The 72,089-nt window shown below is 39.3% G+C and overlaps 1 protein-coding gene across 1 annotated transcript; it reads left to right on the top strand.

The window, feature by feature from the left end:
* Nucleotides 1-16,393: 16,393 nt before the first annotated feature.
* ST8SIA4 (ST8 alpha-N-acetyl-neuraminide alpha-2,8-sialyltransferase 4) lies at nucleotides 16,394-70,399 on the top strand (the record flags this gene model as incomplete). Its single annotated transcript, XM_084278009.1, has 5 exons — nucleotides 16,394-16,506; nucleotides 20,699-20,830; nucleotides 33,575-33,832; nucleotides 44,130-44,423; nucleotides 70,117-70,399. 5 exons carry the CDS (start codon nucleotides 16,394-16,396, stop codon nucleotides 70,397-70,399), a joined length of 1,080 nt encoding a protein of 359 aa, XP_084134135.1.
* Between the last annotated feature and the right edge of the window lie 1,690 nt (nucleotides 70,400-72,089).

Here is a 72,089-nt window from a genome sequence, read left to right as displayed (position 1 = left end):
GCTTAAATGTCTAGCAGTTGATTTTATAAGGATGGCACTGCAAAAGTGTTTTAGCAGGTGATCTGTGAATGCCTATTGTAAAGCTTTCCCATTGCTAGTGTTGACACCTGAACACCTGTTCTTACCTTGAGATGTACACAAATCTAGTAGTCATTCCTGATATTGCTAATTTTAAAGTACTTAGTTCCTCAAAACCACTATGAAATCGAAACTGCAAAATAATCTAAGAACTGAATAAGGAAGCTGGTTAAATAAGTGCTTCTTGCTGTTTGGGTTGATTTGTCATCAATCATAGAACATAACTTTCACACAAGTGGATAACACTTTATATGAAGATATGTAGACATCAGCTAGCAACTAAGGACCCAGTCAGGCACTTGCACTCCCACCTACCTCTTCTGTTCCTTCAGTGGGATGGAATACAGAATTAGAAAAGTCAAGAAAAAGTTATGGGTTGAGATAACAAGTTTAGTAAGTGAAGAAAAGAGAGAAAAAAGAACAAGTGATTTAAAGGCAGTTAATTGCCATCTTCAACCAGTATGAGAACCCAATTCATCTCTGAGCATTGGCTACTTCAGAAAGACTGCACACACGGATTTTACTCCTGAGTATGCCATTGTATGGCATGGAATTTCCATTTCACCAGTTTGAACAGTTGTCCTCACTGTGCTCCTCCCAGACTCCTGGTCATCCTGACATACTCCTTGTAGTACAGAGTGAGAAACAGAGAAGACCATGACTACGTGCAAGCATCATTCAGCAGTAACCAAAACAGTGGTGTATTGCAAACAATGTTTCCATCACATGTGCATAATACAGCACCATACAGGCTGCTGTGGAGAAATTTAACTCTATACCAGACAGACCCACGGCACATTTACCCCCAAGCAATGTTTTTGGACTATAATGCATAACTCTACTATTATTATACAACTTATTAGAAAGCCTTTAACATCTTTACAGCTTAGTTGCAACTTCCTGTTTTGTGTACACACAGAACTTTATTAGATCTTTTAAGTGTTTTCCAGTACAGTTCTGTTATGCAAAGTAACTTACAGTTTCTCTACGCTTCACTGAAACAGCTTCCTTTGAAATAATCCCCAGGTGCATTTTGTTTATATTGAAACATACATAGTGCTAAGGTGAGTTATAGAGAGCACTTTTTTGCTCTTGTGCCTTAGAGAGATAGTCTAGACAAGGGAATTATATAAACATTCTGACTTTAATAATATATGGAAAAGGGCTAGAATAACTGTCATGAATCATTAGGGTAGAGGAGCTGAAGCTGGCACTAGTAGTTACTTATTATGCTGGCACTGATTATGGATTCACAGTCTGACATTGTCAAGGTCTGAAAATTGAAGGGATTTTAGACAGTAAAGCTAATATTATGTATTTATATTTTGGTTTTGTTTGTGCTATGATTTAAATTGTGTGAGTCTTAAAAATATTTTTAACAAATCTTACCTATCCTAAACCCTTTTATCTGTAGAAAATTTGTATTTTTACACCCTGTGGCGGTTAAGCATGGGCTGCAGGTGGGATCTCTGTCCCCATCATCTTCTAGGGGTTGCAGGGGGACAACCTGTTTCACCATGGGCTTCTCCACAGGCTGCAGGAGAATCTCCCTTCTGCCACCAGGGGCACCTTCTCCCCATCTTCTTCATTGACCTTGGTGTCTGCAGTTTCTTACATCTTCTCACTCCTTTCTCTGGTGTTAAGAAAGGTCTGCTCTCTCTTTTTTTTTTTTTTTTTTTTTTTAACATGTCATTACAGAGGTGCTATGACCATTGCTATGATCAGAAACACATATGTCCTTGACCTGGCTGATACTGGCTCTGTTAGACCTAGGGGAAGCTTCTAGTAGTCTCTTGCAATAGCCATGCCTACAGCCCACCTCACACTCCATCCCCCCTCCCCCCCACTACACAAACCCACAACACATCCAATTTATTTGCAACATTGATTTGAAGCACCTTAAAATCTTGTCAAACCCTTGCAAATACACGACTGTAATCGCAAAGCACAAATGCAGTTCAATTTAGACATCAAAGTCTCATTTCAGTTTTTGAGGAACTCCAACTTAACTGAAGTTACCTTAGCTACAGCAATGCTGAAGAAAAGCTCTGAGTTACTTTCTCCTGATAGTTACTTTCTCCTGTTTATTACTTTCCCCACTCTCTTGGATTTGTTTCCCCTCCCAGACAATGGGATTGGATGAAAGAACAAACTCGTTTAGTTAAAAAATAAATTTATATCTACATTTTCTAGCTTCTTTTTTCTAATATTATTTATGTCCCTTTCATATGGTAAATCTAAAGAAATAGCAATGCATGATGCTATATACATTATGATTGATCTGAGCTGTTCTTAATCCTAGATAAATTATTGCTAATGGCCAAAACCAAATAGAAAGCGGAAGAGCATAGCAATCTACATAACAAATGAAAACTCTTGTATCAAATATTCTAGGTGGATAAAGAGGATTTCATAGTAAAAAAAGAGGAAATTTTCTTTTCAGTAACTTACAGGTCTTATGGTCCAAAGATGTTAAGGAAAAAACCCACAAGCCTAAAAAAATCCAAACCTGAAAAAATCCAAATTCCCAATTTACAAAATCCATTTCTTTGTCTATATGAAATCTTCTGCCCATTAGAAATCCAATTTAGTATTGCAACATCACAGGAGATACCACATATCCATATGAAAACCTTTTTTACCTTTTTCACACCATTAAAATGATGGAGAAGACCGGTTATGCAGCCTAAAGGCACCTTTAAGTATCCTCCCTGTTACACTCAAAGGAAATACTATGTTCTATAGCTGTATTCTTATGTAAATTGTTAAAATAGGTTTGGTTCTGTAGTTTCCTATTGGCTTTACTTGGTGATTATTGAGTGCGGGTTACTACAAAATGTAGGCCGGCAGATGTTACACACATTTACAAGAAGGGCTGGAAGGAGGATCCGGGGAACTACAGGCCTGTCAGTCTGACCTCAGTCCCAGGGCAGATCATGGAGAGGGTCATCTTGGGAGCTATCATGCAGCATATGCATGATGGACAGGGGATCAGGCCTAGTCAGCATGGGTTTACAAAAGGTAGATCCTGTCAAACTAACCTGATCGCCTTCTATGACAAGGTGACCCGCTCAATGGACAAGGGGAAGGCTGTGGATGTGGTCTACCTGGACTTCAATAAGGTCTTTGACACAGTTTCTCTCAGCATCCTGATTGAGAAACTGGCTGTCACTGGCCTGTATAGATGGACCCTCATATGGGTTAAAAACTGGCTGGGTGGCCAGACCCAAAGGGTGGTGGTGAATGGAACAAAATCCATCTGGAGGCCGGTCACGAGTGGCGTCCCCCAGGGCTCAGTCCTGGGTCCAGTCCTGTTCAACATCTTTATCAATGACCTCAATGAAGGGATTGAATGCTCCCTCAGTAAGTTTGCAGATGACACTAAACTAGGAGGAACTGTTGATCTGCCTGAGGGTCAGGAGGCTCTTCAGAGGGATCTGAACTGACTGTACCGATGGGCTGAGAACAATGGGCTGAGGTGTAACAATGCCAAGAGTAGAGTGTTGCACATGGGACATAACAACCTCATGCAGGCTTGGGAGAGACTGGCTGGAGAGCTGTCAGGCAGAGAAGGACCTGAGGCTTGTGGTTGGCTGACAACTGAATGCAAGTCAGCAGTGTGCCCAGATGGCCAGGAAGGCCAATGGCATCCTGGCTTGTATCAAAAACAGTGTGGCCAGTAGGTCTAGAGAGGTGATTGTGCCCCTGTATGTGGCATTGGTGAGGCCACACCTCGAGTACTGTGTGCAGTTCTGGGCTTCTCACCATAAGAAGGACATTGAGGTCCTCAAGCGAGTCCAGAGAAGGGCAACCAGGCTGGTGAAAGGGCTGGAGGGCAAATCCTATGAGGAGCGGCTGAGGGAGCTGGGGATTTTTAGTGTGGAGAAAAGGAGGCTGAGGGGAGACCTTAGCACTGCCTACAACTACCTGAAAGGAGGTTGTAGAGAGTTGGGCAATCGCTGCGACGAGAGGGAAAAATGCTGCCAATCAATGTGATTGATAAAGCACTTCAACTTTATTGCAAGCATACACTTCCTTTTATACTATTCCTACCACATGTTATACTTGTCGTATTCTAATTGGCTCTTAACTAAAAGTTACATTTACATACTCCACCCATCTTGTAGCCTGGGAATCATGTCTCTTTCTCAGTCCCAGGAACACTGAGGGGAGTCTGAGAATAATAATTTTTACTAATAAAGACTGAGGCAAAGATGGCATTAAATAGCTCAACCTTTTTCTTATCCTTTGTCACTGTGTTTTCTGCCACATCAATTAAATTATGTTCTCCTTTGCCATGTTTTTATTTCTAATATATTAATAGAAAGATTTTTATTGGTTTTTACTGCAGTCACCAAATTAAGCTCTAGTTGGGGTTTGGCCCTTCCCCTTGTTTTCTGCCTGTATAACTGTCGTTGTTTTTACATAGCAGATTGTTAATTTTCAGAAGTATTTGGGATATGAGACACAGCCAGGTCAGGTGATCCAGTCGAGCCAAAACAGTTTTCCAGATCATATGATGACATACTCGGTATAGAATGTCTCTGGAACAGTTGAGGGTTGCTGTTGTGTGGAGCTTTTGAGTCAGTTTTTGGGTGAGCAAATTGCATTGTGTATCAGCTATTCTGTATATTCTAAATACTGTTGTTGTTTTCCTCTTCCTTCCTACTTTCAGTCCTAGTAAACTGTTCTTATCCCAACCCACAAGTTTTGTGTTTTTATTCTGATTTTCCTCCTTGTCCCATTGAAAGGATGGAGAAGTAAGCAGTTCTGGGGTGCTTAGAGGGTGGCTGCGACTAAATCACAATAACATCACAACATCTTCCAGTCCTCTTGACTTAGCACGCTTAATTTTAAAACAGTACCTGCTGACATAGAACTGTACTGAAAACGTCAGAAATATTGGTACTTAAAACAACATACTTTGAGATTTTGACTCCCTCTAGTGAAAAAATGCATAAATGCATATAAAGTGATATGATTCAAGTTGGCTCATCCATTCAGACATGAAAGGGAAAATCATTCCAGGATGGTGACTAATGCATTGTAGCAGCTTGATCTGCTATGGCCTACCAAGTAAGTAGAGGAGTCCTACAGGAAGGTGGGCAGACTGTTCGTCAGGGTGTGTAGTGATAAGACAAGGCGTAATGGCTTCAAGCTGATAGAGGGTAGGTTTAGATTAGACGTTAGGAAGAAATGTTTTTAGGTGAGGCACTGGAACAAGTTGCCCAAAGAGACTGTGGAAACCCACTCCTTGGAAGTGTTTAAGGCCAGGTTGGATGAGGCTTTGGGCAACTGAGCCAAGCGGGGGATGCCCCTGCCATGATTGATAGAGTCATGCCATGTCAGGAGGAGCTGGTGCACAACCATCTCTCCCTGAGTTTCTGGGTCTGCAGATTTACCTGCGGTTTTGCCAGTCCCTCTTCGCAGTTCTTTGCTCCGGAGCCCTTTGCCTCAGTGGCTTCACAGAAATGGTGACTTCCCTACCTTTTAAACTGCCACAGTCACCATTTGCTCTGTCCACAAGCATTAGTTTTCCTTTAGATGCATGTCTAGTAAACCCCTTCATCTTAATTTACTGTAAATTATCGCAAATTTTTGATTGTTTTACTGTAAATTGTCCCAATGTTGTGATTTTTGTTTCAAGAACTGAGTCAAAGATGATGCAAGTAGAAGTTTTTTATATGATCTAAATGGGCAGGGAGGTAAAGTGATAACTGTTACGTGCTTCAGGTAATTTATCGTTCATCCAGTGAATAAACATCATTGGTTTTGTCATTTAATCTTGCAGCCAAATGTAGTGCTTTTGCATTGTGTATCTGTTAGAACAAACTGCAGTTTTAAACCCATCTGATTTACCCAGAATATGCTGTTTGCTTTATGGATGGCTTTATGCCATCTTTCCTCTCTGGGGTACAATTATCTAATTAACCTATTGTCTATTTTGTCAGGTCCTGAACTGCATTGGGCTGCTTTGTTTTCCCTTAATCCTTTCCTCTAGGAGTCATGACAGCAGTAACCAGTGATTAGACAGCCTACTCCAGTTCTGAAAGAGAGTGTTAATCTGAAAATATATACTATATAAAAGAATGTGTTACCTTAAGCCTTTATTTGAATCTGGAAATGACTAATGTTCCTCAATTTTCCTGCTCAGAGTCTCTATTCATGCTAGGTTGCCCGGACTTTCCTATGTGGCTTTTTATATATAATACGCGAGTGTCATCTAGTCAGCTCTTTGCATTCACAGAACAAGCTTAGATATATGTATGGTGCTGTGATGAAGTTAGTCCCTCCACTTTTTCATAGGAAGACCTAAGTCTGCTAAGAAGGGAGGGGTGGCAGGAAGGTGCTTTAAGACCTGGCTGCACTTCTCATTACCCAACTCCGGTTTCACTGGGTGTGTAGTATCGTTGTAATAAATTAGTTTTCCTTTCCTTTATTCTGCTTTGTGTCTGTTTTGCCCATGACACTAATTGCAGAGGATCCCTCTCCGTCCTTATCTTGACTCCTAAGCCTCCCAATATGTATTTTCTCCCCTTTTCAGCTGAAATGGGAAGTGATAAAGTGGCTTTGGTGGGCATTTGGCCTCTGACCAGGGCCAAACCACCACAACTTATTAAACTATCTTTACCTCACTTTCATTCTTCTGATTCTTAGCTTAGCTGCTGACTGGAGTTAAACCACAACAGTCTTGCAGAATGTTGGTTCTGACTAACTTCTGACTGTGTGTATTACTCCAAATACAGGAATGGGAATGAGTGGTTTGTCTCAAAAAACAGTCTGTTTTGCAAGATCCTGCAGAGGCAGAGTAATGTTTTGTGGACTTTCTATGCTGTACAGCAGGCAAAGCAAAACAAATAAGCAATGCAGCAGTTAATTGACTAGATTTAGGGTGTCAGCATCAAAAAAGTCCCCACCATACAAACGCTGAGAAGTCTTAGTCTGCCAGAAAAGATATATCTACTAAGGACAAAAAACCCAAGCATTTGTGTGGTATAAGATCTGTCCCTAAACAAAGGTCTGTGAAGACACAACATTTCATCTGCTTTTTTAAATCTGCCATATAGAAAGAATTTCTCAAATAATGCAATGAAATTGCACAATTGGATAAAAGTTAACCTAGCTCAGAATAACTTTTTTCAGAAAACCTGAGCTTTTTTATCACCTGTCTGCTTGCTTCCCCAGACTGTCCAAAGATCCCTGACAATAAGCAAGATTTTTCACAACCTATATTCTAAATCATTGCTCTAAGAAGGTTGCTTTAAAAGATGTACAGCTCAAATCTTGATAATCCTAAGTGGTGACAGCAATGTTAAGAGGAGTCTTATATGTGAGACATGCAGCATTAATTTGTCCATATAAAGATTTTGAGACAGGTACTGCTAAAAGCCTATTTGTAGTGGTGTGGTCAAAACAGGCTAATGCACCACATATGCTTATGAAAGCTGAGTGTCAGTGTACTCACATTGAGAGATACTCCTATATTACACTATAAAATCTGCAAGCCATTGAGTTTTGTGAATCAAGTAAAACCCGTGTGTCTCAGCTGAAACCAGAACATTATTCACCCGTTATTCCATACCATCTACTTCACTCTCAGATCCACTTTCAGTTAAGCATTACTACTTTCTCCACATTTGTGTTATGTGCGAAACCAGATGTATTTAGTCCATGCGTGATCCCTCTAAATTTTTCACTGAGTTCAAGTAGTCCATGCTTGCTTTAACAGTTTCTCAGGGCAGGAGTGATGATGTGTGATGGTGAGCTGCTGAATGCTTCATCTGGAACCTGCAGATGGCATACCTGGCATGGTCCATGCATGCAGTCTGCATGTTAAAGATGTTGATCTCAAGAGAGATGCTGGGCACCTGTTGCTGAAGTCAGTTCTAGCTTCATCATCACAGAACTTTTCTCAGTTTCATCAGAGTTCATCTTTCATTAACTTCAGTGGTCCATAACATAATACCATTGATACATCATTCAGCAAGGAACATAATGTGATTTAATTTAAATAAATTATTTTTTTTCTGTTCTCACCCAAAATCAAATCCCCTTGGGGTACATTGGACTTCCCCATCCTTTCCCATTACCCACCTAGTACACACAGATCCCTGAGCAAAAGCAATCCCACAAATGGGTTTGCTTTTGCCTGAAGGAAAGATAACCCAGACTCTCCTCCCCAACAGGATTTTCATGCACACTACAGGGACTTTATCCCTTTCTACAGTCTTCCATACCGCAAAGGCTTTAATCATTTGGCTTGCTTGATCAAGACACGTCTCACATTTGTGGATGATCTGTGAAATAGCATCCATGATGAAGTCTACCCCTTGATCACAAGCCTGTCTCTATGTTGCATCTCACCTTTGATGGTCTGAGGTGTGACAGGTACAGCAAGCCTTATAATAATTCACCTTTATGTTGCCAGTACGAGCCCACCTGAGCTACCTGAGCCTGCTCCACCTTCTGATTGATGTTCTTTGCTGGCCTGACTCAGGTACATGGGCATATACATGACTTACTTTTACAATCGAGAAGGCCAGATGGGTTTGCCTCTGCATTGCCAGTTGCTCTGTTTCCGTTGCTGTAACCAGCCCCACAAGGCATTGGCCACCATCCAGGAGTCAGTACAGAGGTACAATTTTGAACACTTTCTCATTTGTCAACGTTTAAAGCCAGATGGATGGCTTTTACCTCTGCAAACTTACTTGGTTTTCTCCCTTCTTCTGCAGCTTCCCCAGCTTCTCATGTTCTGGCAGTTCATTATGTAGTGGGGTCTTTTAAACGCACACCATTTCCTCCTCTGGCAACATCCCCAACTCTTTGCCTTGTAGGCAGTCCATAGTCACCTCCAGGATTCCTGGGTGATTGGTGTTTCCTAACTGAACCCAGTGTGAGATCAGTGCATCATACATACTCTATGTAGTATCAGTTGCATGATGTGTAGAGGGGACCTCCCATTTGAACATCCACCCCAACTGTGGCAATCAGGGTGCCAGGAGCAACTGTGATTTAGTATCTATCACTTCTTAAATAGATTAAACACCTTCATACGATCCCTCTATTTGCTTTTCAGTTGGAGTGTAGTGGAATTTGTTGTTTAGACTTTGTATGTGGAATTTGGAAACTCCCACAGTGAAACCTCAAGGGTTGACCTGGAGTCTCCTCTGGTGCTTTCTGCAGAGACTTCAGGTAGAGCCATTCTCCTCTGCTGCATTGTAGTACAAGATTTTGATATCTGGACCACCTAGAAGGGCCCAAGGACTACTGTGTGGATGATTTCCTGTTTGTTTTCTTCAAAAGTTTGTTGCTGCTCAATGACAAATAGGAAATTGTTCTTCTTTCAGGTTGCATGGTAGACAGAGCTTACAATAAAACTCAAATCTGCAATATGCATTTACTAGAAATCCATAATGCCTACAAAAAATTGTGTTTCTTTTTTGTTGGTTGGTGGGGACATAGCTTCTACTTTATTGATCATATCCATTGGGACCTGAGCTCAATTAGTAGAGCATGAGACTCTTAATCCCAAGGTCTTTGTTTCAAGCCTCACGTTAAATGCCTTTTTTGGGATTGTGTGGCAAGGCTTAGGTGGGGGGGAGTGACAGAGCAGCTTCTAGAAAAAATGGTGTTCCCTTCCTGACACACACTGAAGAACTGTGGAGAGATTAATGTAAGCTTATTGCAACTGTCCTTCCAGGAGCCTGCTCCAGCGTGGGCTTCCCACAGAATCACAGCACCCTCCAGGTGTCTCCACTGCTCCACTGTGTGGCCCTCCTAGGGCTGCAGGTGGAATCTTTACTTACCATCACCCTTCATGGGCCGCAGGGGGACAATCTTCTCTACAGGCTGCAGGGGAATCTTTCCCCGGGTGCCTGGAATGCCTCCTCCGACTTTTTCTTTACAGACTTTGGTGTATATGAAGTTTCTCACTTCTCTCTGGTGGCAAAAGCTCACGTGAGTATGTTGTTGGCTTTTTAACTTCTGAAACAGGTTGACACAGAATCACTACCACCACTGACTGGAGACCTGTAACTAGTGGTGTTCCCCAGGGGTCAGTGTTGCATCTCGTCTTGTTTAACATCACCAATAACCTCAATGAGGGAATAGCATCCACCCTCTGCAAGTACCTGATGATGCAAAGCTGGGAGGAGTGGCTGACAGGCAGGAACACTGCGCTGCCATCCAGCAAGACCTGGACAGGCTGGAGAGCTGGGCAGGGAGAAACCAGATGAGATTCAACAAAAGCAAGCGTAGAGTCTTGCACCTGGGAAGGAATAACCACTTGTATCAGTACAGGCTGGGGGATGACCTGCTGGAGAAGAGCCCTGTGGAGAAGGGACCTGGGGGTCCTGGTTGATGACAGGTTGGCCATGAGCCAGCAGTATGCCCTGGTGGCCAAGAGAACCAATGGGATCCTGGGATGCATCAGGAGGAGTGTGGCCAGCAGGTCAAAGGAGGTGATCCTCCTCCTCTACTATGCCTTGCTCAGGCCCCACCTGGAGTATTGTGTCCAGTTCTGGGCTCCCTGGTATAAAAAAGACAGGGATCTCCTGGAGAGAGTCCAAGGGAGGGCTACAAAGATGGTTAAGGGCCTGGAGCATCCCTCCTGAGGAGAGGCTGAATGAACTGGGGCTGTTCAGCCTTGAGAAAATAAGACTGAGAGGGGATCTGATTAATGTTTATAAATATCTCAAGTGTGGGACACAGGAGGAAATGGCCAGCCCCTCTTCAGTTGTCTGTGGGGTAGGACAAGGGGCAATGGCTGCAAGTTGGAGCACAGGAAGTTCTGCACCAACATGTGGCAGAACTTTTTCACAGTGAGGGTGACAGAGCCCTGGGACAGGCTGCCCAGGGAGGTGGTGGAGTCTCCTTCTCTGGAGATATTCAAGACCTGTCTGGCCACCTACCTGTGTGACCTGTCCTAGGGAGCTGCTTTGGCAGGGGGGTTGGACTCAATGATCTCTTGAGGTCCCTTCCAACCCCTTCGATTCTGTGATTCTGTAATACTGCATTAAGGATCATAAAATAGAGAATATGGCTTCACTGGGAATTCCATCATTTTCTAATGACTTGATGTAGAATTTCTTCTAGAGGAAAAGGTGTTCCATTCCTATCACACACACTGCTGAGTGATTCACATAAGCTTATTTCAACTGTCCCCACATCACTGATTTTGTGGTTGTTCTGCAAAATGATTGTAAACACTAAGTCGTCATTACATGTTAGTCACAAAAATTAAGGGAAGGGTGAATCCAAATACAGTTTCTGACCTGATTTGTGTCTCTCTAAATATCAAGAGAAGTTTAAGTGCTACAAACCCAAACCTTGAGCCATTGACCACTACCCTCTGGATGCAACCATCCAGCCAATTCCTTATCCACTGTACAGTCCAAACATCAAATCCATACCTGTCCAACTTAGAGAGAAGGCTGTTGTGAAGGACTGTGTCAAAAGCCTTGCAGAAGTCTAGAGGGATGACATCTGTAGCTCTTCTCTTGTCCAGTGATGCAGTTACTCCATTGTAGAAAGCACTGTACTGGTCAGGCACGACTTGCCCCTAGACACTAAAATTGTCTATTAAAATATTAGAAGGGACCTGAAAGTTACCTCATCCATCCTTTCACCTTGATTTAAGAATCCAGAGATTTGTGCAACTTGGTCCTGAAGTCATGCACTGATGAAAATGCTACAGCTTCCCCAGGCAACTCTTCTGGAGTTTCTCTATCCTCAGTGACAAAGAGGATGGAATTACTTCCAGATACTTCTGGGCACCCACATATAACACATGAAATAATCTTAATGCAAAAAGGACTTAAACAGTAATAGGTTTTAACAAATGTAAATGTTTCAAGTTTCTTCTTAGTTTCTTCAGCATGAAATACAGCCTTTCAAGAACTCTTTTGCTATAGGAACTAATTAGCACTCTGAAACTTGAAATGCTTAAACACATTATTATTCATATTATTCACATTCCTACCCTTCATGAAAGAATTTTTACTGTCATGAAATAGGAGTTACTGAAGCTATTTCTGGGTTCACAGAGCTAAACGGTCCCATAATGCATATTAAATAAACCATACGATTTAATATAAACTCTATTTGTTATTTAAATATTATTAAAAGAGAAAGGAATAATTTAGGTAGCTTGTTAGAGTTGTGAAATAATGTTGATGATATGTTAAAGAAAAGTAATTAAAGGAAATAGTGAAGCACTAGATTGGAGAGTTTCAATACACAGTAAACTCAATTTGTATCAGAATAACCATTGTCATTGTAAATGAAGCACCTGGCACAATTACATTATCTATGTGTTATATACCTATATACTATACACATCTGCCTGTTACATTAGGACATTGGACAGCTAGAGAAATTATTAGAAGGGAAACCTTATCAGAATAGCTATGAGAGGAGTCTTCCTCACTGTAATCACAACTGCAAGACTATTTGTGAAATAGAGATGGTAGTGGAGTTGCCAACAGCTAAAGTCTTCATATTAGATCATAGAATCATAGAATCATAGAATGGTCTGGGTTGGAAGGGACCCCAAGGATCATAGAGCTCCAACCCCCCTGCCACAGGCAGGGACACCAACCTCCAGGCCTGGATCTACACAAGGCTGCCCAGGGCCCCATCCAACCTGGCCTTGAACACCTCCAGGGACGGGGAATCTACTACTTCTCTGGGCAGCCCGTTCCAGCACCTCACCACTCTCTCTGTAAAAAACTTGCCCCTGATATCTAATCTAAACCTTCCCTCCTTTAGCTTTAGTCCATTCCCCCTTGTCCTGCCATTATCTGCTCTTTTAAAAAGTTGAATCCCCTCCTGCCTATAAGCTCCCTTCAGGTACTGGAAGGCTGCAATGAGACCACCCCACAGCCTTCTCTTCTCCAGGCTGAACAAGCCCAGCTCCCTCAGCCTCTCTTCATAGGGGAGGTGCTCCAGCCCTGTAATCATCCTTGTGGCCCTCCTCTGAACCCTCTCCAACAGTTCCACATCCTTTTTGTATTGGGGGCCCCAGATCTGGACACAGGACTCCAGATGGGGCCTCACAAGGGCAGAGTAGAGAGGGACAATCACCTCCCTGTCCCTGCTGGCCACTCCTCTCCTGATGGAGCCCAGGATACCATTGGCCTTGCGAGCTGCAAGAGCACACTGCTGGCTCGTGTCAAGCTTCTCATCCACCACAATCCCGATCATATGGGTTGGGTACATGTGTGATATTGCAAATCCTGCCTTGTGACAGTGGAAGTGTTGGTTTACCTCTCATGATCCTGTATTCATCTTCTGACCTAGCAGTCTGTGCTAGTAAAATGATAAGCATGGGAACACCCTGATTTTTACATCAGCTACAGATTATTAATGCATGGTTCTGGTGAAGTGCTTTTCTCCATATTAAACTGTTATAAGCAGATATTCTTACAGTTTAATTACCTAATAAAAGTTTTTGAGACTTGTTGATTTAGATCTTGCAGTTACAATATTAGACAGGTTCTTCCAGGATGCTGGGACCATCATGAAGCTGGTACTGCTGATGGTATTTAAAATCAATCAGACAAAAAAATCCCCAGTGATGAGGCTGCTATGGCTCCCTGTACAGTCTCAAGTCAACTTTTTTGTCCTCTCTGCCTGGTGGAGGGCTGTTTCAGTCAGATTGATTGTAAGTACATTGAGCACAGAGTAAAATGTACTGCTAGGCGAGGTACCTCATGACACCCATGACAATTAGGCTTCAAGTCTTTTGGAGAAGCAGGGATACTGTGTGTGGGGTCCATATGAAGCAGCAGCAGAGATGGGGTTTAAGTTCCAAGGGCAAGGAAGAGCTACAAAATGTGGGGAAGGAGATGAAGGCATTCTTTTTTGAAAGGGCACATGGCCTGCCATGGAACTAGGAGCTGCTGTTGCTAAATTATATTGTAAATTGCCATTGGTAGTTGACAGTGAGTGAATTTGGGATCTTGCATATACATTTTCACTAGCTGTAGCTGATTAGCCCATCTAGGTATACAAATAGTCTATTATACAAATATAATACAAGGTATTACAGGTGTTCAACAGGGTGACAAAAGTAATGGACTCAATTTTTAAGCTGAACGTACAATGTAGTTTTTACAAAGTTTTTAAATATGGTTTTGCACTGAAACCTCTTTTTCATCTAAAGGAGACTGATATAAAATACACCCAGTGAAATTTAAAGTTCATTTTCACAGTTAGAATAAGGTTCTCCTTTTGCTGTTGATGTTATTTAAAGGTCATTTGCTGAGACTAGGTTATCAGAGCCATAGCTGAGAAAAGTATAGCTTGATTTGGCTTGTGTGGAAGGAAATTGCCAAGTTTCCATTCCATTCCACTGAGGCCAAATTAAACCTTTGCTATTAAACAAAATAGATTTTTAGAACTGATTCTGTTAAAATTTGAAATCAAAACTCCATAAATTTAAGTGACTATTCAGCAGGTATTCTTTATTGCACCGCTGGGCAGCACAAGGGGATCCCTCCTCATACACCCTAAAGGGTCAGTTACACAGCTTTTATACAAGACATACATGCATACTCATAATACATGCATATTCCTAGGGTTTCCAAGGAATGGTTAATTTGTCCATTACGAAAGCTCATTATCACCCACCTACCCACTTACCCCATCCCCGATAATCTCTTGGTGGGCTTCAAAGACATTTGATGGCCGTTTACTTCTTTTACTCCTCTTCATTACAGGTCCTTTTGGAGAAACGTTAGCTTTTGTCTTGCTATCAACGCCACAGAGCTGGTTCTGCAGAATTGAGGTGCCCTTCTCTTCTTTCTCTCTCTTCCTCTTTTGTACTCCCTCCTGAGACGTAAATTGGTTCTCCTGAGGTATCAGGATGCACACAATGTGCTAACATTGTGGTCCTTTAGGTGGCACTTTGCACATCCTTTACATAGCGCTTTTTTTTTTTTTCCTGACCAACTAATATTTGTCTGAACACTGCTTTACTTCAGATTTGCTTGCATATTGATATGAGATGTCTGTGACCAGACAGCTGTGGAGACAGCGTATCACACCAAATGGACCCAGGGAATGCTCAGTCATTCCATGGGATTCTGCTCTTAACCTAAGTGGAAAGGAGTCACACCGGATTTGTCACAAGCCCTTTGCTGGATTCCCGTGGGAGAAACCTCCTCCATAAATGCAAATATAATGTCCTGTGGGCAGATCACTGTCACTGTCACTGTCCAGAACAGTCCGTTCGTTTCGAAGAGGGCGATACCGAGAAAAGTGGATTTAGCTCAGGGTTTCTTTTTCATGTTGCATCATGCATTGTATTGGGGTTTTGTTGTTGTAGGTTCGGAGTTTCGAGGTGGACTCTTCGTGTATTTCAGAGAAACGGTACTAGCAGAGATAAGAAAGTCATGGCCATGTTGAGACCAGGTAGATACAACAGGACCCCGGGGACATCCTTTGACATCCCGCTGCATTCTCCCGGAGGGCGGGGGACTCTGGAGGGACAGTACTCCCAAACTGGGGAAAGCCTCCGATGCCCTTTTCAAGTCCGCCCGGGGGGAAGAGAGAGAGGGAGAAGATTGAAAAAAAAGAATAAAAAACCCATCCCTGGGTTGTCCTTTGTCTTTGGCGGCACTGGGCTGGCCGGTCCTTTACCGAGACTTTCTGAAACCCAACGGGGTACAAAGCGAAGTGCTTCAGGGGAGATGAAGCACTCCTGCTGCATACGCAGCGGGGCTACAAAAGGGACGCCCCGGCCCTCGGCCTCCAGCTCTGCGGCCCACGGCCTCCCCAGTCCTGCTTCAGGACCGCTCCCCGCTCCCCGCGTCCCGCCGCCGGGTGCCCGCCCTCGCCCAGCGTCCATTGGCCGCTCTCCGCCCGACACCGCCCCTCCGCCGCGGGGAGGGAGGTGCCAGCATCGCCCCTGGGCCGCCGCGATCGGAAGGGGACCGCAGTGGAGACAGAGCTAGAGCGGAGGAGCGGCTGCTGGAGCGCGGCTCGGCTCGGTTCGGCTCGGTTCGGTTCGGTTCAGCGGGCGCGTAGGGTCGGCGCCGCGGACTAGTCCCCGCCGCCACGGATAGCGAACCGCTGCGTGTGAGCCCGGATCCTGCCCAGGAGAGGACAGGGTGAGAGAAAGACAAACTAAACGCTGAGCGCCTAAGCGTCCGCGCCCGCACGATTCTTTTTTTATTTTGTTTCCCTTAATTATTTCGGGGAAAAAAAATCAAAATTGCTGGTTTTGGCAATTTGTGCCGCGTGCGGAGTTGTTCTCCGCACACCCCTGACGAACAAAGGAAAAGGGGGAGGGGGACCGCATTTCGCAGAAGACATGCGTTCAGTCAGGAAGAGGTGGACTGTGTGCACGATAAGTATCCTCCTCATCTTTTATAAGACGAAAGAAATAGCGCGGACCGAGGAGCACCAGGAGGCATCGTTCGCCGGGTAATTGCGGAGCGGCGCGCTGGGAGGGCTGTCCGAGGGGGTGATGGGGCTATGTCGCTGGTTCAAGTGCTCCCCAAAGCATCACCCGCGTCTTCAGGTCACCGGGGACCCCTAGGCCGTGACATGCTCCCCCGCGGTGCCATTCTAACCTGGCGCTGTCCCTGGTCGAGTCAGGGAAGGTGGGGGTAGAGTTGGGGTAGGAGAGGGGTAGCGTGCGGTGCGGGTGAACAGCTCTGGGTTAGGAGTTTGGCTGTCGGACTTGGCGGCTGCGGGCTGGGGGCGGAGGGGGTGTGGGAGGTTGCCTGGGAGGTTTTGCGGCTGGTTCTGCTTCCTCTAGGAATAATGTGTGCTGGGGAAGTTCAGCTGGCCGTGGCTACTCCTTTAGAGGTGCCTGGAGGAGGTGGTGATGGCCGCCGGAGCGCGTTGTGATTCGTTTCCTGCTTTAGAAGCCGTTCAGAGAACAGCTTGATGGATGGTGGGGTGTTTGGCCACTGGCAGCTCCCAGCGACCCTGCCTCCGTCCTTGAAGTTTGCCTGCTAGCTGTGCTTAACTTCGTTGCTCCTTGGGGATGCTTTCTCTGAGCGTGAGGGACCATCCCCCTTGGCTCCCGAGGATCCTCTGCTGGACTCCGTTCTCTCTCTTCAGACGTATTTTCTCTTTCCTGTCAGACTTTGGTTTAAAACACGAGGCGAAAAGTCCCTTGCCTTTTTTTTTTTTTTTTTTTTTTTTATTTCCACCTCGCCTCTTTCTTTGTCACGCATTGGGTTTATGTCTGTGTATGCTTGTAATTCCTCATTTTGCTCTACGTTTGCAGCTGCCTTGTAAGGATATTGGGTTTTCAGCCAAGCCCACTTCTCCTTGGACATGTGTGTGTTTTTGTTCTCGCAGAAGGGATGCACAAATTCCGTTGTGGTATAGTGACACAAGCAACTGCAGGGAAGGGTTCACACTTTTCTGTTCGCTTGAGACGCGTTCACAGCAGATTTTCCCCCCTTTGTGTGAGCCCTCGCCTCAATTTAAGGAGGAGGCCTAAGGAGGTTTTAAGTGCCCTCAGGGGCTGGAAGGGAAGCTGGGGCATTTATAAACTACTTAGTCCCCTCCTCGCCTCCAGCGTCCCCAGAGTTAGGCAGAAAGTGCCTTTGCTTAGGCATGCCGGTGAGGGAGCGAGGCGCAGGCAGCTGAATGCAGCTGGACACAGCTGGTCTGCAGTGGACCCCGGCACCTTCCCAGGGGCACAGGTCCCCGTCACCTCGCTTCTGTGACGCGATATTTGCTTCCCTTCGTATTAGAGACTTTCACAATTCGCTGGTAACTTTCTCTCTTATTAATCCTGTCTGTAAGTCTAGTTTTTTCCGTAATTCTATGCTATCTGCTACTTACGAGATGTACAACAGTTTACAGTTTCTGGGTTGTAAGTGTGCAAAAATACATGAGAAAATTAAAGATATATATGTTTCTTAATATGTACTCCTCAGATTAGAAGTAACTGCTAAAATAATTCAGCAATTAGTCACTGGGTAGAATCCGTATTTATTTTAAAAAATGTTACCCCCAGATTATGCTATATTGTTTGCAGCAATTTATAAACTACTAAAATTATCTTAATATTTAATATAAAATGAAAGAAAATAATTGTGTTTAGTAATATTTTTTATGTCCTTACCAACACTTTAAAATATAATATAATGTACTTCTGCCAGTCATTTAGTAATATCTCTATTTCTTGGGTATCATTGAGACTTCTTGTGCAGTATGGTGCCACTCACTTTGGCTAAGAATGTTGGAGTAGTTTCTTTCTTTCCTTTGCCCTTCTTTAACTCTACAGCAGTGTCCCCCTTAAAGGTTAAGCAAGTAACAAAACATTCATATTATGTGGAACCTAGTGTTTCTTAAACAGCGTTATTTTCTACCAATATGGAATATGCCTGGAGAGAGTTATTTATAGTTACTGAAGTGGCTTTGGGAGAAGACACAGTCCTGTTACATAGGTCTATTGGTCACCCAGTCGAGGTAATTCAGAGTGAGGGTTGATACTGTCAACCACAAGTTGGTGTCACAATATTGCAGCTGTTCTGTTTTCATCAAAGAGCGTTTGCAGTGATTCAAGAAGATACAAACTAGCCCAAATCTATCTCACAGTTCCTCACGCAATGAAGAGTTTTCTGGGGTTAATTTTGCTTCGTGTGTGTTACTGTGTTTAGTATTTAAGTGGAATTTAAATAAAACAATTCTAATAAAAGGGAGAGGAACATGTAAGTGAACACATTTATGTTCATAGAGGAACATGAACATAAAGTGCTTAGGACGTTCTTTTAGCTCAGCAGAATGTAATTTAGTAGTATTTTACTACAGTCTATGTACCTCAGGGCAAATGTAAACTGAGTATGAAAGGCATCCACCTTTCAATGTTACAGTGTTTTAGGTGTTGGCAATATATTGCTAAGTTTTGTCACCTGTCTCACTGTTAAAGTGTTAAAAGTCTACCGGACAGTGATAACCCCAGCATAAACTTGAGACACCTCTGAAGCACTTTTAAACTGAGTACTGTACCTGGATTAATTTTGGTAATTTTCCTTTAGCTGCATGCACTTTATGCATCTAGAAAATATATACAGGAATATAGATGTAATATATTTACAACCATTATGGGATTTTTTTAGAGATATAAAATAATAGCAGTAAGTGTTAATTATATTCTAGTTATTGAATTTTTGGACTTTTACAGCATGGTCCCATGCCTTCATTTAGCATGATTTGGGTAATTTGCATACAGATCTTGTACCTACACCATTGCTTAAAGTTGTAGGTTTTTCTGTAGGTGGCACTCTTACCTACAAGTCAGTACAACGCCAGTGCTACAGCATTCTGGCATAGAGGGGATGAGGGATAACATTAATAGTGATCAATATTTTTTATGTGTATAATACTGGTTTATTAGTTATAGGCACTTTTGTAATCATAGCACTTTTTTGAAATGACAATTACCAGTTTCCCTTGTTTATCTTAATTAATATCCCATTGTAGCTCAACATTATAAATATTAATAGCTTACATAAGTACTGTATTTATGTTTTCATAGCTATTACTAAAGGTCTGGATGCAATTGTTTTAAAAACCTGTTTTAAGCCACAGGAAAGCAAGTGTCAGTGATTCCCTAGAGAGCTTACAGTCTCACATCTTTTCAATTTTGTTGGTTTAAAACTTTTGCCAGTGGTCAAAAGGTTGATTCACAAGCTAAGTGAAACTGTTAGTGGTACTATTTCAGAGCATGAAGAAATTTCTGTATATTACAGCTATATATAATCCTGACATACAAGACATTCTGCATGGTAGAATGATACATCAAATAACTTTGATATATGCATGATTAACAGCTATGTTTGAACTTAGCTGAACAGTACCAAAGACAATGGAACCATATGGAGATAAAAGCAGATTTTAGACCTAACGTCTTAGGTTCTTGCAGTGTCTTAGCTTCTTTGTCACATTTGTCTGTCCTTGTTGGCTAATATAGTTGTCACTGGTAACATTATGATACCTCATTAGAAGTTCAGTGGTCATCACCCAGAGCTTACTACATTTTTTTTATTTATTTAAGGTTACCTTACCAATATTTATGAATATGATAAGATTGATGAAGAGGGTAAGACAACCAGAGATGTTTGAACACATGCATACAAAAAAAAATCAAGAAGTCTTGTAAAATTTTGTTTTGTATGCTGTTAAACTCTAGAACTCCATGCTTGAAAGTCTTTCAGTATCAGTAGGGAGGCAAAGGGAGACTATTAGGTCATTATTGTAGAACATGAGCAATTGCTCATGGGGGAAGGCTTGGAAGTTGACAGTTCTTAGTTTAGTACTGGAAATTTGAGACACAGAAGTACAGAATCTGCCTCACAAACATACTAAAGTTTGGTCCAGGTTTATTACATTTTTTTGTTATGTTTATTTAATCGCAAATACAAATTTATTTAAGGTCCTAAATTGCATATTCAATTATCAGATATAGATGTCCCATAGATTTCTCACAGGTACAGTTTCTTTGCTTTGGCAAGCAGAAAAAATCTAAAAGGGAAATAATTGCTTCTTTATGTTGTGAATAAAAGGAAAAATCACTGGTGTCTGTGATGTAAACTACTTAAAACTAGAGTTAGCCTTGATGTAATTGTGTCTTTTCTATATTGTATTGCAGAGATGGTGAACTGAGTTTGAGTAGATTAATAATCAATAGCTCTGATAAAATAATTCGAAAAGGCGATTCCTCCATCTTCCAGCATGCTGTAGAAGGTTGGAAAATCAATTCTTCTTTGGTACTGCAAATAAGGTGAGTGTCTTAAATAAAAAGCAGTTAATTTCATATTATAATTATTTTTATTAATTTAATATGACCTATGATTATTTGCATTTTAAACATTGTGTGTAATTCTCCTGGTCTTGAAAACAGTAATTTGATTTATGTTTTGCAGGTGGATATTTTATAACTGTAGATATTTAGGGTGTAATGTTAATGTAACTAAAGTACATTTCACTCCAAAGTAATTTATTTTATTTATTCCTCATAAGAATAAATAGAATTATTCCATCTGGCTGTTTCAGTCAGACTTGTGCAGTCAGTATCTGCAATTTGCATGCCCACATCTGAGCTGGTTTGTCTAGAACTCTCTTTCAGTCAGTGGTGAGAAATTAGCACTTTTAGGACATGACTTCCTCTCATCTTAAAGGTCTGAAACAGTACAGATGTAAGTACCATGAATGTACCAGTTCTTCTGCCTTAACTACTAAGGGAGCTTAGGCAGATCATGTAGATGTAGGAGCCAAGAGCTAGGACTTCAGTGCTGTGAAACCAACCTTGTCTGTGGGTGGTCCAAGTCACAACGTCCGGTGTTGACAATACCCATATCTTAGAAAGTTTTCTTTCCTGAAGCTAGAGAGGCTGAAAGCAGCCTTAGATTCAGGCTGAAGGGGGGAAACAACAGCATTAGAGTGATACTTCTGATGTTCCTTAGTAGTTACAGTGGATCAACTCACCTTGCTGAGAAGGGAAAGCAGAAATTTCTCAAGTGTTTTTTATTGTCATCATATCTTCCTTGCCTTAATCAGGAAGGTGGCCAGTGAGAGAAGTGTTCAGGGTATGGGCTGGCAGTGCAGAGGGCCAGGAGTGTCACGTTCTGTGAAAAATTATAAAAAATACCTATTTTATCAGCAATCATGTAGCAGAGTAGGCTTGATTTTCTGACTATTAAGAAGTTGAATAGGAATTAGATCTAATTAAAATGTGTTTTCTATGTCATTTCCCTTTGGATGTTTTTTAAACTAAACAACAACTTACAAAACCCTTGAACAGGCAGTGTCTCTGTAGAAGAAAACATGGCTTCAGTGAGTAATTTTTTTATAATGACTGCTATTTTATGTCCTTAATTTTAAGATTTGCAGAAGATATGGGTAGCTCAGAGATGTATAGAGCTGGAGTAAAGAACTGATGTTCTGGAAGTCTTGTACTATGTTGGACATAACGCAGTCCTGCTATGAAAGCCAAGGAAAGGCATCAAGGATGGAAGGCACGGCAGGATTTGGGTAGACAATAAGATACTTAAGAGCATACAGCTATGTCTCAGCTGCCTGGCAAATTCTCTGTGGAAAACTGTTAGCAATGACAAAGGTCCTAAAAACAGGACTCAAGGTAGACACGTTAGTGAAGCAGTAATTTATTATACGTCCTTGCAAGAGCGGGTGACCCAACAAAGTAGGCATGCTTTTGGTCAGAGCCTGCAGTCTTTTTATACCACATCCCTGTCATACATCTATACATATTAATTGCCTGTCCCGCTTCGTATTAAAATGAGTTCCAAGAGGTCTGCGTCTGTGCACTGTCTCATGGTAGTGGTCGTTGGGGGTCTCAGCGATGATGAAGGTTCGGAGTCTTCCTCAGGTTGAACTTTTCACCTCCTTCCTGTTTCTTGATGAATTAAGTTTTTTCCAAAATTTTACTGGCTCAACCCAGGCTGCTTCATGTCTGTCAGGGTCCTGAATTATCTTATCCCTTTTGCTTGTGCCCTTTGAAGTTAAATGTGAGTTTGCAGATGCTTGCCTTTATCTTTACTTTTCAGGCAACTGAGTTAGAGGGACATGGGCCTGGAGTTGAAGGAAGTCAAAGCTCCATACAGGTTTCAGTTATGTGCATATTCATTTTGTAGCCTCTGAAAAGGTTTGTTATCTTTACTAATGGGCGATTCCACTCCTGGTCAAAATGATTAGATTTATCAACACCCCACATGGTTTCGCCTGTTTTTCCTGTTTGCCTTGATGGGGTAATTTGTACCCCATTATCAATCAGCATGGTTGAAGCCTGTTCCTTGGGCCTGATTTCCTTAAGTTCCAGCCCATGTCCTCAGTCACAATTTAACCCCTTATCTCATTGTCCAGGATCATCTGTATCTTTTAGCAGAGCTATGTACTCAAATTGAACCCCTATTTGAGAACAGTATTCCCCCTTATTTTATGTGCTATCCTAAATTCCCTACATAGGATCTCTGATGAGCAGCCTGAGTCCTCTAAGTCAGTAAAAAATACAATAACCTTTTTCAGTGTGCAAAAGCAACTGGGTTTGACCCGATGATCTCTCGAGGTCCCTTCTAACCCCTACAATTCTGTGATTCTGTGATTTCTTAGCACTTTCCACAAAACTGTCCCCAGTCTCTGACTGCATAGACAAAGGGACACAAGCACGCAACTGGGTTTCCTACTGGTAGATTGGGAGATTGTCCCAAAGTGCAGCTAAGGTGCAGCCAGGAGTGGGGTTTCTTCCAGGACTAGCTGTTCAGGAAAGATAAGCAGATTTTCTGTATCAGTAACAGAATGTAAATTTTGTATGTGTTGAACTGACAATTTAAGTTTGAGAAATATTGAACAACTTCAGAATAATATTGTTGGAATTTCAAACCATGGGTTATGGTTCTGACAATTAGGACAAAATAGCACACTGTTTCACTTGTGAAATAAACTGGTTAGGAAGCCATTGAATGGCTGTAAGTAGAGACAGCTAACTTTTCAGTCATTTTGTTGAAAAATTGTCATATTTCACAATCATTTAAAACCAATGCACCTTGTTGTTCAAGCTAAACAACAAACACATAAAACTGTTACAACAACTTTTTGATTAAAATTAAGAGAGAAAATTAAGCTTGGGTTATGGTCATTTTCCATGTGCTTCAAAAGCAAAATAAATCAATCAGAAAAAGAGGTAAACAGTAGAGAATGGTTTAGATTATTTTAAGCCTGTTAACAACACATGTATATCATCTCATGATATACATGATTTTCAAAGTCAGTTTTTTCCTTACTGTTGACCAGAAAAAAGGTAATTTTATAAATTACCAATTTGCTCTTAAGATGTATTATAATGTGATTATGTGGTGGCTTTTAAAAATTACACAGATACAGACTTTTCTTCTTTGTCTCAGTAGTACAGTGAAGAAAAACATGTATTTTGTACACTTGCTTAAGCAGTAAAGGTTTTGCTTTATCAGCATATTCTCTGTACAGTAAAGACTATAAAGCTGAGGCTATTTATATGTCCACATCACTAATCTTGTTTTGAGATGAAATACCATCATGAACCACATGTATTCTCACTGAACCAGTAAGGGGTTTTATTATTAGTGTGAGTTAAGGCCAAAATCTGACATTAGTCACTTCCAGAGAGTCATATTCTTTTGAGAAATCTTATTTGCTAACGTGCATAGCATATTCAGTTATGGTAGTCAGTGTTGAGAGAGGGAAGATTGTCGTGCCTTTCCTTGAGGAATCTCCCTGTGATATGTGTTCCCCTCTGATGCTGACTAAACAATGTGCATTCTTTTTTCACTTTCACAGGTGGTTTGCTAGACACATTTCTCCCCTGTCACAGCATCTTAGCTGTAAATATTTTTACACTTACTTACAGACCTATTAGGAGTAACTTCAAATGTGTCTAGCAATCTCCTAGAGTGTTCATATGGTTCAACTAACTGTTCAGCCCTCCAAAGTACATTACATGCACTCTGAAGACTGTGAAGATGATTCATACTCTATTATTGCCGATGTTAATGTGAACAGTGATGGTCTGGCGGTGTGAGGCTGACCATAGCAAATAACTGTAGGAAAAAAAGAAAAAGCTAGTGCCTATTGGAAAATGTATAAAAAGTTATCAATTCTTAGCAGTGGGAAATAATTCATTAAACCATTGGTGTACAGCATAAAGACATTTCATAAAACTTATAATCATTCATTAGTGGTACCTACTTTTGTGACTAACGGCAGCTTAGCACCCACATTAGCTATTTTAAAATGTAGAAAATACTTGATAGCTTTGCTTTGTGTAAGTACTGTTACCCATGATCAATGGTATGTCTGGACCTAGATGACGGCTGGCAGCTCGGATATTATGTTTCTACTTCTTTTTGCTTAAATGTGGGCCTTTATGTTGGAATGAGCATATTAAGAGCTTAATTTGCAGGAAGGTAAAATTAAAGAAAAAAAAAAAGAAAAAAAAAGTGTTTCAAGGATGTATTTAGGTCTTTGCAATGTAGCAGAGAACTCGATGAGTGGAAATTTCCTGTCAGAAAACTGTGAGAACTAGTAAGATGTTAATAGCATTTAATAAAAGAGAGAGAAATAAAAAGCACAACTTCCTCCTTAGAAAGGTTCAGATTATTGTCATTGCTTATCTTTAAAGTTAATATGAAATAGCTATGATAAATCCCTGCAACGCAAGCAGTAACTACTGAATTTGCAATGAAGCATTTGTGCTGAAACTTTTTGAGCAAAATTTTGGGGCCAGTAGCACTGTTTCCTTCAGATATTATGTGTCTTAAAGATACACAAACTAGGGCTTTCTAGTCTGGTTTAGTCATAACAAAACTACAAGGTTTTTTGCCGGAACTGAAAAGTCGGTGTTCACTATCAGTTGGGGAGATTAAATCATTTGACTACTTCCTTTATACTTGCTTAAATTCATGAAAAGTTGACATATGTCTAGCCTCCATGTGGTAAACAGTAGTTGACTCACACTTTGATTAAAAGCCATCTTTTTCTTTTGCATGCCCACTGAAGCTTTGTGCCTGATTAGGACTGCTTCAGCTACTGAAGTGACATATCTGGTCAAGGGAGAGTCAGGTGTCCTGAAGGGCATGAGGAGGACTAGAATGGTGAAAGAGCCAGAAAGCAACTTTCCTGTAATACAATACTTATGTTGGTGTGGTCTTCCATAGGCTGAGGAGTGCCAGAAACCTTTCCAATGGTTATTTGCAGCTAGACATGCTTTTAACAAATCCAAATCTTAAGCAATTTTCAAAATTAAAGAGAAAAAAGTGAATGAGAATCTGCAGTAATTTCAGTGGGATGGGAGTCCCTGGTGGGTGAGATGTCATTGGACATTTACATGAAGACTATTCTATTCAAGTCAGCACTTAAACTATTTAGTTACTGTCAAAGTGAACAAGACAATATTTAGAAATTGGAATATTTATGGTTAGATGCCTTGCCAAATGAATTAAAAACATTTGGATATAAATAACAATTGACCCCTCAGAAATAAACAGCTCTAGAAAAATAACAAAATAATCTTTTGTTTTGGTAGCATGTGAAAATCCTCCCAGTAGTTGCATGAAGTGCACATTCAGAAACAAGTGCCCAGTATAGAACTGTGATTAAAAGTTCTAAAGTTATCTGAATTTATTAAACATTTCCTTGTTTGGTCAATCTGCATAGAGAGACCACAAAAAGGAAATACAGAAAAAATAATTTGCTACACTAAAGTACTCATTTCTTCCCTTACTCAATCACAGAATCACAGAATTACAAGGTTGGAAAAGACCTTTGAAGATCATCAAGTCCAACCACTCCCGTCTTATGACAAACCATATACCTAAATACCTCATCTACCCTTTTTTTTGAACACATCCAGGAATGGTGACTCAACCCCCTCCCTGGGCAGCCTGTTCCAGGCCCTGACAACTCTTTCAGTGAAAAAGTTTTTTCTGATGTGTAATCTGACCCTGCCCTGGTGCAGCTTTGTGCCATTTCCCCTTGTCCTATCTCCTGTCACCTGGTTGAAGAGACCATCTCCCACCTCTCCTTAACCTCATTTCAGGTAGTTGTAGGTGGTGATAAGGTCTCCCCTCAGCCTCCACTTCCCCAAGCTAAACATCCCCAGCTCCCTCAGCTGCTTCTCATAGGATTTTCCCTCCAGCCCCTTCACCAGCCTGGTTGCCTTTCTCAGAACTCCCTCAAGGACCTTAATGCCCTCCTTATGGTGACTTGCCCAGAACTGCACATAGTACTCAAGGTGTGGCCTCACCAATGCCAAGTACAGGGGGACAATCACTTCTCTAGACCCACTGGACAAACTATTTTTGATACAAGCCAGGATGCCATTGGCCTTCCTGGCTGCCTGGGCACACTGCTGACTTGTATTTAGTCAGCAAAATCATACACAATTTGGTCTTAACTACCTGTTTCAGCACTAGAGGCAAACAGAGCTAGAGAACATAATTTCTTTGGGACAGGATTTCTTTTAGTGTTATTTAATTAAAATACAAACCAAGAAGAGACTTGGGTGGTAACAGAAAGTCATGGCCCGCCCTTGTAGATTGCTACAGTTCCTGTTGGCCTCCTGAGGTGTCACTGGGGACTTAGTGTTTGCACATGGTTGTATTTGGTTTCAGTCTGGTTTAAAGGGAGTTTCAAGAAAACCTCTTCCAAGTAAACAGGACTAGCTGGCAAAAAGTGTGCTTTACCTAGGTTGTATTCCTTGGAGATTTCAAAGGCTGAGAGCCACCTTCTGCCTTCAAACAGTAGAGTGTGAAGCAGTGTCAGAACTTGCTAAAGTAAAATAATTGGGAAAATACATTGTATAAAACCCCATGTGAATCAGAAAGTCTGTAGGAGAGCAGCAAGAAGGATCCTCAACACATGACCTGTCCAGTTAAAAAACAAAAGTTGAATAAGAAGTTGTATGGCTTCTTAACAGCAGGGAAATGAAGGCTATTGCTGTGAGTATGCAATAGTCTGACATTCACAGGCAAGGTGTGAGGGACAATAACAGACTTCAGTTACTGTGCCCAAGATCCAAGCTAGCAGAAGGAATATTGTGCTGCTGGTAAGGCTGAGGAAGCGCTGGTGTAGACTCTGTGTGTGTGTGTGGGGGCATTGCTGAGTCCCCACTGTGGGAGGTAGTTAGGAATAGAATATATAAACATAGGATGGGGGCAATGTAGATAAAGGCACGACTTTAGTGGGGGCAGAGTGTGGACTGGCTAATCACTTTATTTGTTTCCATGGTCCAGCTTCCTGGGTACTGAGGATGCATTTCAGGGGCATACAGTCACAGCTGGGATCCAGACAAGTCCAGATGCCCCAGCAGTCAGGATTTCTGGCACTGTGATGCTCAAAAAGAATGATTTTCCAAGGAAATGTGTTAGAGGTATTTTTTCAGTCTTCTTGAAGTCGTAAAATTATTTGTAATCTTGAAAGTCAAATCTTTAAAGGTTTTCTTCCTTTATTACACACGACTCAGTGTTGCAGTTTTGTGTAGCTGAGGCCTGGTAGAGGAGCGGGGGGGGCTGTAGAGATGGTTGCTGCAAGAAGCAGCAAGAAGCTCTTTGCAGGCCCCAGAGAGTAAACATTGGCCGATTCAAGGCCAGAGTTGCTGCTGACCAGGGCTGAGCCAATCAGCAACGGTCACAGCGCCTCTGGGAATCACAGTTAGGAGAAAAAAAATGCAGGCAGGTGCATTTTGCCACCAGAGGAGGGAATGAGAAGATGTAAGAAACCGTGCAGACACCAAGACCGGTGAAGGGCGTGGAGGAGACACCCCAGGTACAAGAGTGCAAGATGCCCCCTGAAGCCCATGGTGGAGCTGGTGTCCTGACAGAACCCATGGAAAAGGCTCCGCCTGCTGCCCGTGGAGAGGCCCCACACTGGATCAGGTGGAGACATACAGGAGCTGCTGTGACCCATGTTGGAGCAAGCCCCTGTCAGCACTTGCAGACCATGGAGAGAGACAGAGACACAGAGATGAGCAAGAAGAGGGATCAGCACTGGGGCAGGTTTGCTGGGGGAAGGCTGGTGATCCCATGGAAGACTGTGACTGAGAGACTTGGGAGACATTGTGATTTACTACTGCCCACTGTAGCAGTGACCCATGCCAGGGCAGCTGGTGAAGAGCTAAAGCCCTGTGGGAAAGGACTCCCCTTAGAGAAGTTCATGGAGGACTGTGTCCCATGGGTGAGACCCCACAGTGCAGCAGGGCATGGGTGTGTGGAATGAATGCTCCCTCCCAGCAAAGAAGGAAACCAACTTGTGACAAACTGACCAAGACCCCCATTTCCCCAGTCTCTGCCCCACCCCCATGCCACAATGTGGGGGAAGAAGGGAGCAAGATCATGACTAAAGTGAAGTCTGCTAAGAAGGGAAGGGGGAGGGGGAAGGTGCTTTAAGATCTGGTCGCACTTCTCATTGTCTGACTCTGGCTTCACTGTGTGTGGAGTGTAATAAATCAGAGTTTTCTTTCCTTTATTTTGTGTTGAGTCAGTTTTGCCCATGGCACTAATTGCAGATTGATCTCTCCCTGTCCTTATCTTGACTCCTAGGCCTCTCAATATATATTTTCTCCCCTGTCCAGCTGTGAAGGGGAGTGATAGAGTGGCTTTGGTGGGTATTGGGCTTTCAGTCAGGGCTAAACCACCACATTGAGGCAGATGAGGGAGTTTGCCATTGTGTAATAATTGTGTAGTAGAAAGACTACAGTACAAAATAAAACCAGAAAAATGCACATAAGTAGAAAAATGTCACCATGTTACCCCAGAGAAATACGGAAAGCTGATCGGGGACAATACTGTTAGATAAACTTTATCAGGTAACTGGGAATTGTAATTGGTGTTTAAATACTAAGAACATCTGTTTCTGTTATTTGACAAAGAAAAATCCTAGGTCAACCACAGATTCTTGTACCATGTTTCTATGATTCATGTAAACATGTTGCAAACACCTGCATAGTGTCAGATGTAAGAGTCAGCCACCTCTGTCTCATCTGCACAAAAAGGGCTCTAGCCACACCCAAGTTTTATTCATCAAAACAAACCCACACGTGAAACGGTTCCCTTAAACATTTTAGCTAAAGGTAGCAGAAATCCTCTGCTTCAAAGCTTTCAAAAAATCATGCTTTTTTTTTCCCCTTTCTTCTTAATTGAGCTTACTTTTAAATTAAATAGATGGATGTGGATTATCACAGATTTTAAATTTTTTCGTCATGTCTATTTAATCAGAATAACTTTGTACTATTTTCAGTGCTCTTTTTAGGACACAGCAGAATTCTAAACAAGTTTGAAACAAGTTCTAAACAAGTTAATAATTAACCAGCATCAAGACTGACTGAGACACTCATGTATGTACTTTCAGGTTTCTTGTCACACTGCTTAGTAATTTTTTTTTTCTCTTATCACTTACATGGAAATGGGAAGTCATACTATCCCTTTAAAAAAGATGAGTCAGTACAACAGAGGAACCTAAACCAATAGCATGAACATCTACATTCTTAATCATATTTCTTTCACTATTAAATGATGTCTGGACACAGTCATATGAATCAATTAAAATATTTTAATGTTAGCATATTACACATATCTTATAAATAATTCTTATGTGTACTGTAATACCTGTGCATATATTTAATTAAATATGCTACTGAAAACTTCAGAAAAAAAGGCATTTTTAAAATACGTGAGAAGCTACTAAGAGTTAGTGACTCACACGTTTCAGAATTTTATTTAAAAATAAATTCCTAAAGTATTTTGGAATTTTCAGCTCTGTTAAATAAGTGATTGATTATCTGAGTCTAATTCTCTTCCACTTGAAACCCTTTGGAGGCCTTCCACAAACATATACAAGCATGTATATAGATAAATAAACTTTGAGTTTAAGTAACCAAATGAATAGTGAAAGCCATGACGTTTTTATCTTTTGGCACTGTTTGCATAACTTTGTTGCCTTCCTCTTACGGGTTAATACACAACATATTCTACTCAGGTACAGTTATTGCTACTTGTTTGCTAACAGAAAAGATAGTAGACCTCTTCATGCTTGGTATCAGGGATGGGTGTTTTAAATTACTAACATGAATCTTCTAGTGATCAGATGTGACTTTTCTACTCAGGCACCTAGGTTTCTGTACATTTCATATTTTTTTTGCTTTTTGAGATTTGTTTGTGCCTCATACATTATGTGCGAGTTGTGTTTCTCACATCGAAGTGCATGTGAAATGAGTGTCTGGATAGCTTAGTTGATGCTATAGATAATTTCTGACGCATTCATCTTGTCCTTTACAGCCACAGCTCTGGTAGCTCTATTCTTAGGTAATGAATAATCGTAGTAAGTTTTAATACTGCTAGATTGGGAAATTCCTTCTTTCTAGCTCTTTTTTTGTTTTGTAGCAATTTATACATATGTTGCAGGGTGCCCAAAAAATGAAGCTTATCAAACCCAGGTAGCTCTTAAGTCCATTCAACTTACAGGGTGAAGTGGAGTCTTCATCTTCCTTTCACAGAAATACTTTGCCTAGCCATACCAAAAAATTTAGACACCCAGGATTTTAACATTGCCTATCCTGCTTTTTTACTTGAGACCCTCATGAGCCTTAGCACAAGCTGTCTTTGCTGTGTTGCTGCTTAATTCATATATGACAACTGTAACAAACAGCCCAAGACATTCTTTCTTCACCCTTTGCTTTTTTGTGGGTTTTAGTTTACAAAATAAGAGGAAACACTTGAAAAATATTTTTTGCCATGTTTCACTTCCCCTGTGGCTTCTAAGGTCTTGTGGTTTATCCCGTCAGTAGCTAAGCCTGATACAGCCACTTGCTTATCCCTGCCCTTCACAGTGGGATGGGGAGGAGAATGAGAAAAAAGCCCCAACCTCATTTGTTGACATAAAGACAGTTTAATGGGATAATAAAGGAAAATAATAATGCTGCAATATAATAAAAACCAAGTGATGCACAAATGCTCACCACTTGCAGAAAAAACCCACCAAAACTCCCATGCTCAATTTGTTTCCAAGCAGTGATCACACCTCCCAACTGGCTTCTCTACTTATATCGGAGCATGATATTATATGGTATGGAGTACCCCTGCAGCCAGTCTGGGACAGGTGTCCTGGTTGTGTTCTCCCAACTTCTGACAGGTCCTGACAGATAGTGATAAGCTGAAAAGTCCGTGATCTAGTGTAGACACAAGAACTACCCTATCAACAACTAAAACCGTCTGTATGCAATCAGCATTACTCTCATACAAAATCTAAACCACAGTACTACAGCAGGTACTAGAAAGAAAATTGTTTCTCAGCTGAAACCAGTTCATTAGGTCCCAGGTCTGGGGTATTCTGTGTCACTGGTTGCAAAGTTTAGACATAATCTTCGCTCTTGAGGTAGTATCACAAGAACTGGCTGGTGAGCCTGATGTTCCTCCAGTTCTTCCCTTTTCACCTGGGGGAGAAATATTTCCCCTTCATGTCTCTTGGTGTGTTGCAACTCCCAGGGTGGTATCTCTAGTTATCTTTTCTTGTTTTGCTCTGCTTTAAGGAAGTTCTGTTAAATAGAAGTCACATTCTCTTAATAAAACGCCTGTTTCAAATTCCACCTTTCTACTGCTGACAGCAGATAAAGTTACTGCTTTTCTTGTATTGTTAGAGTTACAGAGACAAAAGTTTCTATTCAAATTAACATACAGCTAACAGCCTGCCCCAGCTCAGCATCCATACCTATTCCATATGTGTGTTGCACTCCAGTATGTGCCTAAGTTTAGATCTGATCTTGACGCCTCTACAGAAACATATCTGCTCTGCAGAGCAGGGATGGACACGAGGTGGTAAAGCTTTGTTCATTTGCAATCCTGGGCTACCAGTGGCTCCTGCAGCTGTGGCCTAGAGTCCTTCCCAACTTTTTATATAAAGGATAAATGTATACTGGAAACTGCTAGCGCGGGTATCAGATATTACGTAGCTGCATTGATTAAAAAGTGTCATTTCCTAACATGTATTGAAAGTACGTCAGTTTTTAGTCCCTGGCTCCCATCTCCACAGACAGGTACAAATACCATGACTTGACTTCTTCAGCTGACATTTAAGCAGACATTCTTCTCCTGTTACTTCCTGTGGACTGGGAGCATACAACTGTTTAATTACCGTAATTCATTTGATCTGCAGTAGTTGGTTAAAACCTCATATCTTGATCATGTGTGTCTGAACACGTAGTTTAAGCAGTTATTTCATTGCAGACAAGCAAGATAAAGGATTAGACTAATATGACTGAAAGTGATGATAGAGTTCATAAGTGGTTCTGTGAGTTCAGCTATCAGCTTGCCTAGACCATGAGCTGCAGTAATTTAATTTGCAGTATGTTTTTAAGCTGATTTTGTTTAAATTGCTACAAAAAACTCTGGCTGTTCTTATTCTGACTTAGTTAGGATAGCTTTGGCTGAACTTCAGTTAATTAGGACCAATTTTATGCTAAACTGAATATGTTGTTCTTATGGTGAAATAAGAATCTGTAAGAAAACAAGTCTACTTCTGAACCAAGTTGATTTGTGAGAGATAAGATCACAGTAAAGCATTTCTTTCCTAAATCATAAATACTTCATATATTTAACTTTATTCCTACAATGTTTCTGTGAAAACATTCTGCTCTGGTCCTTTTTCAAATATGTGTTTATTTTAGAGGTTTGTAAAATAGTCAAAAATAGTATGCTTTCTAATTTCCAAAGCATTTTTCTCTTGGTCTCTCAGTGTCAATAAGTCTGTCATTAAGCCCTATCACTGTAGTATTTACATGTTATATTCTAAGCAATAATTGAACTCTGTCCTAACTGCTATGCTCTAACTCCAAGTTAGAGCATGGGAAATGACCTTAGTCTATCTGACGCTATCTACCCTCTGCTTTATGTTGTATGCTCTGTACTACAGTCTGTATTACAATTAGATAAACTCCGTGTGAGTCATGACTATTGGGTTTTGTCTATGCATTTTTCTGCCAACCCAGAAAGAACATTCTTCGATTCCTGGATGCTGAAAGAGATGTATCAGTGGTCAAAAGCAGCTACAAGCCAGGAGATGTGATCCATTATGTACTTGACAGGCGTCTCACCCTAAATATTTCTCAAGATTTGCACAGCCTTCTCCCTGAAGTTTCCCCAATGAAGAACCGCCGATTTAAAACCTGTGCTGTCGTGGGGAATTCTGGGATCCTTCTGGACAGTGGATGTGGAAAAGAGATTGATAGCCACGATTTTATAATAAGGTGAGTTTTCATCTGCTGTTGAAGAAACAACCTGCCTTTTTGGACAAAAGTTGGAAGAAATGTTTCATTCTGAAATACAGATTTCCGGCATTATCTGAAATTAATCTGAAAGTGAAGGATATCCTTCACTCACTGATTTTTCCAGATTTAAATACTACCCATTTTTTAAAAAAGATTATTTTAAAACAGACCAAAGGAGAGAGATTTGTGCTATTTAGTTTTTGCTGACTGTTGATTTTATTCCAGACATAACAAATATTCTTATGGATACTGTGTTAGCATAAATGCAAAATAATCTATTTTAGTTCTTGGCCAGTAAAGATGGCTATTGTAAATGACAACATTACAATACATGGTAAAATTTCAGTGGGATATATTGATGCTGAACCACGTGGTTAGCATTAATGTTATTGGAAGTAACACATCTAAATCCTTTCACACTGTTCTAAGAATGTGCCCCTGCAGTTTGGGCAAAAACCTTGACATGCTTCACTTCATTCTTCATATACGCCAAATACCTTCGGACTTCACATATTAATAGGAAATAAAGAGGAATAGCTGGCCTCATTTGACAGCCTGATGTTATAAGGAAGGTTGAGAAAGAAATAGGTCCTTTTACTTTTGAAGCAGAAGTTTGTATTGGTTTGGCTTTAGAAGGAGGAAAGGGCAGAAAATGGAAGGGCAGTGGTGACAGAAAACAGTATAATAGTTGTCATTGTTAGTTATTTGCTTTTTGTTTTCTCACCTTGAAAAAAGACGATGGCAAATAATAGTACTACAGTAAATAAGTCGAAGTGGGATAAACACATGAAAATCACATTTTATTTGAAAAGTGTACCACCACCTGAAAAAAACCCACCACTCTTCTGTTTTCCTTATTTGTTTTGTCTGTACCACTAGTCTTTCATATTAGTATCCTTATTGCAGAAGGAATCAAAACAATACATACCTCATTTTAAAAATACATTAAGCCTATTTCATGCTTAATCTCTCAGAGATTAAATGTGATTCTTGTAACAGAACTCCAGAAAAAATAGGTACTAGACTTTCTAGATCAAAATTTTATTTCAGAAGGCAAGAAATATACTTAACCATGCTGAATTTCTTAGAAGACATCTCCATGCTCTTCCCCATGTTTTCACTAGCCATGAACTAGGCGATAATATCTACTAAGAAATTTTAACTAATTTAAGCCATGTAAAGAAAATATTCTAAAATAATTCTGTATTAAAAAAGAAGAATGGTGAAGCTTAATAGGACCATCAGGAAGTTATTATTGCTATTCAGTTATTTAGACTGGAGAAGCCCAGAGAGGCTGTGGAGTCTCCATCTCTGGAGACATTCAAAACCTGCATGGATGCTGTCCTGTGCAACCTGCTCTTGGTGATCCTGCTCTGGCAGGGTAGTTGGACTAGATGATCTCCAGAGGTCCCTTCCACTCCCTAACATTCTGTGATTTTGTGAACATCTCTCATATGGTGTATGACTAATTGGACGGGTGATATTGTGGAAAATATTGTTTCTAAGGTTTTGGGAATAGAATACTTGACTTACTGTCTATAAAGATTTTTAATAGAGTGAAATTTTTGGATTTACAAATCACAGTCAAAACATCTTAGAAGTTCACATTTTATCTCATCAGCTGAACTATATGATGTTTATTTATGTATATCTGGATAGGTGCAGAGGTACATAACATATCTTTAAATAGCAAGGAACTCACCTGTATTTTGAATTAAAGCCAAACCATTCTATGGAGTTAGTTTCCTACATTCCTTTTTTTCCATTTAAAAAAAAGGTGTACAACATCTCCCAAGAGAACATCAATCCAACAGAGATGCATGATAATAGGAATGCTTCTGTTATGAAAAATGCTTAAAATGGGAACCAAACCATAATAAGCATGCTGCAAGTCAACATAAAATTCTGTCAGCAATTTTTACAAGTAAAAAAATGCAAGTGGGCATAAGTAAAGGTCATTTTTGCAAGCAAGGTAGTATCTTCTCAGCATAAGTAGATATACTGTCTTTACTGGACACTTTAAAGTTGTTTGGCTTTAATTACTTGGTCACATACGGCTTTAATTTATCCTCACAGCAACAGAAACCAGGAGTCTAGAGTTGTATCTTTTTCTGGGAAAAAATGTAATAGTTCCACAAGTTTAGTGAATTTATGCCTATTTTGTAGAATATGTGACGTATCTAGTTAAAATGGGAAGCAAGAAGACTCTCTACTATTAAAAAAAAAACAAACTGTGCTGACTATAAACTACTTCCTGTTTCCCATATTCCTTTCTCTTTTTACTCCTATGTTTTTACACACTGTTACGTAACTATCAATCCTTGTACCTTTACTACTCTTGCAGTGATAAGTTAAAGCATGCTGCATTGTGGTACTACACTAAGAAAGGCTCTGAATCATTCCAAACCCTCTGATTCCATTAAATACCAACCAGATTACATTTAAAAATGTATACATGGCACAGTGCTGCTGCAGGAAATGTTTATTGCATGGCACTCTTTTTATAACTGTTTAGCTACCTATTGGGTGAGGTACCTGGTGCTTCTTGTGAGATTTAAATGCAATAAATTATATTCTCCCTATTCACTACATGTTCTCACGCTCTGTTAGCTGTTACAATGTACAGACCAGATGAATTTGTTATAGTAAGTGGTACATTTTGAAATGCAGCAGTTAGTTATATTGGACTTCCTGAAAACCAACTGTATATTAGGTAAAAGCAAAATAACAACTGTTGCCAAGTAATAACTTGTAGATTCCTGGAATTACTTCTGGTAGTTAGTAAGTACCAAAAATAATAAAGTTCAGCTTTGGGTTCAGAATTTGAACAATGCCAAAAATCAGAATAAATTTAAAATTTTTATTCTTTTATTAAATGTAAATCAGCATTCATGGTGAGAACCTTTCAATAGCACAAGCCTTGGTGAAAAATAAAAACAATCAAACAAAACCACTCAGACCTAGTAAACAACTTCTTCTGGTGGCACTACTTCTGGAAAAGTCCCTTTCATTTCAGATGGACTCTATAGAGAATAATACTGTTGAGTGAAGCTGTTTCACTAGTTTGGGACTGCTCTGTAAAGGAACAGTCATGACAAAATATTAGTTGCTTCTCTTTTTGGACTGAAGTGCCTAGTTTATACATTACAACTCTTGCTCCCAGTGGCAGTGTTTTCCTGCTAACTCTGTCAGCATCTGGGAATCAAGCTGAATATTTTTGTCATCATTGATGATAAATTTTACTGGGTAAATGCAAGTCTTGTTTTTTCAATGTCCCTTGACTTTCATTTTTTAACTTTGCAAATTTTTGTGGTAAGGGAAATTGAGATGAGAAAATCTTGTACTCACAGAATCACAAGGTTGGAAAAGACTTTTAATTGAGTCCAACCATTCCTGTCCTATGACCAACCATATCCCTAAGTACCTCATCTACTCTTTTTAAATATATCCAGGGAAGGTGACTCAACCACCTCCCTGGGCAGCCTGTTTCAGGCCCCAACAACTCTTTCAGTGAAACATTTTTTCCTAATCTGACTCTGCTCTGGTGAAGCTTTGTGTGATTTCCCCTTGTCCTGTCTCCTGTCAACTGGCTGAAGAGACCATCTCCCATCTCTCTACAACCTCCCTTCAGGTAGTTGTGGGCAGTGATAAGGTCTCCCCTCAGCCTCCTCTTCTCCAGACTAAACATCCCCAGCTCCCTCAGCCACTCTTCATAGGTTTTTTCCTCCAGCCCTTCACCAGCCTGGTTGCCCTTCTCTGGACTCGTTCAAGTGCCTCGATGTCCTTCTTACGGTGAGGAGCCCAGACACAGTACTTGAGATGTGGTGTCACCAATGCTAAGTGACCTACTGGCCACACTATTTTTGATACAAGCCAGGATGCTGTTGGCCTTCCTGGCCACCTGGGCTGATTGCTGACTCATATTCACTCATCAGCCAACCAACAGCCCCAGGTCCTTCTCTGCCTGACAGCTCTCCAGCGAGTTTCCCCCAAGCCTGTAGCGCTGCATAGGGTGGTTATGTCCCATGTGCAGCACTCTAACAGCAGTTGGCATTGTTAAACCTCATCTCATTGGTCTCAGACCATCAGTCCAGTCTGTTCAGACAGTTTTAAACCCAGCTGAGGGTCCACCTGTCCAGGCCAGTGGCAGCCATTTTCTCAGTCAGAATGCTGTGAGAAACTGTGTCAAAGGCTTTACTGAAGTCCAGGTAGACCACATCCACAGCCTTCCCCTTGTCCATTAAGCGAGTCACCTTGTCGCAGAAGGTGATCAGGTTAGTTTGACAGGATCTACCTTTTGTAACCCCATGTTGACGAGGCCTGATCCCCTGGCCATCACGCATGTGCTGCATGATAGCTCCCAAGATGACCCTCTCCATGATCTTTCCCGGGACTGAGGTCAGACGGACAGGTGTGTAATTGTTTTATCCTAAGCAAAGAGGAGCATGATCTGTTTCACTTCCTCTCTGTCTCGTGAGTAATCAATTGTGATATAAAACAGTGTATCTATTCAGGAAGAGGAAGAGGTCTTAGCAAACACAGAAATCTCTTTGGTATGCTTATTTCAAGAGAAGAATTTCAGTTTCTCTGCCAATCTTAATATTTAAGTAGAGGCTGGTAATAGATTCTTTTTTCTATGTTGTTCCTTCAGCTGGTAGGAAAAAAACATAAATTTGTCAGAATTAAAAGATTTAGGATATTCATGTACTTTTATTATTTTTGTGTAACTTGTATCAGCTTTCATGCCCAAATATTTATTTAATATGCCTTCCTTGGAGCATAACCCATGTGCTAGTAGAGCTAGATGCTCAGAGTCAGAAGATCTGTTGAAAGCAAAATTGCCAATTTTACAGACTTGCCTTAAAGCATGATTCTTCTCTTTAAAATAACATCTGAATACATCACAAGCTCATTAGACCTTTTTCAGCTCTCAAATGTGGCTGTTCTGATTTTACACTACATTGAAACATTACCTGAAAGCAGAAGCTCAGTGATCTGCGTGGCTGAGAAAATGGGAGTGCCAGTGTAGCTGTTGGGTGTTTGCACTCGAGTTAGACATGGGTGACCTCCACCTCAGGTGAAACTGGGAGATGGCCTGACTTCTTATGGCCACATTTTCCCTCTTTGCTTTAAAGTGACCATTTCTGCTGGAAGGGTCCTTGCATGACGGGTGCTCCAGACAGCCTGTCATGGGGTGAGAGCTGATACAGATATTTTTTACAAAGCTGAATTTCTTGCTCAGTGAGTATGTAGATATACTTTGGTGGGCCAAAGTACTGGGCCTCCTTCATTTTGTCTGAATTTATTGCAAGCATAATATTTTTAACCCTTTCTTTCTCTTGGTATTGCAGAACTGTTCTAAAGTTTTCTGTATCAGAATAATAATACTTATGTAGCATTTTGATTGTTGCCCTATGGTATATGCCCTTTATAGACAGTAATGTATAAAGATATGTTTACATTACAAGGCAAAGGCACGGGTATTCAGGAAACTACTAAGTTCTCTTTCTCTTGAGTTTTCTTAATTTCAAAGTGTTTTGCCACTTTCTAAAATACCACTTAAACCTTTTCTGTCACTTTACTGTTCTGTGTTAATTTGGGATAACTTGCATTTCAGTCACTGGTGTTAAGCAAAATGCTAGGAAGAAAGAATTAATGATTATTAATATAGGTTCCAGTTTTAGCAACAAGAAGTAGTGAAGTTTATAAGCAGGTGATGTCACTAAAATGCATTTTCTAACTAAAGTGAAACCAGTCATAAGTTCAGGATTCTTATGAGATTGTGTTATAAAAGAAGATATTGGGTCTAGTTTAAATGGTGTACCTTAAAAGACAACTGTCTTTCCTATGTGTGAACAGAATCCAAAATAATGCAGTACCTGAGCTCCCACACAGCTTGCAATGCTTATGAGACTTAAATGTGCCATGCAGAGGATAAGGGCTGTTATCAAGTGGGATATACCTGTTGATTCCCTGCTAATCTCAATCACTCTAGTTAATTTGAAGTGATTTTTGTTTTATCAGGAGCCAGAGAAGTATACCAAGCACATGAGAATCATAAATTTTGCTAATCATTTTATTTGTCAAGGGAAGACAGGAGGTTTTATTTTTAATTCTCCTTTTTTTGGGGAACTGATTAAAACTATAATTTTGCAAAATAATTTTTTGCTGGGGCAAGACACATTTAATTATTTTCTCTGGAAACAATCAATAGCTTGGGCTCAGAAGGAGATTTACAAATGTCATATATATTACATTCTCAATGCTCATATTTACAGCTGCTTGCTCAATTGCTCAAGGCAATGTGTCTTAGTTCCAACCTCTTCTCATGTTTTCTGTGTTCATCACCTTGTAGCAAGTTTGTCCTGCTGAGCTTTGACTACTGCCTGCTTACTTAGTGGATGACTAACATGAAGCCAATACTGAAGTGGGTTTTTTTAAAAAACAATTGGAAGATAATGGTATGTTGCAGAAAATTATGATTTGGAATAAAATTTTAAGTAATCACATAGTCACAAGATATCAATAGTGCAATATGTGAAAGAAAGGAAACAGTAAATTACAGTCTCCTATTTATTCTTGGTGCTTGATTTGATAAAGCAATGACAACTTAAAAATCAAAACAAAACTCCCAATCTAAAAACTGAACAAACAAACTATGGTTTTATTTAGTGTGTACATATTCCTAGGTACATATTCCTAGGTTCCTGAGTCCCCCATACCTCCTCATCACTGTTGTGGATATATTAGGCATTCTATGCCTTACAAAAAATCAGAATATAAAAAGATAAGGGTTTTGCATTGTGTATTTCAAAGCTGTTCTTAATCTGACATAAAAGAAAGTAAGTGTATGTTTGTCTAGATAAAAAGGGTTTTTTTGAAAGCATCCTGAAAATTGACACAAGGAGATCATTGCCATTGCTAATAAAATAAACTTAAGAATTCAAGTAACTGTTTGAGACTGTAGAGTAGCATAAAGAAGCATTGGAGGTTAAGATAAAAGCTCTGAAACAGGTAACAAAAGCTATTTACACGTATAACAGTTAGTTCTATTAGCCCTGAAACATACCTTTTAATAAAATTTTCTTGTCTGGAAATATAAATTATCTGGTATTAGCACTAGTGTTACAGTTCCATCACTAGCACATAAACTCATGAACTTCTATTGAAACACCCCTAATATAACTGCCCCATTTACTCCCTACAGAAGAATGTGCTGATTTTGATTGGTGCAGTTTACCAGGTATTTTGTGTTTTCCAACTTTGTAGATAGAGTAAATATTAAATATTTACACTTCTAATTTAATGAGCATTAGAATCATTCATTGGAGGTTGTAACCTTGAATAAAATAGGATGTGGCTTAATAAGGATACTGTTTATATATCCAGTTAATTTTTTGAAAACAGAACCTTTCAAAGTGTTTATTACTTCAAACTTTAGCACTGCTACTACTAAGTGAATTTTTAAAAAATCAAAGGTTGAGAGTTTCCTAGCACTTGGAAAGCAAAATGCTGTATATGCCTCTAATATTATAATCAAGTGTGCAATTTGAGACAGTAAAGCTTTAAAAAGATGACTAATATTCTAAATAAAATTTCCTAATGTGTTTTACATATAACACATTGTGTTTATATACTTGTTTCAAACTGCATGCAGTTTCAAGATTTAGGCACTGATGCTGTTGGCACATCAGAAAAGCAGTCTAAACCATGGAATCATATTACAATCAAAAGGTCTATGTTATATGTGCACACTTTGCATATAGCATGCAGCTTTTTAAACAAGATACCGTTCAACATAGGTGCTTTTCAAAGTTGGACATAGAGAATGCAGGATTTGCAATGTCAAATCCTGTCTTAGGTTTGCAAGTAGCAGATGTCATTATGTGCATATACAAGACAACTGAAAAAAAATCCTGCTATGCAAGAACCCTGTACTGCATTGTGCAGCGTTGCTTTAAAAGAGGTATTTTCAGGAGCAACACAAATTCACTGATTTTGATTAGTTGCTTTCAGATCTTTGGTTTTGGGGGTTTTTGTGGGCATTATGTTTTCTAGGAACGTAACTTTTGACAATTCCAGGTTATAGGTACATGCATTAAGGTTTTAGAAACCATTTTCTAAACCACCGAAATCAATGGGACCTCTTGTTCCCTAACTATCCTTTTCTAAAAGATAATACTCTTAGCATTCTGTAATAAATGCAGATGGTTTGTGGAATAGATGTATAAAGATGCTGTAGAACGTACACCAAATTCCTAAGATAGATTACATCTGCCCCCATGTCATGAGAAATTCGGACAGTTTTGTCTCTTAAGAATTTATTGGCTTTGTGGTCTTGAAACCATTTCTTTCTGAAGATGACAGGACCATTTCTGAGGAATTAGTACTAGCAGTGAGGATTAGGTCATCAGTTGGTGATCATGTTGCATTGCTGAATTCAGTTATTTTTATATGACATTGGAGATATGGCTAGTATAAGATTCTAAGGGATTAGACTAAGTAAAAAGTTTCTGTAGCAGAAAGGAATTGCAGAACTAATATGATACTGTTTATAGTAGGAATACCGTAACATACAAATATTTTGAAGTTCCCAGCATTTCTTCTTAACTTCCCTCGTCTCAACAGACCAGTGTGTTAAATTTTGAAAAGATTATTGTGTCAAAATACTTACTATGGTATAATTCACTGAGGATGTTGTGGAGGTGATTTATTTCAGTTTGGTCACACTGGTCACTAAGATCACAATTTCTGAATTGCATTTTGTCACCTACATCCAGTGCTGCCCACAGAGAATGCTGGCTCTGTGTGATTACATATGTATGTTTTTATGGAGAATGATAGAATTGTTAGGGTTGGAAGGCACCTTAAAGCTCATTAAGTTCCAAACCCCTTACCATGGGCAGGGACACCTCAAGGCCCCATCCAACCTGGCCTTTAATGCTTCCAGGGAGGAAGCAGTCACCATCTCCCTGGGCAACCTGGTTGAGTGCCTCATGACCCTCATAGCGAAGAATTTTTTCCTAATATCCAAGCTAAATCTATGCCCTTCTGATTTAAAAACATCATTCTATTGCTACATACCCTCCTAAAACGTTCCTCCCCAGCTTTCTTGTAGGCCTTCTCCATGTACTGGAAGGCCAATATGAGATGTCCCTGCAGCCTTCTCTTCTCCAGGCTGAACAACCCCAGCTGTTGCAGCCTGTCTTCACAGGGGAGGTGCTCCAGCACTCCAGTCATCTTCATGGCCCTCCTCTGGACCACAGATCCATGTCCTTCTTATGCTGGGGACTCTAGAGCTGGACACAGTACTCAGGAGGAGTCTCACAACAGCAGAGTAAAGGAGCTCCATCACCTCCCTCTATCTGCTGGCCATGCTCCTTTTGCTATCACCCAGGATGTGGTTGGTCTTGTGGGCTGCGAGTGTGCAGTTGACTCATGTCGAGTTTCTCATCCACCATCACCCCCAAGTCCTTCTCTGCAGGTTTGCTCTCTATCACGTGATCTCCCAGCCTGTATTGATTACAAGGATTGCCCCAACCCAGGTGCAAGGACCTTGCACTTGGCCTTGTTGAACCTCATGAGTAACCAAGGTAAAGACCTATGCTGAACAAAGTCCCTATGGGACCTTTTTCTCAAGACTAGAAAAAAGTACTGATCTAGTGCAAAATTAAGGTTTGAAAATTACACATCAAGGAAAAACAGAAATGGTAAAAGGTTTATTTTCCAAAACCATGATTTCTTAATGAAATTAAAAATTCTAAATTTTGAAATGTCTGATCAGTTGCAGTGATAAAACCAAAATGCAAAGCTCATTTAACATGGGTAAAGTTCATATGTAAATCCTATTTAAATAATGCATTGTAAAAAAAAATGCAATGACTAGCCTGTAGAAATTGTAACTTAATTGGCTGTCATGGCTACCTTTAAGAATGTGAGCTGTTGGTCACATGAGGAGAAATGAATAGTAATGAAATGTAGTCAGTGTTAGAGTATGCTAACATCTGTCAATGCATTTTAAATCATGATGACATGGCTTTCAAATGTACAAAAGCTTTTCTGGATGTGCATCTAATGTCTTTAAGAGATTTGCCTAATGAGTGTCCAAGTTGGGTGAAATGCTGCGTGTTATCATACCTGTTATCACTGTTACTTTAACTCATATTAAATTGAAATAGGCTTGCATGTTCATATTCAGATTTCTTTTCATGGACACATTTTTGTGAGTTAATATTTTATGTTTATTTTAATTTTCCATTAATTTCTTCCTCTTCAGGTGCAATCTAGCTCCTGTGGTGGAGTTCGCTGCCGATGTGGGAACTAAATCTGATTTTATTACTATGAACCCTTCAGTTATACAAAGAGCATTTGGAGGCTTTCGGAATGAGAGTGACAGAGAAAAATTTGTGCATAGACTATCCATGCTGAATGACAGTGTCCTTTGGATCCCTGCTTTCATGGTCAAAGGTGGAGAGAAACATGTGGAGTGGGTTAATGCATTAATCCTTAAGAATAAATTGAAAGTGCGGACTGCCTACCCATCACTGAGACTTGTTCATGCTGTCAGAGGGTAAGTCTCTGTAAAAGTCTGGTCGATCCTTGACACAATGGAGCTCATAACTAGAATTCCTAGCAGGCAGAAAAAAGTTAATGTAAAATGTTAAAAGGAGTGTGATATTTCCATTGGTGTTGTAATGGATTGCATTTATGATAAAATCAGTTTGTTTGGTAATTCGTTTAGCCTGTGAATTCAGTTGAATTCAAACTGTATCTGTGAGTCATCAAATCAGAGGACAATGAAAGTACTACATGTCTTCTTTTGGGCAAGACAATGGAGATAAAAAATACAATTTAAATAGTGTTGGGGTAGGATAACAACCATATAAATAATGAAGTCTGGCAGATCTGAAAATAATGATCTCCTTCCTAAAAGTCAAAGATTTTGTAGAAATCTTTCTCCTTTTGAATTTAGTCAGATGCTTGAACAATTCAAAAACATTGATCAGAATCATTGAACACATTAATGTAACCAGTTGTTTAAAAAAAAAAAGCATCCGTGCTTTGTGCAGAAACATTTTTCCCAACCCCATAATTAAACAAGACTCTCAAGTGAATGCACCAATATCTTTTGTCACTACTGGTAAAAGTAAAGATAGTGTGTGTGTGTGCGTGTACACATAATTACTATGGTATTAGTGTATCTGTATGTATACATGAATGTATACACAAATTTATATAAATAACATAGTATACTATACTCTTGAATACAATTTTCTCCTTCCATGTCTCAAATAGATCAACTGTTGTGTTCTTCACTTTACGCAAGAGAAAAAAAACACTTTAGAATTTGGAAATACTTTGATTTTTTTCTTTCTTTTTTTTTTTTTTTTTAACTGAGTTGTTCAGTTTCCGTAGTGGTTTGCATAGTTGTTTTATTATACAGTCACACTTTAGGTGTTTATGGGTCTTGATTGTGATGAATTTTCAAGGATTTAAGACAGCTGTACCACCACAAAGATAGGTATAGTGGGTTTACGTGTATATATATCTGAACAAATGATCACTTCAATCTTACAAACAGTTGTTCTCATTTCATCTGCAAAATCTAAGCAAAATTATCAAATGTGAATGGTAATTCAGAATATGCAGACTTTCAGTTGGCCAGCTTGAAGGTCCATTATGGGTCTTGGAAAAAAAAAAAAGAAAAGGAAGAAAGAATTATCACCTACATTGTCTCTCTGAAAGAAAAGCAAAAAAAGCTCTGACATCAGAATTGCTGCTGAAAATTTAGGCCTATAATGTATTTCAGATTATACCTTTCAGTGTCAACTGAAATGACTGCACTCATTTGTCAGGTTGTTGAACCTGTGCTCTAAACTTGTTATTCAAGAACCTCTTTATTTAATCCCCAGTTTCCCTTTTTAGTTCTTGCAGGTAGTAACTGAATATCATCATGTATTCTTTATTGTTATTTTTTGTAATTTGTATAAGAACAAAACAAGAAGTACAGTTTATCTTTGGTCTAAATCTTGACTTTATGAAGTGAGGTGCATGAGATGAGTATGTCTTTGCGAGTCAGGTTTGGAATTGATACACTTAGCAGTAATATATTTGGAACAAATATTCTTTAGATTGCTTAGAAGGTGGTGTTAAAATGCCAGCCCCTAAAAACAAGGTTTGTATTACAGCAAAGTTAAATCTAGGGAGAGAGTATTGCCTCTTTACAGGCTGAATTACACCTTTGTAAGATTTCTTAGGTTTATATGTTAAACAGAATACCATAGTATTATAAGATATTAATAAGCAAAAATTGTTCTTAAATGAAAATGTGCCCCAGCCAAAAAGTAATACTTTCTACAAATAAGTTAAATACCTTGAGAAATTAAGTAAAATTTAAAGCTGATAACTCAAATGTCAAAACAGTCCATTTTGAGCAGTAAAAATTATGATAGTTTAAGCAAGTTACAACTGCTAACTTCAGCTTTAAACTAATGGACAGCTAAGTCTGTTGCTGTTAAAAACATCATGTGTAACTTACATATTTGATTCTAAGGAAAATCTTCATAATACTGTATTCTACCTATTATGATGATTTTTATTTCAATTTCAATGTAAACTGATCATATAGGAGCCTCTGAAGAGATACTGTCTAAAAGGATCTCCTAGATAACACTCCTTGCTTTATGAATCAGAACTATTTTTGTGTATTTGTTTTGATGTGTTTGATCTATATATTTATATGTTTGAGGCTTTTCTGAGCTCTTTGGTTGCAACTTTAGATCTTTGTGACCATGTTAACAATGATTACTTACTGGAGACCTGTGGTGCTGCAAAACAGAAAGAGTAAAATAAATATAATGTGAAGGTTACTGTTGAATTAGATGCAAAAACAGGAAATCTAACCACAAAACCTTTGTGTTAAAATATACTAAGACTTTTGCAGAGCATCTAATCTCCTGTATAACCTATCTGAGCATATGTGGTAGACTGTGAGAATGCAAAGCCTTGCATGATGCCTTTCAGCCTCTTAAACTGTAAGAGGAAGATGGGGTTTGATTTATTCATGAAAGCGTGATACGGAAGGCTGAACTGCAAAAAGCAGTTTTTGTAGACTTTCTTTACACAAAGAAAACACTTGCATCTGCAGCTCTTGCTTTGTAGACTGTGAGCATTCTCAAATAGTTGTATTCTTGTGCTTGAATGTAGCGTAGTTATTTTCATTAAAGGCTAAGTAATTGTAGAGCAGACTTATGAGAATGTAGCATTTACAATTGTTGACCTGTGTTAACATTTGCAACATCCCAAAACTGCTGTTAACCTCCAAAAGAAGTATTCACTTCTTTTATTTCTGTTTCTTTGCCTTGATAATTCCAAAGCATGCTGGCTTTACTTTTGAATATTCATATTTTGCATTAATAATGATGTATATGAAGGTAGCTAGAGCCTTTTAAAATTAGACTGTAGTAAAAGAGTCCATGCGGGTCTTATGTTACTCTTTGTATCTTGAAACCCTCCCAAATTCATAATGAAGTAAAGCAGTGACATTTTTGTTAGTCCATGCCAAAGACAAAATACCAGGAGGGTCCACTGAACTGTTGAACTAAAAAGCATATTGTCCCAGATATAAATAAAAGGTGCATGTTTATGTTTAATAAGCTAAAAGATTCCATTAAGCTGTTTCATAAATCTTAGACACCCATGCTGCTTTTTTATGCCACAGATATACTGGTGGATATAGCATACTATATCATTAAGCTGGTTGAAATGAGGATTTTTTGGAAACTTTTTAAAGAAAAATTTAATGTACGATATTGCAACTACAGGTCTTCAAAATCTTAAAATTTAGAATATTCTGATAACAGGCCTGAAAACTACCTAAAATCAGAAGATGTCTATCCTAAATAGTTACAATTATAAAGCCTTCATTTTTGTTGAAGAACAAACACATTTTTAATGTAAATTTAGATTGATATAGAGGTTTTGGTCTAATACACCTAATATTTTATTTAAAATGTGGTAATGCAGGGTATTGTGGCTAAATAATTTAGTAACTAATCATCAGTAAAGTGAAGTTTGGAATTCCAGCCTGATAAAATTAAGTACTAATAGAGACATTTAATGCAGGATGCAAGCTGACGGCCACAAAATTTGGAAAATACTGCTCTTTTTCCTTATTGTATGTATCACACTGACGAATTGTTCAGACAGATTAGGTTTTCCCTTCATCTGTCTTTAAAGCATGAGGCACATGCAGTTTCTAAAAAGAACACTAACGTGCTTAGATTTCTAATCTGATCCAGTGAGGGCAAAAGCTCTGTTCCTATATACTGTTTCACATATCAGGGCAGTTTTTCTGCAATCACATAGGACACTGAAATTCTCTCTCATACTTTTCCTTCTTTTTTAATGAAAGAAACTTTGCGCAGCACATAGTATTTTGGCGTTGCTGTTGATCAGACAGTAGAATAATTACTGCATTCTGAGATCATTTTGAAAAAAAAAATTTTTTTTTCCTGTTTGTGTACAGACAGGAAATGTGGTGTTTGAAAAATAAATTTGCCTTATTAAACTTCTGGAGTGATGGTCACTCTAAAATCTCAGAGGGATGTAAAGTTTAGAGAACAGAATTTTCATCTGAGATAGTACTTATTTGGACACTATCTGTCCAAGTCCGAGCCTGGTCTTGGTAGCAGAGCTCAAATGGAATATGCATTAAACAGGACTGGGATTAGAGTCAAGATTTTGTTTATTTCCAGTAGTGGCAGACATCCAAACATGAAAGTACAATCAGCAGATACTTCATGCTATGGATCCTGCCTCACACTTCCCTGGAGAGAGTAGAGAGGAGAGGGCTCCTGAGAACTAAGCATGTTGCTGGTATCTTGGGCGCAAGAGCCTTGCACAACTCTTCTTCTCCTCCTTCTACTGGTGAATGTTTGAAGACATCTGCTGAAGAGGGAGACACCACCACTCCCCCACCCGCCAAGTAACACAGTCTTTTACAGTACAGCATTTTTTTAGAAGTTCTTTCTCATGTTTCCTTTCCTTACTCCACAAAATAAATTTCTCACACTCATCATGTTTAAGAATGTTTTCTTAGCTGCTTTTTTTTTTTTTTTTTTTTTTTTTTTGTATTGGAGCCATCCCATAAACAGTTAGTCACTCAGCAGCAATATTGCTGAAATTGCTTCACATAAGATTTCTTCCTGCCTTTTGGGTATGGAACAATTGCGTGGACATCCTGTGGGATTTGGCTGTGCCCAACTTACTTCCTTCTTGCTACTGCCTCTGAAAGAGTGATGTTAGAGTTGAACATGAGTTAAACATGGCAGAGTTCCCATTGAAATCTCAGTGTTTGTCTGTGCTGTTCCTATTTATGGACACTTTCCTGTGCAGAGTCTTTTTTTTTTCCATTATTAGTTAATGAAAGCAATCAGCTGCTGTTTGGATGTAGTAACCTTTTACACAACACCATGAATCCATATTCCTTTACTGTGGGAAGTACAGAAGAAATACTTGGAGAAACTAAAACATGTAGAAACCAAATAGTTCTCCACCAGCTCTGCATGTGTTTGAGGCCAGGTTGGATGGGACTTTGATCAATATGGTCTAGTGGAGGGTGTCCCCACCCATGGCACTGGGTAGGAACTAGGTGATCTTTAAGGTCCTTTACAACACAAAGAAGAAATTGCTGAGAGCAATCTGTATTGTGAACAGTTCTGTTTCTTTTCTTACTGCTAACAGATTTGACATTTTTTCTTTATTGCTAAAATAAGTTTCTTAAGAAAACACATTTTGGATTACATGGATGAATAAATATTCACTGCAGAAAGCAAAAGATTACAAAAACTAGCCATTAAGTTAAAAATATGCTATACTTAATATCAAATGACCATGTCTTTTGCATCATGTCATCAAATACTTAAAATATTTTGGGGAAAAAAATCATGTTTTCACATTTTAGTGAACTACAATCTACTTTTTGATGTATGTAGATGCTAAAATGAGAGTTCTATATTACAGTATATTGTGGCCTTGTGTAACACATCAGAGCTGGTTTTGATTGATAAGTTACACAAACAGTGGGAAAGCCCCAGTTAGTTTAGATTTTCAGAATTTAGTAATCTGTGTTTTCTTCAGATTCTGGGACTCTGTCCTAATAGGAGAGCAGGAGGTGATGCCCCTGTTCCTGAAGTGAAGACATTCTGGGATTGATTTTTCAGCAACTTATTACAAGGACTGAAGGGACTGTGCATGCCACGAGGCTGCCTCCTCATCTGATTCAGAGTTTCTCAAGATGAGACCTTTTACTTCACTTTCACAAGTCTTCTATTTTATCATGTTTTCATTTAGCAAGGTCTGTCACTTTGAGAGAAAAGAGAACTTTTTCAGATGGAGAAAACTGAATGTGTATTAAGCTGTCTGCTTTTTATATATTTCATTGCCTTGTCCATTATAGAGAGTATGCCATGAAAAACCTGGTCATAACTGTAGAGGAGAGAAACCTAGGTAAAGAAACCTTTTGATAACAAAATTCGGTGAATTTTTACATTGGGTTTTTTTTGGGGGGAGGGTTTGAGAGGTTTTTTTGAGTCCTTCTTTCTGTGGTAACTGATTTGTTCCTAATTAGACCATCAGACAAACTCTTCAAAAGTAAAATTTCAGGTTTCAAGTAGAGGAGAGCAACAGAATCAGTCATAAAAATATATGACAAATCCCACTAGTTCTAAATATATTAATATATTTTCCAAATTGACTTCATCTTGAAAAAATAATCAAAATAGAAAAATAAGATTTGAAATACTAAGCTTCTCTTTCACTTTTGGTATTTGTTACATGTTTTCAGGATGGGGGGAGGGAGTAGTCGGGGGACCAAACCAGGAAAGAAGATAGAAGTGCATGTGATTGTTCCTTTGTAAATCTTGTGTTGCCACATTGATGTTAGCAGAGCTAGATCAAGAATGGCATGTCAGCCTCATCTCTGTGCCTGGGAAGATGATGGAACAAATCCTCCTAGAAGCTCTGCTAAGGCATAAGGAAGACAGGGAGGTGGTTCAAGACAGTCAGCATGACTTCACCAAGGGCAAATCCTGCTTGACAAAACTAGTGGCTTTTTGTGATGGTATAACCACATCAGTGGACAAAAGGAAAAGCAATAGATGTAATGAAGCTGGACTTCTGTAAAGCTTTTGACACAGTCCCACACAATATCCTTCTCTCTACACTGGAGAGATATGAATTTGATGGGTGGACTGTTCAATGGATAAGGAATTGATTGGATGGTCACACCCAGAGAGTAGTCATCAATGGCTTGATGTCCAGATCATAGAATCATAGAATTGTAGGGGTTGGAAGGGACCTTGGGAGATCATTGAGTCCAACTCCCCTGCCAAAGCAGCTCCCTAGGACATATCACTCAGATAGGCGTCCAGACGGGTCTGGAATATCTCCAGAGAAGGAGACTCCACCACCTCCCTGGGCAGCCTGTCCCAGGGCTCTGTCACCCTCACTGGGAAAAAGTTCTTCCACATGTTGGTGCGGAACTTCCTGTGATCCAACTTGCAGCCATTGCCCCTTGTCCTGTCCCCACAGACCACTGAGAAGGGGCTGGCTGATTCTCCCCGCATCCCCTGCTTCAGATATTTATAAACTTTAATTAGGTCCCCCCTTAGTCTTCTCAAAGCTGAGCAGTCCCAACTTACTCAGCCTTTCCTCATAGGGGAGATGCTCCAGGCCCTTCATCATCTTCGTAGCCCTTCTCTGGACTCTCTCCAGGAGATCCCTGTCCTTTTTATACCAAGGAGCCCAGAACTGGACACAATACTCCAGGTGGGGCCTGACCAGGGCAGAGTAGAGGGGGGGGGTCACCTCCTTTGACCTGCTGGCTACACTCCTCCTGATGCACCCCAGGATCCCATTGGCTGTCTTGGCCACCAGGGCACACTGCTGGGTCATGGTCAGTGGAGATCTGTGACAAGTGGTGTCACTCAGGGATCCATACTGGAACAGGTACTATTTAATATTTTCACCAGTGACATTGATGGTGAAGTTGAGTGCACCCTCAGCAAGTCTGCAGATGACACCAAGCTGAGGGGTGCAGTTGACATGCCAGAAGGACAGGATGTCATTCATAAGGACCTGAAGAAGCTGGAGAAATGGGTCTATGCGAACCTCATGACGTTCAACAAGGGCAAGTGCAAGGCCCTGAACCTGGGTCAGGGCAATCCTCATCATCAATACAGCCTGGGAGATGATATGATAGAGAGCAGCCCTGCAGAGAAGGACTGATGGGAGCTGGTGGCCGAGAAGTTCGACATGAGTTGACAATGTGCACTTGCAGCCCAGAAGACCAACCACATCCTGGACTGCATCGAAAGGAGCATGGCCAGCAGGTCAAGGAAGGTGACTCTGCCCCTTTACTCTGCTGTCATGAGACCCAACCTGGAGTACTGTGTCCAGTTCTGGAGCCCCAATATAAGAAGGACGTGGAACTATTGGAATGGGTCCAGACAAGGGCCATGAAGATTGGAGAGCTGGTGCACCTCTGAAGGCAGGCTGCAAGAGGGTGGTGGGGTACTGGAACAAGTTGCCCAGGAAAACAGTGAATGCTGCCTCTGTGGAGGTGTTCAAGGCCAGTCTGGTTTAGGGAGAGGTGTCCCTGCCCTGTGGTGACCATGAGAGATGAAAGATGATGCTTCCAGGTGCTGTCAGTTACTTTTTACTCCAAGTCATTGGGTTGTTGCAAATGTGAATAAGCATTCCAGTTTGACATATTGTTGCACTTAGCTGATGTAGTTTTGGGGTTTAGCCAAGTACAGGCTTTTCAGAGACTGGGTGAAGCCTACTAGCCTGTTGCAGTTTGCATCAAAGAATTAAGAGACCTAGTTAGAAAGTGAGAAGAAGGATACGCACTCCTGTGTTTCAGACACAAGTGAGATAGAGAGGCCAGGTGGTTAGGTCAGTGCTGTCATGAGTGGTGATTTTTCTATAAGCACAGAACATGTTTTTTTAAAAAATGATCAGACAAAAAAACCCAGATTCTTCTTTGGTGTCAGAAGGCACACCACCATAGTTCAGTTAGATGCCAGCTGTCTACATTTCAGATCGTGTCTCAACAGTTTTCATTTCCTTTCCAGGCTAGACTGAAGTCTCAGCCCCACTGTGTATTCTGTCATTATTTTCTTTCAGTAGAGTTTGTTCCTCTGAATCCTGTTCTTGTATGTCTTGCTCTTATATTCATATGTAGACATAAGAACATGTCTATATGTATATGGGAGATTAACATTGTTTGTGGATTCATTATGGCTTTGCTAGGATAAGGTTGCTGTATTAAAATCCTTTTTTGAGATTTGACCTTTAGTCTTCAACAATTCAACTAGTGGGCCACAGCAAAAAATAAGAAAACAACTGCTACTACTAAAATGTAAAAGATTATTACTTTTATCTCTACCTTTTAAAAATAATATTTTAAACATTATTTAAACAATTATAAAACAGTGGTTTATAAAATATTTCAATATTGAAAATATAGGTGGTATGCCTCTTGACCACTGTGAAGACTACTTATTTTACATTCTGTATTTAGTGGGAACGAGTCATTATTTGCACTTTTTGAAGTCTATATATTCGGTGAAGTAGTCAAATAAAGTTGACTTGGAGAAGGTTATTGCTAGAACTTGACTTTCATTTTAAACTTAGTTGTAATTTACTGACTAGTGGTTGGATACAGGGGAATTATCAATCTGAATGACTAGTCATCTTGTCCTACAACTTGCAAGAAAAGCAGACCTGTAAAGGGATCTGAGATAATACCCTATGGAGATCAAGTGCAACTGCTGTTTTCAGAACATTTTGGAGGCTCATGAAGATGTTGACTTTTGAGTAGGTTTTTTCATTGTGGGCACACTTACCAGAAGTGTTGGCATAGAGGAAGTATTGGATCTATCAGTCATATTGAAACCAACAGGTGGTACAGTTTACACAAAAATCTTTAGCTTCAGATTAAATGTAACATTTAATTGTCCTGTATTGTTCCAGACTGCTCCTACAATGTAAAATCTATATGTGGGATTTGCAGACTGGTTGAAACATTAGTGTTTGGCATGAACTTTCAAGATAAGGTCTTTCTCACTTTTAATCTGTAACAGGGCACGTATGGAAGTTGCAAGAGAGAGAAGCTTCTCTACAGAACACAGCTCTCAATGATCAGACACTTTCAGAAATAATCTTGGTGTTTCTTTTTGTCTTCCTTTGCAGATGTAGCAGCTATTTTAAAATCATGGGAGGTAACCCGTCCCTCAAAGCTGCCTTGTGTTCTTTGCTCTAAACAGTGGGGTACACATGCCAGCAAACAATAGGTAGCTTTGTGTCTACATGAGACCTCACAAGTGTAACCATGCTATAGAGACTGTATGCAAGAGATGGTAGAGTGTGGCCAGTTACAGAGGGTTTCTTAAAGCTAGCACTGGAAATAAAACACAGGGCTTGACCTGTAGACTATGAATGACAATGGGGATTTCTGCTGCCTGAAAGGGTTTTGTCGTGTTTTTCATAGAGAAGTTGAATTGCTGTAGTTTGTGTGTTTCTTTGATTCACCAGGGATGTTTCACAGTGGGAGCAGATCCAAAGACATCATGCTACTTGGCTGTGGAGTCAACTAGAATGTGAACTGAATGAGTTCTGGGGTGGGGGAAGAAGGTTTGAGAGGTTATCAGTAGAGGAAGATTTGTCTAATGCATTTGGAAATCTCAGCTCTCTGACGTTAGTAGCAAACATCTCTCCTTTTCCTACCTTATCTGTTTAGAGAGGAGTAGGCTACTCATTGACAAGGGTAATGCAATGATAATGATATGGCTGATTGTAAGTTTGTAAAGCCATTGAAGATATATGATGACTATTAGCATAATAATAACATTAAGACTGTTCAGATTTTCCTTTTCATCTTCAATCAAAAAAGTGGCCTTTTAAAATAATATTTAAAATGCATTTGCATATTTGGGGTTTCTTTTGCCTTTTAAAAGAATTTGTAATCTTGCAGTTTAGTTAACTAATTAGCTGTTTTCTTTCAAAACTGTCAAAATACCTTTTTTCTCTTTTATTTGTATTACAGCAGTAATAATGGTAGTACCTACCTGCTGGATACCTCTATTGATACATTTAAAACATACATATCGAAACCCGCAGAAAGAAAATAAGTTATACAGTGGAGAGGACAAATATCTAAATTATTTTGGCACATACTATCCAATCATGGCAGTATTTTATCATATTTCTGAAATACCTAGCAGGAAAGAGATATTAATCCAAAAGGCTGTCATATAAGAAAATCTTTGAGGAAGACAAGCTAAAGACAGAAAATCTTTCTGGATGAAAAATGTTTCTCAATCTCCTTGCTTGAAAACCATAGGAATTTCTGTTAGGAAGTTACTGCTTATAAAATCAGTAGTAGGTTCTACAGCCTCCCACATAGGAATCATGTATTTGTTTCTGACCAAGTCAAGCAGTGTCTTAAAACAGGTTTTTCTTGGTCTATTGAATGTCCTCTGCTGCAAATTGGCGTTTTGTTTGGCTCTGTAGGCAGTGAAAGCTAGAGCTCAATAGGATACCGTAAATGAGCAGCGTCAGTTTGTGAAAGGGTTTGCCCTTTAGAGTCCTGTATATTTTTTAAGTGTGCTTAACATATCTAATGGGAATTATAAGGCAATCTCTCACTTTTGAAGCTCTACATTAAGTTGTGATGCAGCCAATTGTTTATGTTCAAACACATTCTTCAACACATGCTTCAGTGACGGCTTTTTAACTGTTTAAAGGTTTTGTGATCTTCATACTGAGCAATAAGTTCTGCCTCTTTGTTTTGCTGAAGTCATTTACTTTTATATTTGTATGAAGCCTGGCTTGTCTGGTTGGTTAATTCAATGGCAGCCATGGGATTTCTTATGGGAAAATCAGTAGGCTTTATATCTGATTAATCTGGTTTATTGCATTGAATAAATTTAAGGGCCTGTAACGGATTTATGTAATGATATCTAAAAAGAGACTTCAGATAGTACTGATTAAAGTAAAAGAGGTCAGATTTTCTTTTATATAATTGAAGTCAGTCTTAACAAGTAGCAAAGGTTTGAACATAATGTTTTACTGCATCTATCTGGACCTGATGTTACACATTATTGACTTCAGTCTTCAAAGGGAGTTTATTCCATGGTATAGAATATAGTCCTCACCCTGGAATCATCTTTATAATTTTCCTCCAATTGCAGGGATGCAGATTATAATGTTCCATGGGAGAGAGTAGGATATCCCATAGTTGTGACATGATGATCTTCCTATCAGTAGTTAGTTTGGAGTAGATCAAGTCCAGTCTGTTAACAATAGCATTGCGTTATAAGCAGTTCAATTCTGCAAACCTCTTATTTCCAACCTGATTCTTCACCTAAAATAATCTTTATCACATAACATTTATGATGTCCTTGATCCATTGCTTTGATTTTGGTTTTCATTGTCCTGAAAAATAAACAATTGTTTCTTATGGGATATTCTGTATCAAAACTGTTATTTCACTGTCTCGCCTACAAGCACACACATGCACACTTTTACTCTCCATTATTCACTTACTTACTTAATGACATCCAAAGCAGGACATTGGCAAACAAGTCTAGCTACTGTGCTAACATCAGATTTGCAGTCATTCTTCTCTGAATGAACCAGAGCCTATGCTACCAGGCAAGAGTTTTCTAATTATCTTCCTTCTTTGCAAGTACCTAGTCTCTGATGAGAATCAAGGGGCAATAACTTTCAGTATTGAAGAAGTGCTGTTGCTTTTTCATGTACAGCAGTCTAATTTTAGATACCTCAAAGAATTGCCCAAAGTTGATAATTGCAGTCTTCAGGAAGTATCTTGGAGACTGTTTTTGTTACCTTTTAAGTCAATACTTTTCATTGGAAGTTTCTACAAGTGTCCTGATCAGTCTGTTTTACTGTTCTTTATGTCATGAACGGTCTTAAAGTACATTATTTTCAGGTAAAACTGGGGCATAAGTGTAGTTCACCAAGTACATCAACTCCGTCTGCAATGAAAAACAAAATGCAATGGGTATGACATGGACATCCTGTACTCTGCGTCATCTATCTTACCCTACAGAGGAACTCCTAATGTTTCCCACTGCTTGCTAACGTAGCCCTGTTCACTGGTTCTAGAGGGTGCAAAAAATCCAAGTAACTTTTCTTTGGGAACATTTTAAGGACTTTTTTTGCCTAGCCCACTGCTTTTGAGTAGCAGTACAGCTGTGGAGCTTGAAAGGGAATTCTAAGAATTTTCAAACTTGCATTGTAATATTGATTATGTTGTAGAAGTAAACATAATACATGATAAAGATGGAACAGTTCCCCCACCCTGAAAAAAAATGTAAGCTAAGCTCTCCTGTTCCATAGTCATGATTGATTTCAAGGATGGATTTTGGTATGAGACATTCTGAAGCCTCGTGATTTGGCAGAAACTGTTGACTAAAGGATGTTAAGATTTTTCTGTACAGGACAATATTCAGTGATGTTACTACTGCAAGTGTTTAAACTCAATTAGCTTTTTTAATGTTTGATGCTGAAGTAGGTATCAGTACAGTCTGGGGGGAGGAAAGGAGCTCTGTGGAGAAGGACCTGGGGGTCATGGTGGATGACAGGTTGGCCATGAGCCAGCAGTGTGCCCTGGTGACCAAGAGGCCCAGTGGGATACCCGGGGTGCATCAAGAGGAGTGTGGCCAGCAGGTCGAAGGAGGTGATCCTCCCCCTCTCCTCTGCCCTGCTCAGGTCCCTCCTGGAGTATTGTGTCCAGTTCTGGGCTCCCTGGTATCAAACAGACAGGGATCTCCTGCAGAGAGATTTTCTTCTTCCTGGAGAGCCCCCAAGGACTACAGGGATGATTAAAGCTATGGAGCATCTCCCCTGTGAGGAAAGGCTAAGTGAGCTGGGACTGTTCAGCCTTGAGAAAAGAACACAAAGAGGGGATCTTCTGAATGTTTATAAATATCTCAAGTTTGGGACACAGGCGTAAATGTGCAGCCACTTTTCAGTGGTCTGTGGGGACAGGACAAGGGGCAATGGCTGCAAGTTGGAGCACAGGAAGTTCCGCACCAACATGCAGAAGAACTTTTTCCCAGTGAGGGTGACAGAGCCCTGGGACAGGCTGCCCAGGGGAATTGTTGTGTCTCCTCTGGAGATATTCAAGAGCCATCTGGACACCTACCTGTGTGATCTGTCCCAGGAAAGGAAGCTGCTTTGGCAGGGGGGTTGGACTCAATGATCTCTTGAGGTCCCTTCTAACCCCTACGATTCTGTGATTCTGTGATTTTTCTTGTTAACAGGTAAATGTCAAGAAATACCCACATAGGAGTTTAAACTATTTTATCAAGCAATTTCTTCTAGCAAGCTTATTGCTGTACTGTTTTCAGACTGAAGTCAGTGCAGAACACTTGACAGGCCGGTAGCATGTAAATGGCACTGCAATTCAAAGTGAATGAGTTTCCTCATGTGTAATGTTTTTGGCAGTCCCATGTCCAGTATCATTAAAGAATTTATTTTTCAGCACATTTGTATTGGTGTGGAAGTCAGTTAAACAACTTGAGAGTTTCAGGGGTGGACCTTCCCTGGTATTAAAAGAAATAATTTTGTATTTTCAAAAGGGCTGTTGATGTGCATGCAAAACAGATATAGAAGTGCAGTAAACAATTTTATTTGCTGCTCTCAGTGTACCTGTACTGTGCTAGTGTAAAAATAATGGTAATGATAGTATCTCTATGAATCACCACATAAGTTATGTTGCCAGTTTGATCATGAGTATATTGTTCATGGTATGAAAGCAAAACATTCACACCTGGGCCCGCTTTTGAAGACAAACATCACTTTCTTACTTTGAGATGTTTAGCATTTTGGAAGCCATACCAATTCTGTTTTCACAGAAGCACTTGGAGACAATTCTTAGTGCTATGTGTAATGTATTATAGCAAAAGAAAAGATACAGGGGCCTGGGCTAGTATCTCTACATTCCTGTTGCTGCGACTTAGCTTAAAGATTGCAAATTAATGCAAGAAACTTTATTGACTGTTGCTGTTTACACTGATGGCAACTATTCTTCTTGTCCCATAGCTGGGGGGGAGTGGTGTGTGTGTATTTACCTACTGTGCAATACCCCAATATGCACACAGAGCAGTGTCCATATTTGCACATATATGGGTGTCTGTCCTAAGACAGTACACAACAAACTCCAGATCAGTGGTTATTTATAGACTTAATATTAACATATTGGTATTTCTACTACATATATATTATATATCATTATATGGTTGGTTAAAAATAGCCCCTTTGCCTCCTGTAAATCAGTGTACATGCTCATATAGTTCTTTCTTTTAAATTGGTGGTTTAATTAGGGCGGGTGATCCATGGGTCAGTGGTCATGATCTCCTCCTTTGGAATAACCTTTCCGATAGTTCCCATCATGTTTGGCAACCTTCAATGATTCTTAAAAATTTGTTGGTTAATCTAACAATATATCAGTTACACTTCTACTTTTTTGAATGACATACTTGTTTGGATAAACATTAAATAACATGGGTAAGGCTGTACAATGACATCTTTAGCAGCAATAATCTTGGTTTAAATTACATGCTGCATGGGATTTTGTTGTAACATTCTCATCAGTGAAATATAAAGTGAACTAGCTGTTTGCTTTCCCACATAGTATTTTTCAATATAATTTCAGTAGCTTTTAAAAAACAGAAATAGATAAATATTCTCCCTGGTTCTGTGGCTTAATTGCAGAATTAATGGGATAGTGTTGTCTTGAATAGCAATAAATGTATATTGTCTATTTCTTAAATCTGATTGAATTTTAGGTTTTTTTTCTGTAAGCAAACTCCTGTTGCTTGAAGTTTTCTATAAGACCTTATGATTTGCTGCTGGAACAAACCAAGTGGAGCTCAACTTCTTATAAAACGGAAGGTGCTTGTAATAAAAACCTACTTACTCTGATAGTTTTTCAATGGTTTTGTATCTGTCTGGGTACACAGGCACTAACATTTCACAGATAGTGTGTACCTCATGATAGTGTGAAAAATAAAAGAGCATTTACCAAAGTTTTGTGGCTAAGTGAAGAAAATGATGAGGTGTCAGTTGAAATGCAGTTTTGTGTACAGGCATAAGTACTTAGGAAAAGAGTCTTTATTACTGGGTGACAGGTTTTCCTGTGTTCAATTAGGATAGAGTTAATTTTCTTTGTAGCATCTGGTACAGAACTGTGCTTGGGATTTAGGATAAGAGCGATGTTGGTAACACACTGATGTTTTTATGCGTTGCCAAGCCATCAAGGACTTTTCAGCTTTTCATGTTGCTCTGCTAATGAGAAGGTGGGGGACACCCAGGAAGCTGAGAAGGGACACAGCCAGGACAAAGGAGGTATTCCATACCGTGACTTCATGCTCAGCATAAAAGCAGGCCTAGTGAGTGAGGGGTGCATGGTTCCAGGATACATGTCTTGGATGTAGTCCAGCTTCGGGATAGGTTTGAGCTTCAGGGTCTGAGTTGTGGGGCTTGATGAGAAACTGCTTTGTATACCACCAAGTTTGTATATTTTGCTCTAAGTCATGTTATTGTTAATATTTCTCCCTTCCTTTGCTGTCCCAGTAAGCTGTCCAACCCATAAGGTTTGCCTTTGGCTTCCTTTTTTTTACCTTCCTCTTCCCCCTGCTCCCGTCTGCCCCCCACCCAATGGGTGGTGCAACAGGGGTGGTAAGGGAAAGAGCAACCAGTTTCATGGTGCTCAGCTGCCATCTTGGGTTAAACCACAGCACAGGTATATTAATGCTAAGCTTTGCAGTTTTGTGGGCAGCATGACCTTCTCACAGCCTTGTAAGAGGCGCTTGGTCTTGTAGGTCTGCTCTGAGGAACTGCTGTGCCTGTTAAAAAGAGTTTTCACACAGATGTGCTGCTATTTTCTTCCAGAAGTTACTGAGCAAATGGGAGATCATGGCTCTCATTCTCCATTTGTACTATAGTACATAGCACCTGTAATGACTTAAACTTGCCTTCTCCCCCATCTGACCAGGTTGAGGTCCATGTTTTCAGCAGTCACTTTCTGCCAGGTTTTTCTGAAAGGGCTGTTGTCTGTCTATCCTGTTGGAAACCTTCTATGTTAGAATGAAAAAAATATATGGGCAATTTTAAAAGGCCTTGCTTACAAAGGAAGAATCAAGAACCTTACAGCATGGGCTCTTTATGTTTTGAAACTAAGGGAAGTTTAACATAAAAAGTTGTTAGTTTTGATTCATCAATGATTAAGCATGGATCTTTTTTCTTTCATGAATGCTTTTATCTCAAATGCGAAAGTGGTTTATTCATTCTGTTATTTCCTACTAAACCTAGGTCAATAATTTCTTTTTTTAGATTAAACAGGGAGGATCTAGTGTGGTTCAAATAAAAGTATTCTGATAGAAGGACAATATTTTGATATTTCTTTGTCCTTAGCAGATCCTTTTCATATTGAGGTAATTCTCCAAAAGTTGATTAAAGCTGTTTTGGGAGCAGATAGCAATGGTGCAGAGTCGTATAGTCTCCCACACAGGGATGCTGAACCATTTTAATCTAAGACAGTGAGCTTTAATATACTCTTTATTTTGCCATAGCCAATTAAGACTATCCTCACAGAGGTTAAAATTCTCTGCAGTGGTGGTGACACTGAATGGCAGCCTGCTCACCATGCTGTCATTTAGCTGTGGCAATGCAAGGTGTGTCATATGACTGCATTAACCATTGATCTTGTCAGTCTTTTCCTTTTCTTTCTAAGGAAGATTTCCACGCTAAGTCCAAACTCTTGAGTGTTCCTTGAAAACTACAAGCAAGAAGTGACAGAGTGAAAGAAAAAAAAAACCCAAAACCCAACCCCTAAACAAAACCCAACCTATTATATGAATGTAGTGAATTAAGTGGGCTAAAAAGCAAACTAAAAATTTGGGGAGTGATTCAGCTCTTCTGAACTCTCTGCACTTTAAAGTGCAATATTTGATCTCATGCAGACAGCAGCGTCTTCATTGTATCTGTCACATTTTCAGTTTTATTATTCATATTTTAATTCTTTCACACTCTAGATTTCTTGTGCAGCCTCCAACCCAAGGAGGGCAGTAAGAATAAGATAAATAATAAATTTTTTATTAATATTTTTACATAAATTGTGAGGGTCAGTTGAAGGGTTAATAATATCATTGACAAGATTAATCTCATTGAAGACGTGAAAGAACTAACAAAGACTCAGGATTGTTTAGGTTGGAAAAGACCTTTAAGACAATCAAGTCCAACTGCTAACCTAGTGCTGCCAAGTCCACAACTAAACCCTAAGCACTACAGAGTGCAGTAAGGTCTCCCCTCAATCTCCTTTTCTCCAGACTAAACAACCCCACTTCCCTCCTAAGACTTGTGCTCTAGACCCTTCATCAGCTTTGTTGCTCTTCTTTGGAGATGGAGACTTCATGAGTTTGAGGAAGTTATTTTAGTTAACACATTCTAGAGAAAGAAGATGCTGGGTCCAAGACCATAAAAGTGGCTGTTTAAGTAGATCTTCCGGTGGTGCCAACACAGATGCTTAGAAGAAAAGTTAGAAACAGAGGAAATGTCAAGCATTTACCCTGTGATATGTTCTTCCATAGCCAGTATCTTGTTAAACCCTTGAGAAGGAGCTTCATGTGCACCACTATGTTTGTGAAATTTAACAATTTATATCTTTTCTAGTCAGTTGGCCACTGTCATCCAAAACATCATGTTCCAATTAATTCCTCTGTTCAGTGGTGTTTTGAATGAAAAAGGACTTGCATATGTTTTATTTTAGACCTACCACTGAATAACTCCACTGGGTCCAGAGTTTTTTATGTTGCAGTGCTTGTGTTAAAGTAGTAATTATATCTCCATCTCTTTTTACATACTACTTAATTTTGGAGCTGTCATTTCCCCACTTAGTTGTCCCTTCAAGCTAGTCTGTTCATGCTCCTCATGTAGTATTCTATTCTTCTGATAACCTATGTTGCTTTTCTGTCTTGTCCTGTTCCACAATATTTTTGAGTGTAACTGAGACAATATACATCCTCTAGCTTCTCCCACTGACACTCTTGAATAACTCTGAAACATTTTCTTACTCACGACACTTTTGCCCCTAACTTCTCATTATTGCTAATATTTAAAAAAAAATATTCAGAAAGCTATTTTAAAAATATTCTTTGCATGTAGTGGCTGTGGAAGCAACAGGATTTCAGTGACAGGCCAGCATGTATGAGTAGGTTTACTTGGAGATCAGTTCAAAGAACAGAGCTTGATATATAATATTTCAGCATTATTCAGGGTTATAACATATACATATATCTTCTCAGATTCAGTCCTGTCTGGAGAAATTAATTAAAAATCTATGGCAATATACACAACCAGATTCTGATCCCATTTATACTTTCAAATCTGATGGAATTTGTAAATGTGTCAAATCAAGATGTTAAATATGCTAAGTTATCTGGTATTTTAATGTAACCCATCATGTCAGGTTTTCTTGTCATTTTGAGTACAGCCTTGGGAAAACACAGCTACTGATTTAATCTAGTCAGAAGTCATCTATTCCACCTTAGCAGTGTAAACAATTGCCATATGAATTCCCCAGTATCCAGTTAATGCAATGATCAGCACCAACTTTTGCATCTATTAGTCATTGTAATACAATCTTGTGATAAGATAATTTTAACATTATTTTAAAATCAGATGTATATCTTTTATGTGTTTATTTCAATTTAATTTTTGTCATTAGCTGCAAGAAGTCATTATCTGGTAGCAACATGCTAGTCAATTAACATTTTTTCTCTGGTCATGCTGAATGTAAAAGTGTCTTGCTAGATACAGGTGAAAGTCTGGTCATTTTGACTCTAGGTTAAACCACAGGTGATGTTTTGAACTGGTAGAAACAAAGTCAGTATTTTTAAAGGCCAAAGTGTTTTTGTTCCCTAAAACCACAAAAACAGATGTAAGTATCAATGCAACGTTTTACCAGTGATTATGGATGTAAAAAACATATGTATCTCATATTCATCAGGACAGACTTTTGCATCTTGAAATTTTAAATTATTCTTCTTGTTTTTCATTGGGTTTTACTTTGTTTCAAAGTTCTTTCAGGCAAGGCTGAGTTAAATAGTCTGAGGTCAGATGAGGTTAAGAAAAGAGTGTTTGTGATGGTTGAAAGATACAGTAAACTGTTAAAAAATGAAAGTATACTCAAATGTATATTTAGAAGTCAGAGTTTGTCGACAAAGAAATGTAATCCCATTGATTCTAATAGATGTGCAGCAGGTGCGAGACTCGAGATTCCTGGCAGAGAGAAGTTTTCTGGCTTCTGCTTCTTTACTTAAGAGTGGAAAGCCTTCTTGCAGCTCCTGGAATAGCAAAAATCCACATAAAAACACCTGAAATTACAAACACCATGATAAACGTACATTTAGTTTGCTCTGTTGACTAATATGCAGTTCATGATCAGTTCTAACTTTCACATGCACCTCTGAAGAAATACCATCCAATGAGGTTTTGCCAGCTGTTGCAGGCCATTCTCTGCATAATTTACACTTCCTGTTTGTTAAATGATATATATTTTTTTCCTTCTCAAATTTGTTAGGTTTATTTTGTATTTTCAATCATAATCCTCTACTTTGCATCCCTGGTATATACAACTTTCTACTGATTATAGTTTTTCAAAGCAGTTTTCTCCTATATAGTAGGAAACTGTGGTATTTTACTACAAAGTTATGGGGTTTAGCTTGCTTATTATAGTATGAAGATAAGCTTCCACAAGAAAAAAATGTCAAAATCTTTTCCTTTCTAACAGTAGCAATTAGAATTTATTGTTTGTTGCCAGTGTGAAAAAGAAAAAAACCCCATGATTTTACCTGACCAAGACAAGCACCTTTTAAGAAGGCATTTGCTTCACAAAGAGATGGTTATGCATTTTTACTAAATGTAGCTATACTAAATCCTGTACTTTGTGTATGAGGGGAGAGCACTGCATACCTCAGGGACAGCAAGGCTTTTGTCACTCTCTCCCACTATATTCTTGCATTAAGGCTAGGATATTGTGGTTTGGATGACTGTATACATAGATAGGTCAAAGTCTAGCTGGATGACTGGACTGGATGTATAGGCCAACACAAGCATTACAAAATTCAGGAAAGACAAATCTGGAGTCCCATACCTGGGAAGGGGTAACCGTTGCAGCAGTACAGGCTGTAGGCTGAGTGTCTGCTATCATAGTGTCTGCTATCAGCTCTGCTGGAAGAAACCTGGAGACCTTGGCAGACAGGAAGAAGAGAACAAGTTGTCAGTGCTCCCTGGTAGCAAAGAGCCAAAAACATGGAGGGAGGGGAGGCTATATTGACAGGACCATAGCTAGTCAAACGAGGAAAGTGACTACTTCTCTCTACTCAGTATTTGTTGGATCATATCTGTAGCACTGTGCCCCATTTTGTGCCCCCATAACACAGGAAAAATATTGACCAACTGTAGCTAGTTGAGCTGGAGTCTATATCAACAGTGGCTGAGTCACTCTACTTTGAGAAAGAGGTTAGACAAACGATATGCTGACATATCTATCAACCTAAGTGATGACAGGATTATGGCAAAAGCCATTACTGAGATGCTGAATTTACATACCTGTATCTTAGTTTAAAATAAAATCATTTTATCTAACAAGTCTTTCTCCACTACTCTATACTTTATCATTAACATAGTAAAGATAATATAATTTTTGGCAGTTATATACAGAATATTAAAACATGTTACTCTTACTCATGCTGTGGAACTACATGAATTAGATTTCACTAAGATACTACTTTTAAAAAGCAATTAAAAGGACCTTTATGGCTAGAACATTAAAAAGTATGAAAATAATGCTGGCAGAAATCCATTCTTGTCAAAACTTATCTCTAGTCATAACAGAAATACTGAAAGATGTCTTTGGATAGATACATACAGTGAAACATAACATGCAGGAGATCACTTTTCAAATTTTAAATTCACATGAAATATCTCTGAAGAATGTATGCTCAGTTAAAATTAAGGAAAAGAGACCCATATTGAGCTGGATGGGAGAGAACACAGGTGACGTGGACAACAGACATAATATGCAGTATTCTTATGGCATCAGATCCCATACAACGTGGAATATTGCATATTATGTCTGAGCCGGGTAAAAATGTTTTGGAGGGAAAGATGCTTGAAGTTGGGATGAATTGCCAAGGTGAAAATAGGAGGGTATCAGAAGAAAGGATTAGGAGTGGAAGGGCCTAGGTAGAACCAGTACCTGCTGATACCAACAGGGTGTCCTTATGGTAAATTTTTATGTTTGTTTTTCTGTATGGTGGTTTTTTTTAGTTTTATTTGGTAGTCCTGATAATTATTGTCATTTTATAAAAATCGGACACATAGACCTGTCTAAATTAAGTACTGAACCGGCCTTCCCTTTATTTCAGATATACTGAAAATATTCATGGTCATTTGTGGGTTTTTTGAGTATGGTTTGTTAGGGTTTTTTGGTTGGGTCTTTTTTAGTGGTGCTGTATTTGTCACTTACCACTGGATTATTTGTAATTTATAAGTATTAAGCTGAGAACTGTGATATACTGCTAATGTCTGAACTAAGTTCCCACCAGCCACATACTTAAAAGCAATTTGAAGTGAGATCTGTTTGAATTCAAGCTACTCAACTTCAAGTCTTCACTGTTACAGAAATTTAGTACATTTACACATTGGCACATTTTGAGAAATTCAGCAATCTGCTTTACAGCATGTGCCCATAACTTTGTTTTACCACAACTATCAAGAGAACAGGTGACTGGAACACTGTAGTGCTGCTCTGTGTGGCTGCAGCCTTCCACCTATAGGCTTAGTAGTGATGCTTCAATAGCAGACCCCCTTTTCTAATGTGGGAAGATGCAGCTATTCCTTTGTTATTTAAACTTACTTCTCTATCTAGCCTGAAAATCAGGAGCTGGTCATGGGTTAATATTAGTTATAAGAAACAGAGATCTCTTTTAGATCTGTGGTAAGTTGTTTCCCTCTCACTGTAATCTTAGTTACACAGAAAATGAGTGCATCCTAGATAAATAGCTAAGCAGGGTATCTTTAGGCTTTAAACCAAAGTTATAACAAAGCTCTAGAATCTGCAAGCTGATGCAAAAATTGGTTAATGCATTTACAACATCAGCGAACCTCTGAAAATCAGCTGTAATGAGGTTTCATATTAGTTACTTGAGTGACTAAGAAAGACACATATATTTCAGGACCAGAGTCACAAATTCTACTTGCAGCACAAAACCAATTTCATCAATTCCAGCAGAAACTGGGAGCCAGAGATTTGTAGAGAACAAATGATCTGCAGGAAGCTTCAGCCTTGAACACAGAATGCCTCTGTTTCATTATTTGTGTTACTTGCATAGGGATTTTTTTCATTCAAAGTAGCAGATGTGCTTCAAGGGTTTTTTTTTTTTCATTTGAAGTAGATCCCGAGTTGCAAAATTTTAATAGTAAGTGCATTGAGTACTACATTTTGAGTACAGAAGCTGAGTGTCTTTTGGATTTTTAAGAGAAAGTTAAACTTCCCTTTTGCATTATAGCTGAATATGACAAGCAGACAGAGAGATTTGCTTTTATATTTTATAATTGTGAGAGGATCTTTATTATATCTTATTCCTTCACCATATACTTATTCCTTTACAGAAACTCTTTTCTTACAGAAAAGTAAGAGGTTGTCATGTCCTTTTCAAAAATTCAGGTCGTCACACTCCTGAAAGACTGAAATTCAGCTGGGATGACACAGTTGAGCTGTGTAGTATCAGATGCATCAGATTTGATTGCTGTTTGGCTACAGATGACTGGCTGCATGTGATTAGATAGGTACCAGCTTTTAAAAGATAGCTGCTAGTTTCTATAAAATTAATTACCTTTTTTTCTGTATCTGTGATAATAAGTAGCCAAAATGGTCAGATTTGTTTCTCCAATTAATCTTCTATAAGGAAACTTAAAAAAAAAAAAAAAGTCTTCTAGAATTGGAGTCTCTCCTTTGGCTTTTCTTGTTTTAAAATGTTGGAGTTTCTGAGATTAGGAAGCAAACTACTTAGCATCTTATCTCAGAAACCTCTGTCTGAAAACTCAAGTTTATGATAACAATGAAAAAATTATATTCAATACATTTGTCATTGGTACATGTAACCATTCTGCATTAGATTTTCTTCCTAAATATGCTTTTTACCATTCTGTTTATTACAGCTATAACACAATTCTGAGTAATCCCCTCTGTTGGCTTTGGAGAAGGAATCACTCAGCCCAGAACTGCTTTCTACTTGCAGAATCCTCCAGCTTTCAATAAAAGAAACAGTATAATGAAAAAAAAAAAATCTTTCACATACATATGTATCTGTGATTCAAAAACATTAGTCTTTATGCCCAATAGTCTTGGCAGAGTGAAACAGTTTCAATGGGATAGTTATTTTTAATGTTGCACAGCATCTGATGCTTTTAAGACACTTTAAGCTTTGATTAAAAATACATTTTTGCTATCCTTCCTCATAGTGATGAGTGGGATGTTCCTACCACTACTCTGCCAAACGCCTGTAAAACAATCTCTTTTAAAGTTACTGTAATTCTGTTTAGCAGAAGGGTAACTCTGGTCTGATGAGGCTTATCTCCCTTGAGCCCCTGTCTAGGTTATGGTAGAAGCAGTTCACAGCCTACATCTAGCAAATAACATAGGGGTACAATGCAATGATTCACATTTGTGTGGTGATGCTATGTAACCACTTGCTTACCTCCATTACTTGCAGCCACTTGTTTCCACAGTTTAACCAATACAAAAGTATGCATGACTACCGTGTACCAGCAGAATATCCAGGTTTAAGTTTCTAAATCCTTTTTTTTAATTTTTTTTTTTTTTTTAATTCTATAAAGCAGTAGCAAACTAAACATTGAGTCAGGCTCAGGAGCAATGTGTCCTGGCTTCGGTCAGGATGGAGTTAACTTCTTTTGTAGCAGCGGATGGAATGCTGTGTTTGAGAGTTAAACTGGGAGCAGTGCTGATGACACCCTGATGCTTTTCGTTGCTGTCAGACAGTCAAGGACTTTCCTCAGAAAGGAGGGGCGAAGCCAGGACAGGTGACCCAGACTGGCCAGAGAGGGTATTCCATGTCAGTTACATCATGCTCAGTATATAGGGGGGCTGATGGGAGAAGGAGGAGGGGCCAGCTCCAGGACATGGTTTTTGGGGGACGGTCGGGTTCCAGGTCAGCTCTGGGTGGCACAGGCTGAGTTGTGGGTTTGGTGAGAAACTGCATTGTGCATCAACAGCTTCATATATTTTTTGCTCTAGAGTCCTGTTGGCATTGTTATATTTTATCTTTCTGCTATTTTAGTAAACTGTCCTTAACCCAACCCACGGGCTTTTGGTTTCTTGGTTTTGGGTTCTTATTCACCCCTTCCTTTGCCCTTCCCTTCCCTCCCACACACTCCCCCCCACACACACACTTCTCCCCCTCCTCTTTTCCTTTAAAGAGTAGGCAGCTGTGTGGATCTTGGCTCACAGCCAGGGTAAAACCATGACACAGTGTTGGCACAGCTGGCATTATTTTAATGGTTCTATTTTTGAAGTTTGTGTATGTAAAACATTGTTGGTTGCAGATTTGGAAGGTACCTATGTAAGCTACATGCTGGAATCCAGTTCACACGTTCCTTCTGCACATATCCATCATTTGCCTCTTTGAAAACTCATGGCAGCTCCTAAATCCACAACCACTCAGTCAGTTGAGTACAAAACAAAACATTTTTATTTTAAAAAGTAAAATTTTATTTTATTTTAAAAAGTGTTATTTTATTAGTGTAAGATTTTGCTTTTCTGGAGACTGACATTAGCAAACAGGAAACTTTACACACAAGGAAAGTAATTAAAGCCTCACTTGTGTTAACTTCTGAAAGTCACTTTCTTACTGTGTTTGTTATTTCCATTTCCTTTCTATTTAGACAAGCAATCTGTGAAGTACTCACCCAGCTGATCAAATTCAATTATAGGGCTGATGTGAGGTGAATTGGATATTGCAAGGTCAAAGTTTATAGCAAGAGATTGTTCCCTGAGTTGAGTAATACATAACAGATAAAATAAGTTTACAGGTTTTTCACATGAATTTGTATAAGAGTTTCTTAATGTACTTTGTATTTCTTTCCAGGTACTGGCTGACAAACAAGGTCCACATTAAACGACCCAGCACTGGTCTCCTCATGTATACACTTGCTACCAGATTTTGTGATGAAATTCACCTGTATGGATTTTGGCCATTCCCAAAGGATTTACATGGAAAACATGTCAAGTATCATTATTATGACGATCTGAAGTATCGGTACTTTTCTAATGCCAGTCCTCATAGGATGCCACTAGAGTTTAAAACATTGTATGTATTACACAACAGAGGAGCACTTAAATTAACAACAGGGAAATGCATACAGCAATAAAGCATATGTAAAATACAATAAGAAGTACAGAATACACAATTCATCATAATGATGTTGTGGAATGGCAATGGGATCCCAGTGAGGATATTTTTCAAGACTCACTAAGCCATTGGAAAAAGGAATTTTGTGAGAAGTACATAGCCAGCTATTGTACCTGTAAAGTGCTATATAAGTAAGCTATCTTGACTGCAGTGGTTCAAGTAAGTGCCACTTTCACTAAGAAAAAGACCTGAATGTACACTCAGTAGTTTTACAGGATCCAGTGACACATTCATTATGAATGAAAGAAGAAAAATATAGCCTGCTCACTTCTGACTTGCCACCATGGTCAGACAGCCCACATAAATCCTCAGAGGACGGAATATTCACTTCAGGAAGTAAACCGGGCTTTGGCAGAAAATATTGTGATGGAATCAACTAGAGAAAGTGAAATCCATTAGAGAAAGTGAAATCCATAAGATCAAACAAATTTGTAAATGCCTTCAGTTAGAGGACTATTTCTATCTTGTACTATAACCTCAGCTTTTGTTGGTCGTACTGTGATTGGTTGGGTTTTGTTGCTTTTGAGTTCTGGAGCCCTTAAGGGATTTTGAGGGTGTTACGAATGACTGAAAATGTGTTACAAAATTGTCTTAGGAAAAAACCCCATAAGAGTTAGAAGGTAGGGGAAACATCAAATACTGTATCAATTGTTACTGTGTTGAATCCTGCTGTGACACAACCCTTAACATCCCAATCAGTTTTTTAACTACCACTGTCAATACCTACTACATGGAACCACTCAAAGGTCATTTTGACCATTTTTAAAGAGAATTTTTGCTGTTGTGTTCATATTCAAAAACATGAGAAGGTGCCCTTAATTTTGGTACCAAAGATTACCCTTATACATTACTCTTTCCTTGAAGCGTAGGTTTAGTATGTTTCTTTGCTGTTGAAGCGAACATATACTTTATGCTTCTCAAAGCAAAACCTCTTTACTTACTGTGGATACAGCATTTCATTCTTTAGAAAAATCTGCAGGGGTAAAGAAATTACTTCATACATTCAAATATGTATACAATTTTTATTCTTGATTGAAAGTAAAGCACAAAATCTAAGGGAACTCAGGTGAAAGCAGAGCATGTTGAAAGAGAAGAAAACCACCAAATTAAATAGAAAATAAAATAACTTTAAATCAAATGGTTCTTCTATAACTTAAATTTCTCTAATACACCTCTTTTATATTAGCTTGATGTTCTACTGTGTAACTGACTGAAATAACACAGAGCTGCATTATCTCAATTATTTTTCTTGTTTATTGATAAAACCAAGAATCGTTTCATTCTCTTTCAAAAAAGAGAAATTGCAGGGGGTAGTATGGCATGGAGTGTCAGTACAGCATATACTAAGATACAAAACCTTCTTGCATATAAGTTTTGGAGTTAATGGAATGGGTAAGTTAAGAACACCATGTTTCCACCACTTTCATGTCAGGCTAGGCTAAAGAGGAGGCATGGAGATAGAATATATGGGTATTTTCTTGTTATGTTTTCAGCTCTACATTAAGCCCTTATCTCAAAAAATGGTATTTGGTGAATCTATTGAATTTTGAGCTAATTTGAGCAATTTCATATACAGCACAACACTCACATTTACTAACTAAAGTGCGATTTATTACCCATTTTTCATCTTAAGGTCACACATATGTCAT

This window comes from Gallinula chloropus (genome assembly GCF_964237585.1).
Source record: "Gallinula chloropus genome assembly, chromosome: Z".
NCBI classification, from domain to species: Eukaryota; Metazoa; Chordata; class Aves; order Gruiformes; family Rallidae; genus Gallinula; species Gallinula chloropus.
The sequence above is the reverse complement of the archived record's forward strand: the minus strand, read 5'-3'. Positions and strand labels throughout refer to the sequence as shown.